This window comes from Agelaius tricolor, unplaced genomic scaffold (assembly GCF_023055355.1).
Source record: "Agelaius tricolor isolate 1412-34295 unplaced genomic scaffold, bAgeTri1.0.p SCAF_52, whole genome shotgun sequence".
Lineage (NCBI taxonomy): Eukaryota > Metazoa > Chordata > Aves > Passeriformes > Icteridae > Agelaius > Agelaius tricolor.
In genome coordinates, this window is record NW_027269312.1 from 2,408,014 (window position 1) to 2,478,939 (window position 70,926).

Genomic DNA, 70,926 nt, shown 5'->3' on the forward strand with positions numbered 1-70,926 from the left:
CTGCTTGGGCTCCCTTTGGGTTTTGTGCTTCTTGCAGGGCTGAGCAAACCACAGGCAGGCCTTCTCCCTCATAGAATTCTCACCTCTGCAGCAACTCTAAAGCTGCCAGAATCAAAGCCAAGGGGGCAGGGGAGATCCTCAGGTGCTGGCTGCCACCTGGGGCTGGGCAGAGCAGGGCTGGGCAATGGCCATCCCTGTGCAGTGGGGCTGGGCCATGGCTGGGCCATGGCTGGGCCCGAGTCTTAAATGGACACCCCAACAACATCAGCGACTCCACAATACACATCACTGTCCCAACACTAACAACATCACAATATTTAATCAACAATATCATCAATAATGTAATATCAATTCATATAATATACAGCAAACGTCAACTTCCATTAACTTGTTTCTCACAGTACATACCAGTAAAGAACTCTTATTCCTGTTCCCACATCTTTGCCTAAAAGCCCCGTAATTTCAATGTTACAATAGTTCAGAGTGATGGGGGTTGTATTTTCCATTCCAAGGGAGGTTCCCACCTTGTTCAGCTTCCTTGACAGAGCAGAACAAAGTAACACCATTTCTGCCTGTTTAACAAAAGAGTTGCATTTTTGTCCCAGGAGCAGGGAACCAGGTCCTGTACCCCTTTGGAACTGGGACGGGTACCAGTAAGCCACCTTAGTGGGAGCACTGGGAGGGGGATTGCAGAGCCACTAAGCACACTGGGGTTAAGAGGAACAAAACCGAATTTTATTTATGTCTTAACATATGCTACACATGACTGAATAATTACTCTGTGGTTGTCCATGTGCTGGGAACCCTGTCCCTGGCAAGGCATCACACAACAGAGAATCAGGGGAGAGAAAGCTTCAGTGATCAGGCTGTGAGTGACTCCCACTGGCTGGTGGGACAGATGCCCGGGAAAAATGTCTGTGAAAAAATGCCCAGGAAATCGGGCTGTGGGAGGAGCCTTTGCAAATCAAAGCAGCAAACTGTGACACAAAAGGAGCGTTTTGCTTTGGGTTTCTTGGAGGGATCAGGGGCTTGCTCGGAGGGTCAGCTTGGCCCTCCTCCCCTGTGGGATTGACATTCTCTGAACCTGGGAGAAGCAGTGAGAAAAACAAAGAATGATCCAAAGAGTTCTTATCTGAGTTACTGCTTCTGTGTTTTTCACAAGTGGAATGCATTGTGGAAGATTGTTTACCTGAAGGGAATTAGTAACTGGATTCTGGTGTGAGTGTTTTGATTCACTGACCAATTGAATCCAGGTGTGTGTGTGTGGGGACTGTTGGCTGACAGTCATGAGATTGTGTGCAGTGGAGTGCAGTTGAGTGCTTGGCAGATTCAGTTTAGATGTAATGTAATATGGCATAGAATAATAGAGTATAATAAAGTAATTAATTAGTCTTCTGAAAAGATGGAGTCAGATGCATCATTCCTCCCAGTCGTCAGGCAAAAATATCACCGATACTCCTCCTCCTCACCTTTTCCTCCCAGTGGTCCTTCTTCCCTGTCCGCACCCATTCTTCCCTGCTTCGCTGCTTCCCCGAGGAAGCTCATTCCTGCTCCTCCTGGACGTTCCTTCATTGCTTCCCCGATGGAGCGGATGCTGCCTGCACCCACCCGCCGCCTCTGCCGCGTTTCCCACGCTGCCCACAGCCCCGAGCCTGCTGCACCTGCCCACGGCAGCCCCAGCCTGCGGCAGCCAGCCCAGAGCCACCAGTGCCCAGCACCAGCCCGCAGCCAGCCCGCAGCAGCCCCTGCAGCCATCGCTCGCAATGCCAGAGACACGCAGGTGCCGTCCTTGGAAATCACGCCCAGCCACTCACAAAAGCCATGTGGGCTCGTCCTGGCTTGCAGCACACACACTCCATCTGCCGAGCTGATGCCCACAGAGCGCCCGGGCTTCTTGCGGTAACGCTGTCCCTGTCTTCTGTTTCTCTCTCTGTCCTTTTCCCTTTCTACTCCCTTCTCTCCCCCTTCAGTAAGAACCCTTACCCTCCTTTATCAATAAACAATTCTCAGATATAATATTGCCGTGTTTGTGCTTCATTTTCATCCGAGAAACCTTTCAGCAAGAATCCTCCCCGACTCCCCCTTTTACAGTGGGATGGGACAGGGGTAGTGGGAGGGGGAATGGGGTAGTCCTGGGTGTACAGCAAGCACTGTGGGGAGAGAATGGGGCAGTCCCTGAGGGTACTTGGAGCACTTGGATGGGGCTGGGGAGCCCCTGCAGGTACGAGCAAAGGGATGGGGGAGCCCCTGGGGGTACTGGGAGAGGAAATGGGGAGCACAGGGTGCCCTGTGTAGCCTCTCCCTGACCCATGACCACCTCCCTTGGAAGGATGGGCAACCACAGGAGCCATGGAGGGAGCACCCCCAGTGTCACCCAGTGCCACCTGCTTCCCAGAGCATCACAACTTTTGGTGTAGATTGTCATAGATGTCGCTGGGCTCCCACGGTTGCCTTTGCAGCTCCATGTACGTCGCCTGAGGATCCTCCAGCGGGGGTGCCAGGGGGTCTTGGGGGGCCCTGTGGGAATAAGGGGGTGTGTGGAAGGGGATGGGAGGTGCTGGGGGTTTGGGTAAAAGGTGTATCATGGCTGGAGGGGGCACCCACCTTTCCTGGTGCTTCCTGGCATCTGCAAAGGAAAACTGGAGGGGTGACTTTGGAGACCCAGGGGCCCCCATCCACCCTTGGGAATGCTGAACCACCAGCAGACACACAATCCTCCCCAGGCCCCCCCCGTATCCCTGATGTGCCCCCACTTGCACCAACAGCCTGAGCCCCCAGAACCCCAAGCCTGGCAGGGAGGGGAACCCCTGATAGAACCCCCAACATCCCTGCAGGACGCTCCAACAGCTCCCAGGGCTCTGAGCCATGGACACTGGGGGCTCAGTCCCTCCCAAGTCAGGGGTTGTTAGTGCCACCCTATGGCCCCCGTTCTGTGGGGCCCTTCCCACCTCACTCCATGACCCATGTCCCCCCATTGTCACCCACCAACATGGTGCCAGCGGTGCCAGGCCACAACGACACCCATGAGCAGGAGCAGGAACAAAAGGGCCCCGCTGATGCCTGCAGCCACTGCAAGAAACAGAGGGGGACACATCTGGGTCACCCATCACCCCAGGGGTCCTGCACTCCCTGGTGACCCTGTGTAAACCCACCTGTGACCCAGGGTGAGCCAGGTGTCACCTCCAGGGCCAGCTCAGGGCTGAGTGCCTGGAACACGCGGTGCCCGTCCTGTCCCAGCTGGTTGGTGGCCACGCACTGGTAGGTGCCCGAATGTCCCACTTCAACATCACTGAGCTCCAGGAGGGGACCCCGGGCCACCTCCTGCCTGTTGTGCAGCCAAGTGAAGGTGACAGGGGCTGAGCCCACCTGCACTGAGCAGCGCAGGGTCACAGGGTCACCTGCATGCACCTGGTGTGACAGGGGACCAGGGGTGATGGTGGCATTGGCCACAGGCACTGTGGGGACAGAGACAGGGCTGGCACAAAGAAAGGAGGGAAGGGGGTGCTGTGGGTGGGGTCATCCCCACCCCGAGGGTCCCGCTCACCCAGGACGGTGACATTCATGGGGTCAACTCTCGGCCACGCTGTCCCCGTCGCTGACCCGGCACCGGTACTGGCCGCTGTCATTGTCCCCAGTGTGGCGCAGCTCCAGGCGGGGTGAAATGCCCAGCGGTGCCCTCGAGCCCTCCCGGTGCCAGGAGAAGGACAGGGGACCTGTCCCCACGGCCACTGTGCAGCTCAGCACCAGGCTGTCCCTGAGTGCCACCTGTCCCCCAGGGGGCTGTGCTGACAGGGACACGCCTGAGAGCGGGACCCCTGCAGGATGACACAGGAGGGATTGGGGACCCAGGAGGGGTGGAGCACATGGAGGGGAAAGAAGGGGTTTGGAGGGGAGCAGAGAGGATCCCAGTGAGCAGAAGGGGACCCTGGGAGGCACGTTGGGACCTGGGGACAATGGTGAGACCCCGTGGAAAGGGGGAGAGACCCAGGCAGGGATGGGGAACCAGACGAGAGACAGAGGAGCCTCAGGGAATGATTTGGGGTTCAGAGACGGGCGGGAGGACCCAGGGAAGGCAGAGAGATTAGAGGGTGGAGCAGGGACCTTGGAAGGGGTGGGGAATCCAGGGAGGGCTGGGGAGGACAAAGAGAGGGATGAGGGATCTGCAGGAGAAACTGGGCAGTCATGGGGGAAACCAAGAGGGACTTGGGAAATTTGGGGTGACCCAGGGAGGAGTAAAGGGAGGGATGAAGAATTCAGGCAGTGCTGGGGAAACCCTCAGAGGATGTTGGGCTTCCCTGTCCCCATCCCTGCACTCACTGTGCACTGTCACTGTCACCTGCTCTGACTCTCTCCACTGTGACACCACCCGGCCCGCGCAGTGGTAGAGGCCACTGTGATGCAGCCGCAGGGGGGACAGGGAGAGCTCAGTCCCATCATGGAGCCCCTCCAGTTTCTTCCCATCATGGTAGAAGTACACATCCGTGAGTGGTTTGTTCTGCCAGCTCCGGCAGCGCAGTGTCACCGTGTCCCCCTCCAGCAGCGCCCGTGCTGGCACCTGCAGCACCAGCCAGTCTGGGGGACAGAGGGGTCCTGTCACACCAGGGCCATCAGGAGGGTCATGATGGCACCAGGAGGCACCAGGAGCCGCCCATTGTGAGAGAGAAGTCTCCTTGCACAGGGATGGTCTGGGATGTCCCCAGAGGAGGGGACGGGCTCTGGTCACACAGGAGGTGACCCATAGAGGGGAGCCCACCCAGAGTCCTTGGGGTCCCTGCGGGTGCCAGGCTGGAGACATGCAAACCCCCCTCACCATGTAAGACTGTCACCGTAGGGCTGTGCCCGGTGCCAGGTCTGTCACACTTGTAGGTGCCACCTTCGGTGACAATGAGGCGGTCACGTCCCTGCTGCCACCAGCGCTGCCCATCCTTGTACCAGGTGGTGGCACCAGCAGTCCCCAAGCCCTGGCAGATCAATGTCACCCGTTCCCACAGCACCGCCGGCCTCCAGGGGGGCTCCACGAGGAGCTGGGTGGTCTGGGCGCCTGTGGGTGACAGGGGACACCAGCCTTCCAGGTCCAGTGAGGGGCTGGGGACAACAGAGTGGGGCCATGGCATTCCCCGAGGACTCACCAGCGAGGCCGAGGGTCTGGGCTGGAAGGGAGAAGGGACAGGGCTGGGTGAGGGTGGCACCATGGGGACAGAGGCAGAGGGGCATGGGGTGTAGGGGATGTGCCCAAAGTGTCCTTGTGTGACATGGACCCCTTGGGGACAGGGACACTGCGGGCACCCCTTGCTCAGGCAGGACATGGGGACACTGTGGGCACCCCTGAACTGGGGATGTCACAGCCACCCCGTGCTGGCACAGGTCACCCCCACCTGCCCCATGTTGCCTCCCCAAATCCCTGACCCCCTGTTATTGTCCCAAAATTCCTGTCCCCCTTCCCCTGTCCCCAAAGCCACCCCATGACCCCAGTCACCTCATGCACTGGTTCTGATGGCCTTGGGGACCTCAGAGGACACCACAGCCCCCCTGTGCCCCCTCCCCTCCCTATCCCTGGAGTGTCAGGCCCCTGCCTGGGGCACTCACCCTACAGGAGCAGCGCCACCTTCCCGGCCATCCCGGTGTCCCCAGCCATGTGCACTGTCACTCACTGCCAGGAGTGGCTGTCCCCTGGGTGGTGTCTCTTCAGATGAAGGGGAAGGAAGCGAGGTCAGGTCTTGTCCTCACGTGTTGGTGGCCCTTGGTGGGGGCAGGGTGGCCACAAGCACAGGATCATGGGGATGTGGCTGTGGGGACAGGCTGTGGGCAGGTTGGAACAGGATGGGGACAAGGCTGGGTCGACATGATGTGACATGGGGTTCCCACGAGTGGGGGATTTGGTGGGTTTACAGACCCAGGTATGGGTGTCCAGGGGACTGGGGGGTCCCAGGGATGGGGGGGGACTCAGGGATGGGAGTCCCAGGGGAAAGTGGGCTCCAGGGATTTGGGGCCATGGGATGGGGACGCTGGGGGAATGGGGGTCCCTGTGGGAATGGGGGTCCTGGGAGAATCAAGGTCCTGGGGGAAGGAGAGTTTCAGGGGATGGAATGAACAGGAGAGGGTTCCTTGGGAATGGGGTCCTGGGCCATGGAGGTCCTGGGGAATGGCATTACTGGGATGGGGGTCCCAGGCAAGGTGGGACATAAGGAATGGTGCTCCCATGTTTGATTTCAAGGGGAATGAGGGTGCCAGGGATGGGCAGTGGCTGGGTGAGCCCATGGGTTGCAGCTCCTTCCCTGGGTGCTTCAGATTTTTGGGTGACCCAGAGCCAGCACAGCCCCCACAAGGTGCCAGCAGCCTGGGGATCACCCCAGAAAGATTTTGAGGGGCTCTGGGTCTGTGCCCCCACAGCTCCCAGTGACTTTTTCCTCTCTTTATTTCCATTTCCATCATTTTACCCCTGAATTTTACAAGACCCCAGTTCGTGCCTTGATGATCCTGGGGGGCACCTGAGCAGGGAATGGGCTGGGAAAGCCCAGGGTGGGGGAAGCAGGGGTGAGGGGTCTGCAGGGAGGGCTGGGGAGGCTGTGGGGGATGGGGAGGTCCAGATTTTACCCCCCCCCCCCCAAACACATTTACTTTCTCTCTGCTGCAGAAGGAAGAGGCCGTTTGACACCTTTCTCACACGGGGTGGGTTCTCTCCTGGGGGGTACATCCAGGGGGCTCCTGTCCTGTCCTGGGGGGAATCCTGTCCCAGGGGGGACATGGGCTGGACAAGGGTGTCCTGTCCTGGGGCATGGCAGCTTTGGGGGACTCCAGATTTCTCCATTCTTGCTCGTCCCCTGCAGGATCTCAGCCAGCAAGAGCAGCTGGGGAATGGAGCCCCTGGGCAGGAAGGAGTTCCCAAACTCCTGCTCCTTGCAGCCAGTGGCCATCCAAGGGTGGTGCCCAGCCATGGCCCAGCCCCACTGCACAGGGATGGCCATTGCCCAGCCCTGCTCTGCCCAGCCCCAGGAGGCAGCCAGCACCTGAGGGTCCCCCCTGCCCCCTTGGCTTTGATTCTGGCAGCTTTAGAGCTGCTGCAGAGGTGAGAATTCTGTGGGTGGAAAAAGGCCTGGCTGTGGTTTGCTCAGACCTGCAAGAAGCACAAAACCCAAAGAGAGCCCAAGCAGTGGCTCTGAGAGTGTGGAAGGATAGAATGTAAGAAAATAAAGATACTGCAGGAAAGTAGCCTCACACCTGAAGAGTTGCAGCTGTACTAATCGCCAAAGATTAAGAACAAGCCTGTCCTTAACAGGCCACAGCTGTTTCCAATGAGAAGATGAGTGCTACAAAAGAGTGAGTTAGCTGGGTAAAGAGAGTTGGTGTTTTTAGCTCTGCTGTGAAGATGAAAGATTCAGTGCTGCTAGGAGCTGCCCATAAGAAATCACCAAGAAGGTATGGGAACCTTTGCAATAAGATGACAACGTGAGAGGGCTTTTGATGGTTTATCAGAGTGGGGCTAGCTGGAAACGCCCCCTGCAGGGGCTGCTCTGAGGCAACCAGTCCATAAGGTGATCATGTGTTCCTCTTGGTAAGGGAATGAGAGACCCAAGAACTACTGCAAAGACAACAACAATCTGCAAGTTTGCAAAAGGAGCGATTTCCCCTCCTGCCTCCCGCCCGAGGCCGCCATGGCCCCTGAGGGGATGGAGCTGGAGCGGGGCGCCCCCTGCTGGCCGGGAGTGCTCCCTGCAGCGCCCCCTGCTGGCCGCGGTTATAACTGCCACAAGAACCAACAGCGCTGAGCGGGAGGGAAAGTTCTGGGTTTGTGTTGTTGCTTCTCTTCTGCTTTATAAATTTCCCAGTAAAGAGCTGTTATTCGTTTTCCTACACTTTTGCCTGGAAGCCCCATCAGTTTTGAAATTTAAAACAGTTTTAGGCAAGGGTCTTCTTTCCATTCCAGGAACGCTCCCATTAACCTTGGCAGATATTTCTCATTTAAATGAGTTGCCAACTCCTGGGTTCCAGCCTGGATGGGAAAGACAACCCAAGAGGACACACGGTCAGGGACTTGGTCACCTCATGCTCTGCCTTTTAAGCCAGTTGGGCCAGCAAGGGCCCTCTCCATAGCTGGCACTCCTGGTCACCCGGCCACTCAGGAGGTGGCTTTGGCAGAGCATCAAACTGTCCCCAATGTGCCACGGCTGACAGACTGATGGACAGACGGGGCCCTGTCTCACCAAAAGCAAGGCCTGACCCACCCCTGCCACACGCAGCTTTTCCAAAATATCTCCCGATATCAAACTTTTCCTGTCTCTGACACCCCACCCTGTGCCATGGCCTGGTCGTGACTGCCCTGGAAACGAGGGAGACTCTGGAACCCCCACAGGGCTTTTCTGACATCCTTGTGGGGGGAACAGGGCAGAGGAGGTGTTTGGGACAGGGGACAAGAGAATCCAGAGCCTCCTGAAGGCTGCTTTGGCCATCAGAGCAAGCAAGGTCCAGGGCCCTGCAAGATTCCTGTGGTGGAGGAAACCTGCTGGGGGAAATGTCTGGGCTTTGTTCCTTTTTGGGGGCTTTCCCTGGAAATTGTTCCTTCTGTGATCCTTTGGACTCTGAACCTTGTTGCTGTTGGTTTTATTCTCTCTCATTGCTGTTTCAGCAAATTGTTCATCTTTTAGCACTTTTGGCATCTTTGTGCCTCCATGGGGTGCAGAAGGGGCAGTTTTTAGTGGCAGCACAGACATGAGTGGGTGCCCATGTGTGGGGACCCCCAGTGCCCCCAGTTCCCCCCAGTGTCACAGCACATTCCCGTAGATGTCACCGGGTTCCCGCGGTCGCCCCTGGGGTCCCCGCAGCTCCGTGTAGGTCACCTGGGGATCCTGGAGGGTGGTGGCACGGGGGGACGCTGCGAGAGACACGGGCTGTGGGATCTGGGTGGGGTGACACTGGTGGGTGACGTGTCCCTCTGCGTGTGTCCCCCCCGTACTCACCCCCTGCCCTCTTGGTGACCACGACGGGGGTGTACAGCACCTCCCGCTCCTCTGGGGGGGCCGGGGGATCCGGGGGGGCCCTGAGGGAATAAAGGGGATGTGGGGGAGGGAATGGAGAGCTGTGGGGTGGGGGTAAAAGGGGACTCATGTTGGGAGCCCTTCACCAACCTTTCCTGGTGCTTCCTGGCAGCTGCCGAGGGAAGAGGGGAAGGGTGACTCCGGGGGTTCCCCAGGGCCCTGAACCCTCCCAGGATTCCTGACCCCCCACGGGACCCTCAATTTACAACAGAACCCTCAAGCATCCCTGAAGCCTCCCAGTATTCAGGAACCTCCCCAGTGTCCCCAGCCAACTCAGCCTCAAGAACCCAAAGCCCAGCAGGGACAGAGACCTCCTAACTGCAAGGGTCTCTGAGAGAACCCCCAGCATCCCTGCAGGACCCTCCAGCACCTCCCCAAACCCTAAAGGACCCCCAGACAGTGCCACAGTTTTGGGGCTGTGGGTGCTGCCCAATCATTGTCCAACACTGGGTGCCTCTACAGCTCCCTGGGACGCCTGTGCCCCCATTGTCACCCACCCACATGGTGCCATCGGTGCCAGACCACAATGACACCCACGAGCAGGAGCAGGAATAAAAGGGCCCCACTGCCCCCTGCGGCCACTGCAAGAAACAGAGGGGGACACATCAGGGTCACCCATCACCCCAGGGGTCCTGCACTCCCTGGTGACCCTGTGTGACCCCACCTTTGTTGCAGTGTCCCCGTGGTGTCACCTCCAGGGCCAGCTCAGGGCTGAGTGCCTGGAACACGCGGTGCCCGTCCTGTCCCAGCTGGTTGGTGGCCACGCACTGGTAGGTGCCTGAATGTCCCACATTGATGTCCCTGAGCTCCAGGAGGGGACCCTGGGCCACCTCCTGCCTGTTGTGCAGCCAGGTGAAGGTGACAGGGGCTGAGCCCACCTGCACTGAGCAGTGCAGGGTGATGGGGTCACCTGCAAGCACCTGGTGTGACAGGGGACCAGGGGTGATGGTGGCATTGGCCACGGGCACTGTGGGGACACAGACAGGGCTGGCACCTCGTGAAGTGGGATGGGAGTGCCATGGGTGGGGTCACTCCCAGCCAGAGGGTCCCGCTCACCCAGGACGGTGACATTCACTGGGTCACTCTCGGCCACGCTGTCCCCGTCACTGACCCGGCACCGGTACTGGCCGCTGTCATTGTCCCCAGTGTGGCTCAGCTCCAGGCAGGGGCCAGTGCCCAGTGGTGCCCCCGAGCTCTTCTGGTGCCAGGAACAGGACAGGGGATCTGTCCCCACGGCCACCATGCAGCTAAGAACCAGGCTGTCCCTGAGTACCACCTGTCCCCTGGGGGGCTGCACTGACAGGGACACCCCGGAGGGCAGGACCCCTGCGGGAGGGGAGGGCAGCAAGGGAAAGTGAGGGACCCAGGGGGGTGGTAGGGGAGGGGCAGGGAGACCCTAGTGAGGGAGAGGGGGCGCGGAGATTGGAGGGGCTTGGAAAGGAACCCCAAGGGACACCTGGAGTGGGGGGGATGACACCAGGCTGGGTATGGGTACTCAGGGAGGGAATGATGTGACCTGGGGAATGTGTGGTGACCTCAGAGAGGGATGGGGGGATGCTGGGAGGGGTGAGGGGACTCAGAGAGGGATGGGGAGACACAAGCCAGGAATGGGGGGACCTGGGGATGGATCCGGGGCAGGGATGGCAGGACATGGAAAATGTGTAGGGGTAGGATGGGGGTAGCCCTCTAGGGGTTGGGGACCCTGAGAGGGACATGAGAAGGGAGCAGGGGAGCAAGGGTAGGATCCGGGAAAGGTTGGGGCCACAGGGCAGGTGTCTGGAAGGACTGGGCATCCCCTGAAGGCCTGGGAGAGCTGAGGAGGCTGTGGGGGCTCCCCATGCCCATTCTCGCACTCACTGCGCACCGTGACGCGGAGACGGGCGCTGCTCTTTTGCACTCCCCCCCCTCAGGGTGCACCAGGCAGCCGTAATTCCCTGAGTGGGAGACCCCCAGGGCGGGCACCAGCAGCTGCAGGGACCCCTGCGGGCCCCCCACCACCTGCCTGTCCCAGTAGAACACGTGCAGGAGGGGGGCTCGGGGCCGCAGGGGGCTGGGGGTGCTGAGGCAGCTGAGAGTCGGGGGGGACCCCTCAGAGTGCTCGGGGGGACCCTCCAGCACTGGCACTGAGAAAAGCTCTGGGAAGGAGAGGGGAGGGGGATTTGTGAGCCTGAATACCTGGCAAGGGGCAGCAGGGGTGTCAGGGTGGCAGCTGTGGGGTGCTCACCGTGCCCTGTCACTGTCACCAGTGCTGAATTTCATGAGCTCCCTGACCACCAGGATTTCACCAGACCCTGCAGCTGTAGCGACCGCTGTGGTGCAGCTGCAGAGGGGACAGGGACAGCTCGGTGCCATCATGGAGCCCCCCCAGACCATTCTCCTCACAGTAGAGGGACACCGAGGTGACGGTGCTGTTCCACCAGCCCTGGCAGCGCAGTGTCACCGTGTCCCCCTCCAGCAGCGCCTGTGCCGGCACCTGCAGCACCAGCGGGCCTGGGGGACAGAGGGGTCCTGTCACACCCGATGGCACCGGGACCCCATCTGGGTTACACCCAGTGCACCAGGGGTCCCCAATTCCCACATGGTTTCCCTGACACCAGGATACTCTGGGATGTCCCCATAGCAGGGGACAGGCTCTGGTTACACCAGGAGGTGACCCATGGAGTGGAGCCCACTGAGAGCCCTTGAGGTCCCTGCAGGTGCAAGGCTGGGGACACCCAAACCCCTCTCAATGTCTCAGACACTCACAGGGGGACTGAGACTGATGCCAGGTCTGTCACATGTGTAGGTGCCACTCTCGGTGACAGTGAGGTGTTCAGGTCCCTCCTGCCCCCTGTGCTGCCCATCCTTGTACCACGTGGTGGCACCGGGGGTCCCCAAGCCCTGGCAGGTCAGTGTCACCCGGTCCCACAGCACCGCCGGCCTCCAGGGGGGCTCCACCAGGAGCTGTGTGGTCTGGGCACCTGTGGGTGACAGGGGACACCAGCCTGCCAGGGCCAGCATGGGGCTGGGGACAGTGGGGTGGGGCCATGGCATCCCCTGAGGACTCACCATTGAGGCCGAGGGTCTGGGCTGGAAGGGAGAAGGGACAGGGCTGGGTGAGGGTCATGGGGACACTGTGGACACCCCATGTTTGCACACATCACCTCCACCAGCCCTACAGCACCTTTCCCCACAGCCATAAATCCATGGCCCTGTGCCCATCATCCCATTCCAATGGCACCTGTTCTCCCAGCCCATCCCCATGCAACATGGCCCTTGTCCCTGTCCCTGCATCCCTGTTCCCCTGTCCCTGTCCCCCCCTGTCCCCAGCTACCCAAGCCCCAAGCCTCTTTCTGCCACATCCTTGTTCCCACATCTGTACCCCCCTGTTCCTGTCCCCACATCCCAGTTCCCCTGCTCCTGTCCCTAAAGCCACCCCACAACTCTGGTCACACTGGGCTCCATGCCCTGCTCTGGCTCTGCTGGCATTGGGGACCTCAGGGCCCCGCAGCCCCCCTGTGCCCCCTTCCCTCCCCATCCCCGGGGTGTCAGGCCCATGCCCAGGGCACTCACCCCACAGGAGCAGCGCCACCTTCCCGGCCATCCCGGTGTCCCCAGCCATGTGCACTGGCTGTCACTCGCTGCTGTGGCCACCGCTCCCCTGGCTGGCAGCCCTTTGGATGAAGGGGAAGGAAGCGAGGTCACGTCTGTCCCCATGTGTAGGTGGCCCTTGGTGGGGGCAGGGTGGGGACGCTGTGGGACATGGGAGGCAGGGTGGGACATGGTGGGGACATGGTGTTGCCAGAATCTGGAGTCTAAGGCTGTGTAGGGAGCCAGGGATGGGTGTCCAGGGGAATTGGGTGTCCAGGGATGGGGTCCCAGGGAAATGGGGGTCCCAAGAGTTGGGTGGACTCAGACTTGGGAATGAGGGTCCCAGAACAATGTGGCCTGCAGGGATTTGTGATCATGGGATGGGGGCCATGGCATGGGGGTGCTAGGGGAAAGGGGGTCCCTGTGAGAATGGGGGCCCTGGGGAAATCAAGGTCCCCAAGGGAAGGGGTGTCCCAGGGACTGGAATTACTGGGATGCGGTTCCTTGGGGTTGGAGATCCTGGGGAATTGCAGTCCACGGATGGGGGTCTCAGGGAAGGGGGGACAGAAGGAAATTGGGTCCCAAGGTTGGGGTCCCAGGGAAATGGGGGTGCCAGGGATGGGCAGTGGCTGGGGGGGCCTGGGGGTCACAGCTCCTTCCCTGGATGCCTCAGATTTTGGGGTGATGTGGGGCCCCGCAAAATCACCCCTGGGGTGTTCATTTCCTGGCCAGGTATTGCATGAGGGTCCTGGGTAGCTCAGCCTCTGTGTCCTCCCCTGCCCCTGACTTTTTCCTCTCTTTATTTCTTTTTTTTCCTTATTCTCCTTACTTTTTGCCATGTCCCCTCACCTCTGATTCCTGGCTCAGCAATCCTGGGAAGCACCTGAGCAGTGAACGGGTTGGGGGGATCCAGGGGAGGGGGAAATGGGGAGCAGAGGATGCAGGGAATGGTGGGGAGGCTGTGGGAGATGCAGGTGCTTGGCTGTGCCCCCTCAACACTTTCAATTTCCTTTTCCTGGACAAAAAGGAAGAGGCCGTTTGTGCTGAGAGTCAGATGGGAAAGGGGTGGTTCTGTCCTGGGGTGGCACATCCAGAGGCTCCTGTCCTGGGGGGATCCTGTCCCAGGGGGTGACACATCCTGGCATGGGGGGTCCTGTCCCAGGGGGTGGCAGTTCCGGAAAGGTCCCTGCACATTCCTGGCCGGGTGCCTGTCCCAGGGGTGGCACATCCTGGGGACCCCTGTCAATGCAAGGCTGGGGCCCAGCCATGGCCCAGCCCCACTGCACAGGGATGGCCATTGCCCAGCCCTGCTCTGCCCAGCCCCAGGTGGCAGCCAGCACCTGAGGGTCCCCTCTGCCCCCTTGGCTTTGATTCTGGCAGCTTTAGAGCTGCTGCAGAGGGGAGAATTCTGTGGGTGGAAAAAGGCCCTACCTGTGGTTTGCTCAGCTCTGCAAGAAGCACAGAACCCAAAGGGAGCCCAAGCAGTGGCTCTGGGGGGGCCTTTGATGGTTTTCAGAGCAGGCCTGGCTGGAAACTGCCCCTGCAGGGGCAGCTGTGGGGGAACCAGTCCGGAAATGCAGGAATTGATCATTTTGTCACTCTCAACAAGGGACTGAGAGAGCCCCAGAACTGCTGCAAATCCCACACCGATTTTCTCAACAACCTGACCTGCACAGTTCTTCTTGAACAAAACCGGCAGCCCTTTGGAACCTCGTGGAAATGTTTGTGTTCTGGATTTGCACACCAGAAGAGAAGGAAAAGTGTGGAAATATTGAGCAGGGGTTGCACACAAGGGGCTGAGGAACGGGGGTGTCACAGCAGGAGCAGGGAGTGCCCAGGCAGGGGAATTCAGGGCAGGCTGGAGTGCATTTACCAGGGAATCAGACCCTGAGGCACACAGGGGCATTTCCACAGATTCCTGTGCACTGTCCCAAGCATGGACAGAGCTTGACCCCTTCCTCCAAGAGAAGTCAAACAAGTTTCAGGGTGGGAACGAGCAAAATGGGAAGAGTTCCTAAATATGGTCCAAGAAAAGGCTTCCTTAGGGGCTGGGTTGCTGCCCAGCAGGCAGGGAACAATCCCATGGAGCTGTTGGACACTCAGGGAGATTCCACCCTCTGTGTTATCCACAAGCAAACGCTGCTGTGGGATGCAGCAGGGGGCTGCTAAAGGGAACCAAAAAGTCTCATTTCACTGTGATTTGTTTGTGGTTTTATTGTGGTTTTTATATCCACTTATTTGTGTTTTTATTGTGTTTTGATTTCCTCTTGTTGGGAAAGCAATGATTAAAAGGATTCTATAAACCAGAGCATTTTATACCTTGTCACTTTGATTTTTCAGGAGTTTGTTTTTTGTTCGGAAAATAATGGTATAGGGAAAGATTTATGCCTTTTTTCTATGGATGTATAATTTTGTCACAGTCAATTGGGCATCAAATGTTTCCTGAGATTGGTAAGACAGGAAATTTGGGTGACAGGAAAAGGCCCAGGGATTTGTGGGGCAGAGACCCAGAGCCTCCCAGGACAAGCCTGGGGTGCCCCAGGGTGGGATCTGCGCTGGGCTCTGAGTCATCTCAAAATCTGAGACCAAAATATGACCCCAAAATTGTCCAAAGCAATTGGGCATCGGGGAATTCAACCAGCTTGATCCTGGGATTTACCATCATCAGGGCAAGGTCATAAAAGATGCCTCCTTAAGTTTGGGCACCCCAGAGGTCACAGGGCCCCACTGGGGACAGCGGGAATGCTTAAGGCCCACCCAGGACAGAGGACCCCAGGATGTGCCACCTCTGGGAAAGGAATCCCCAAGGATGTGGCACCCCCAGAACGAGGAGGAGCTCCCAGGGACAAGAGGCTGGGACAAGACCCGGGTGTCAGCACAGCAGAGCTGCCCTTTTCCCTAAAGGCTGGACCCCTCTGGATGTGCCCCCTGGACAGAATTCATGTCCTTGCCTCAGCACAAACCGCTGCAGGAAAGAGAAAGAGTTGGGGGGTCACAGACAGGGAGCCCCATCCCCCACAGCCCTGAAACCACTGCCTGCACCCCCAAAACCCTTTTTTCCCTTCCTGGGATTCTCCTAGCTGTTCCCTGGGATGGTTCAACCAGGAAATACAGGAAGACAGGAAAAAGTCCAGGGGTGAGTGGGGCAGAGACACAGAACCTCCCAGGAGAGCCATGGGGTGCCCCTGGGTGGGAGCTGTGCTGGGCTCTGAGTCACCCCAAAATCTGAGGAACTCCATGAGGGAGCTGTGACCCCTGTGGCCACCCAGCCACTGCCCATCCCTGGCACCCCCATTCCCCTGGGAACCCAACCATGGGACCCCCATTGCCTTGGTCTCTCCTCCCTGGGACCCCCATGCCAGGACTGACATTGTCCAGCCCCACCATTGTCTTAATCCCATCCCATGGGCTGCTTCTTCCCCCGGAACCCCTATTCGCGAGGGTCCCTTTTTCCCCCTGCAACCCCAGCCCTGGCACCCACATGCTATGACCCCAAATCCCTGGGGACCATGTTCCCAGAGCACCCCCATCCCTTAATGCCCCCAGGCATGGAAACTCCAATTCCAGTGGACCCTCATTCTCCTGGACATCCATCCTTGGTTCCCCACATCCCCTGAGCCCCCAACTCTTGGCAACAGCATCCCCCACCATGTCCCCAGGCTGTCCCCACCCTGCCCACAGCCTGTGCCCAGCTTGTGGCCACCCTGCCCCCACCAAGGGCCACCTACACATGGGGACGGACGTGACCTCGCTTCCTTCCCCTTCATCCGAAGAGCCGCCAGCCAGGGGAGCGGTGGCCACAGCAGCGAGTGACAGCCAGTGCACATGGCTGGGGACACCGGGATGGCCGGGAAGGTGGCGCTGCTTCTGTGGGGTGAGTGCCCCAGGCACGGGCCAGACACCCCGGGGATGGGGAGGGGAAGGGGCACAGGGGGGCTGTGGGGTCCCCTGGGGTCCTCAAGGCCAACAGGACATAGAGCCCAGTGTGACCAGAGTTGTGGGGTGGCCATGGGGACAGGAACATGGGATACACACAGCGGAACTGGGATGTGGGGACAGGGACAGGAGGATGGAGTTGTGGGGACAAGGATGCTACAGAAGGAAACTTGGGCCTTGGGGAGCTGTGGGGACAGAGACAGGGGAAGAGGGACACAGGGATGCAGGGACAGGAACAAGGGGACAAGCACCATGTGCTTCAGCCATGGGGACAGGTGCCACCGGAATGGGACCATGGGCACAGGGCCATGGGGATGTGTCTGTGGGGCTGGCAGGGGTGACCAGTGCCAGCACAAGGTCCCCATGCCTGAGCATGGGTTGGCTGCTGTGTCCCTGTCCTTGAGACCTCTGTGCCACACCAATGCCCCCACTGAGAGCTTTTTATGGGACAGCCACCACACCCCCTGCCCCTGTGCCTCCTTCCCTGCAGTGCCACCCCCACCCAGCCCTGTCCCTTCTCCCTTCCAGCCCAGGCCCTCGGCCTCGCTAGTGAGTCCTCGGGGGATGCCATGGCCCCACCCCAGTGTCCCCAGCCCCACACTGGCCCTGGCAGGCTGGTGTCCCCTGTCACCCACAGGTGCCCAGACCACCCAGCTACTGGTGGAGCCCCCCTGGAGGCCGGCGGTGCTGTGGGACCGGGTGACACTGACCTGCCAGGGCTCGGGGACCGCCGGTGCCACCACCTGGTACAGAAACGGGCAGCATTGGGGACAGGAGGGATGCACCAATGTCAGTGTCACCCTGAAACGCACCTACCGGTGTGACAGACCCGGCACTGGGCTCAGCCCCCCTGTGACTGTCTCAGAAGGTGAGGGGGGTTTGGCTGTCCCCAGCCTGGCACCCACGGGGACCCCAAGGGCTCTGGGTGGGCTCTGCTCCATGGGTCACCTCCTGTGTGACCAGACCCCATCCCCTGCTCTGGGGAGCCAGAGCATCCCAGAGCAAGAGGACCCTGTTTGTGGAATTGATGACCTCTGGTGCATTGGGTGTGACTTAATGAGGTTCCTGATGTCAGTGGGACCCTTCCGATCCCTGTGATGTGATGAATCCCCTCTGTCCCCCAGATGATCTGGTGCTGCAGGTGCCGGTGCGGGAGCTGCTGGAGGGGGACACGGTGACACTGCGCTGCCGGGGCTATTGGAAGAGCACGGTCACCTCGGTGTCCTTCTACCACGAGGGGAAGGAACTGGGGGTGTTCCCCGATGTCACTGAGATGTCCCTGTCCCCTCTGCAGCTGAGCCACAGTGGCCACTACAGCTGCAGGGGCAAGGTGGGATCCTCGGGGTGGAGGGAGTCACCACCAGTGACAGTGACAGTGCACGGTGAGCACCACAAAGTCCCCACCCTGACACCCCCACAGCCCCTCCTCAGGGACTCGGGGCCAAAATTCCCTCTCCCCTCTCCTTCCCTGAGCTCTTCTTGGTGCCGGTGCTGGAGGGTCCCCCCGAGCCCATCCTGGGGGCCCCCCTGACTCTCAGCTGCCTCAGCACCCCCAGCCCCCTGCAGCCCCGATCCCCCTCCTGCACGTGTTCTACCAAGACGGGAAGATGGTGGGAGACCCGCAGGGGTCCCCACAGCTGCTGGTGCCCGCCCTAGGGGTCTCCCACTCGGGGAATTACAGCTGCCAGCTGTGCCCTGAGGTGGGGGGCGTGGGGAAAAGCAGCTCCAGGCTCCATGTCATGGTGCACAGGGAGTGTGGGATGGGCACAGGGAGCCCCCACAGACACCTCGGGTCCCCTGATTGGGCATCTCCAAGTCCCCAACAAAAATTTCCTTGGTCCTTCCATTACTCCCCTTGTGCCCACACCCTTCTGTGTTATGACCCCATTCCTGACATCCCCCATCACACCCATCCCCCATCCCTGTCCCCCCACACCGGCTGCCAGCCCCTCCCTGTGCCCTCAGCCTGACTGTGTCCCTGCAGTGCCCGTGGCCGATGCCACCATCACCCCCGGTGCCCTGGACATGACACTGCAGGACAGAGGGACACACAGGGACACAGGTGGGGTCCCACGAGGTCACCAGGGAGTGCAGGACCTCTGGGGTCATGGGTGACCCTGATGTGTCCCCCTCTGTTTCTTCCAGTGGCCGCAGGGGTCAGTGGGGCCCTTTTGTTCCTGCTCCTGCTCCTGCTCGTGGGTGTCATTGTGGCCTGGAACTGGTGGCACCGTGTGGGTGGGTGACAATGGGGGGACGGGGGTCCCAGGGGACTGTAGAGGCCCCCGTAATTGGGGAACGATAGTGTGGCATTCACAATCCCAGAGTTGTGACATTGACTGGGGGTGCTATAGAGCTTGGGGAGGTGCTGGAGGGTTGTTCAGGGATGCTGGGAGTTCTTTCAGGGGCCCTGGGGGTGTTTGGGGGGTCTCTGTCCCTCCTGGGACTTGGGTACTTAAGGCTGAGTTGATTTGGGGTACGGAGGATGTTCATGAATTTAGGGGGGCTCCAGGGATGCATGAGGGTCCTGTTGAAGATTGAGGGTCCCATGGGAGTTCAGGAATCCTGAGAGCAGTCAGGGCCCTGGGGACCCCACAGTCACCCCTCCCCTCTTTCCTCTGCAGCTGCCAGGAAGAACCAGGAAAGGTGAGTGGGGGTCTCAAACCACACACTCCCTATTTTCCCCAACCCCCAAGACCTCCCATTCCCTGCCCCCTCCCCACATCCCCTTTATTCCCTCAGGGCCCTCCCGGATCCCCCAGGACCCCCAGAGGAGGGGGAGGTGCTGTACACCCATGTCGTGGTCACCAAGAGGGCAGGGGGTGAGTACGGGCGGGACACACGCAGAGGGACACGTCACCCACGAATGTCACCCCACCCAGATCCCACAGCCCGTGTCTCTCGCAGCATCCCCCCGTGCCACCACCCTCCAGGATCCCCAGGTGACCTACACGGAGCTGCAGGGACCCCAGGGGTGACCGCGGGAACCCGGTGACATCTACGGGAATGTGCTGTGACACTGGGGGGAACTGGGGGCACTGGGGGTCCCCACCCATGGGCACCCACTCGTGTCTGTGCTGCCACTAAAAACTGCCCCTCTCCCTCCCTGCAGGGGCACAAACATCCCAAAAGTGCTAAAAGATGAACAATTTGCTGAAACAGCAATGAGAGAGAATGAAACCAACAGCAACAGCAACAAGGTTCAGTGTCCAAATTTTCAAACAAGGAACAATTTCCTTGGAAAGCTCCCAAAAGGGAACAAACCTCAAGCCTTTTCCGCCAGCACATTTCTCTCAACAGAGGAACCTGGCAGGGCCCTGGAACTTCCTTCCTGCAATGGCCAACACAGCCTTCAGGAGGCTCTGGATTCTCTTGTTCCCTGTCCCAAACCCCTCCTCTGCCCTGTTCCCTACACGAGGATGTCACAAAGGCCCCGTGGGGGTTCTGGAGCCTCCCCCTTTACCAGGGCAGTCAGGATCAGGCCATGGCACAGGGCGGGTGTCAGAGAATGGAAAAGTTTGATGTCTGGTGACATTCTGGAACACCTGTCTGTGGTAGGGGTGAGTCAGGCCTTGCTTTTGGTGAGACAGGGCCCTGTCTGTGCATCAGTCTGTCAGCCATGGTACACTGGGGACAGTGTGACGCTCTGCCAATGCCAGCTCCTGAGTGGGCCGGGTGACCAGAAGTGCCAGCTGGGGAGAGGGCGCTTGGTGGCCCAACTAGCTCAAAAGGCAGAGCCTGTGCTGGCCAAGTCGCTGACCCTGTCTCCTCTTGAGGTGTCAGTCCTATTCACACTGGAACTCAGGAGTTGGCATCTCATTTAAATGAGAAATGTCTGCCAAAGAAAGTGGGAACCTTCCTAGAATGGAAAGAAAACCCATCTCTAAAACTTTTTTTAATTTCAAAAATTTTTTGTCTTCCAGACCAAAATATATGGAAAGAAATAACAGCTCTTTTCTAGGAAATTTATAAACCGGAACAGAACAAACAACAGAAACCCAGAACTTTCCCTCCCGCTCAGCGCTGTTGGTTTTTGTGGCAGTTATAACCGCGGCCAGCAGGGGGCGCTGCAGGGAGCACTCCCGGCCAGCAGGGGCCGCCCCGCTCCAGCTCCATCCCCTCAGGGGCCATGGCGGCCTCGGGCGGGAGGCAGGAGGGCAAATCGCTCCTTTTGCAAACTCACGACCACCAATCGGTCCCGGCACCACCACCGGCAGCGGGCAGAAGCCGCCAAGGCAGCAGGTTGGATCCCAGTGCCCACTGGCAGCGTAGCAGTGTCCTGGGGCCAGGCACACGCCCTGCACAACACCCGCAACCGCTCTCCATGATCCCGAATGGAAGGAAAGCAGCACCTGACCCTTGACTGGTTTTGGGTCCACAGCAGCACCTCTGGTGGTTTTACACCACAATTCCTGCAAATCCTCAGCCTTTCTCTCCCTTTTCCTCTTTCAGCCCTGTCACAGCCAATCTGCAAATGTTGAATTGCTCTGGAATGTTGAGGAAAGCTGATGTTCAGTCCTGGCTCTGCCCGGGCTCCTCAGGGGGAGGCTCCAGAGCACATTTGGAGTTCCTGCTCTTCCTGGGCCACTGCTGGTCCCATCTGCAGGGAAAGGAAGAGCAGATGGAGCGCAGAGCCACAATTCCAAGGGCTCTGCAGCTGCCGCTGGAGCACAGGGACAGCCCTGGCCGGGAGCAGTGCCTTGGGAGGGAAAAATGGGGAGTAATTGGATCTGGTTGGTCCAATGTCCCTGTTCTGCTCAGGGACCAGCAGACCCTTAAGGAGGTGTTGCAATTAGTTCTGGAGTTCCTAAAGTTCAGCCATGCTCCTAAAACATCCCTGTGCACAAACACAGGGTTCTGGTGCCTCTCCTGAGGATTTTGGGATCCTGCAGCTGAGGCAGCAGCAGCTAGGGCAAGTGGGCCACTGGAACAGCACCTGGCCACGGAGAGGAGCAGGAGTGCCGGGAATTCTGCAGGGTGCTCAAACGAGGGCCACAGGGCACCGCTTGCCATTCCTGCTCCCCCCAGATTTTGGGACAGAGCAGTGACACTCATCGGGCTCCCAAACCCCTCAGGGCTCAGGCACAGCCTCACAGGAGGTCCCAGCCCAGGGCTTGGGGATGATTTGGGCACTCTCGGGCTCGTTCCCGACAAAGGGCAGCGCTCCGGGAGCGGTCGGCACATCCCGAAGGAGCAGCCCGGGGCTGCTGGAGCCCGAGTGCTGCAGGCAAGGACGGCGTAAGGGAGCCGGGCCCCGCTCAGCCGGCGCTGCCCCAGGAACGTCTCATCCTGCAGGAGCTCGGCAGCCTCTGCCGGTGCCGGCCCTGGGGCTGTCGGGGGGCGCGGCCGGAGGGGCCGGGGGGCAGCGGGTGGGAGGGGCCGGGATGGAGGGACCGGGACCCCCCTGGAGAGCCCCGAGCGTGGAGGGAGCGAAACGGCGGAGGGGAGACCTCAGGACAGGGGGGAGCAGAGACCCTGCGGTGGGGTCTGCGGAAAGGAGGGACCGCAATGGTGGTCCCGGAGCACCGGGAAGGGGCCCAGCTGCCATCGCGCTGCGAGTGCCGGGACGGTCGCATGGTGTCCGAACCGACTGTGGCAGCGTGTCCGAAGCCACTGTCGCGATGTGTCGGGACCGAGCGTTGCCAGGGTAAGGCCCCCACAGCTCCGGGAAGTGGAGGGGGACCCTGGAAGGGGCGGGGCAGGGGCGGGGCAGAGCCCTGTCTATTCCCTGTGCCCTGTGCATGTGAGGAGGGCAGGGATGGAGCAGCTTTGGGAACACCTGGAATCCAGACAGGGTCACTCCCTACAGCCCCACCACGGCCGCAGGCAGAGCCACTGCTCTCTATTCCCTCACTTTTCCCTCTTGTCAGGCAGCCGAGCAAGAACCCAAATATTCTTCCCAGGACATTCCAAAGGGCTTCAGGTTTGAGACAGGAAGGAGGAGGGACCCAGTCAGGTTGTTGTGCAAAACATTATTGTGTTTGCAGAAGTTAGGGAGCTATCTCAGACACTTGCTGCTAGGGAAAAGTGATCAATTGCTGCATTTCCGGACTGCTTCCTCCAGAGCTGCCCTTGCAAGGGTGGTTTCCAGCCAGCCCTGCTCTGAAAACCATCAAAGACCCTGGCAGAGCCACTGCTTGGGCTCCCTTTGGGGTTTGTGCTTCTTGCAGGGCTGAGCAAACCACAGGCAGGCCTTTTTCCCCCACAGAATTCTCACCTCTGCGGCACCTCCATAGACTCAGAGCCCCTCAGAATCTCTCTGCGGCGACGCCCAGGCTGCCGGCACCTTGTGGGGCCTGTGCTGGGCTTGGGTCCCCCCAAAATCTGAGGCACCCAGGGAAGGCACTGAGACGCACAGGCCCACCCAGCAATTGCCCATCCCTGGGAACTCCATTCCCATGGGAACCGACCATGGGACCCTCTTTCCTTGTGTCCCACCCTCCCTGGTACCCCCATCCTAATAACGACATTCCCCAGGATCTCCATGGCCCAGGACCCCATTCCCAAGGAACTCTCTCCTGTTCATTTCATCTCCTGCAATCCTCCTTCCCCCTGGACCTTCATTCTACCAGGACCCCCGTTCCCATGGGACCCCCCTTTCCCCCAGCATCCCCATCCCCTGACCCCAAATCCCTGGAGCCCACATTCCCCTGGGACTCCCATCCCTAAGTCCTCCCAGCCCTGGGCACCTCCATTCCCATGGCACCCCCATTCCCAGTGACTCTCCCTCCTCAGCACCCCCATTCCCAGGGACCCCATCCCTGGGAACCCCATTCCTCTGGACACCCATTCCCCATTCCCAAACATCTGAGCCCCCCACTCCTGAGAACCCCATGTCCCACTGTGTCCCACCCAGCCTTGTCCCCATCCTGTCCCCACCCTGCCCACAGCCTGTGCCCAGCTTGTGGCCACCCAGCCCCCACCAGGTGCCACCTATGCATGAGGACGAGACCTGACCTCTCTTCCTTCCCCTTTGGCCAAAGAGCCACCAGCCAGGGGACAGCCACCCCCGGCAGCGAGTGACAGCCAGTGCACATGGCTGGGGACAGCGGGATGGCCGGGAAGGTGGCGCTGCTCCTGTGGGGTGAGTGCCCTGGGCAGGCGTCTGACGCCCTGGGGATGGGCTCTGGTGAGGGAGAGATGAGTGGGTAGGGGGCACAGGGGGGCTGCGCAGTTCCTTGAGATCCCCAGGGCCACCAGGGCATGGAGCCCAGTGTGACCAGAGCTGTGGGATGGCCGTGGGGACAGGAAAAGGGGGACAGGAACAGGGGAACTTGGATGAGTGCACAGGAGCATGGGATGGAGATGTTGGGACAATGATGTGGCAGAAGGAACCTTGGGGCTGGGGCAGCTGTGGGGACAGGGACACAGGGCTGCAGGGACAGGGACAAGGGGACAAGCACCATGTGTTTGGGCCATAGGGACAGGTGCCACCAAAATGGGATCATGCGCACAGGGCCATGGGGATGTGTCTGTGGGGCTGGCAGGGGTAACCTGCGCCAGCACAGGGTCCCCATGCCTGAGCAGGAGTTGGCTGCTGCTGTGTCCCTGCCCTCAAGACCTCTGTGCCACACCAGTGCCCCCAATCCCTTTTTCAGGGACAGCCCCCACCCACAGTGCCATCGTGCCTCTGTCCCCATGGTGCCACCCTCACCCAGCCCTGTCCCTTCTCCCTTCCAGCCCAGACCCTCGGCCTCACTGGTGAGTCCTCGGGGGATGCCATGGCCCCACCCCGCTGTCCCCAGCCCCACGCTGGCCCTGGCAGGCTGGTGTCCCCTGTCACCCACAGGTGCCCAGACCACCCAGATCCTGGTGGAGCCCCCCTGGAGGCTGGCAGTGCTGTGGGACCGGGTGACACTGACCTGCCAGGGCTCGGGGACCGCCGGTGCCACCACGTGGTACAAGGATGGGAGGCACTAGAGGCAGGAGGGATGTGACTCCTTCAAGGTCACTGAGAGTGACACCGACATGTGTGACAGACCCAGAACTGGGCTCAGCCCCCCTGGGACAGTCTTAAATGGTGAGGAGTTTTGGGAGTCCTGTGAGAGTCAGTCTGAATTTTCCCTCATCTGCCTCCCGATCCTCATTGGGGAACCACTGAAGAGAAGACCCCCCCTGTCTAAAATCTCTGGCTCTGAAGGAGAAAGTCACATGCCAACAAGGCCCTGAGACCTGAGAGCATTGCTAAGTTTTTGTTTTCACATGTGTTGTTTGCTGTATGCTACACTGAGCCCAATGAGAAGAAGAAGGGGGCACCGTGCCCTTTTTGCAACAATAGCCTTGGAAGCTGTCCCACCTCTCGGCCTGGCTGGACTTTTCCTGAGTTCTGGGTGGTCCCCTGCAGAAGACCCTTCTCACTCATTTGCAACCACCGTGACAGACAGACTGAGATGTAAGAAGCCTTTCCATCAAAGACTGAGACATGACCCCTTTGTGAGAAGGCTCCCTCTCCTCCTTCCAAGGACTGGGACTGAAACCCCCAACCCGGCGGAGATGCGCGGGGGGAGGCAAGCTGACCAAAGCAAGATGGATGTTGCAGGTGTGAGCATTGGACCATGAACACAATGGCTCTCGCCCACTGCTGAGAACATGGACTGTGTGTACCCTTTGCAAATACCATTCCCCTTCCCCCATCGAAAGAGAGTAGAATTGGAGCCCAGATGAATTGCACCTCTGAGATCTCCACGATGTAACAGGCAGATCCTCAGCTGGACTGTACCAAAGGACTTCGTCTTTACGTTTGGTAGCTATATTCCCCCTCTTTCTCTCTCTTTTTTCTCTCTCTTTCTCTTTTTCTCTCCCTTAATCTCTCTATCGCATTTTGCTATGGTCATTCAATAAAGGTGCATTTGTTTTGATTATTACTGCAAATCCCCTGTGCCCTGTCAGTTTTTTTTTCCACTCTGAGATTAATCCACGAACCATCTCGAAACTCATTCGTAAGGACGGATCGTGACACCCCAGCCATGTGCACTGGCTGTCACTCGCTGCTGTGGCCATCACTCCCCTGGCTGGTGGCTCTTCGGATGAAGGGAAAGGAGCGAGGTCACATCTGTCCCCACGTGTAGTTGGGCCTTGGTGGGAGGAGGGTGGGGATAGGATGGGGGCAGGGTGGGGACCTGATGGGACATGGGGGTGATGGTGGCACATGTTTGTGATGGTGGGACATGGAGGGCACATGGTGTTGTCAGAATTTTGAGGCTGAGGCAGTATAGGGGGCCAGGGATGGGTGTTCAGGGTAATGGGAGGCCCAGGGATGGCATCTCAGGGGAATGGGGGACCCAAGGATTTGGTGGACTCAGGCTTGGGGTGAGGGTCCAAGAACAACGTGGCCTCCAGGGATTTGTGATCATGGGATGGGGCCGAGGGATTGGCATGCCATGGGAATGAGATTCCTGGTAGAACCAAGGCCCCCAGGGGAAGGGGGATCCCAGAGGCCAGAATTACCAAGCTGGGGTTCCTTGGGAATTAAGATCCTGGGGACTGCCAGCCCTGGGATGGTGGCCCAGGGAAGTTGGGATGGAAGGAGTGGGGATCATATGGCTGGGGTGCCAGGGGAAGGGGGTGCCAGAGATGAACAGTTGCTTGGGTGGGCTGGTGGGTCACAGCTCCTTCCCTGGGTGCCTCAGATTTTGGGGTGAATCAGGGCCTAGCGCTGCACCCCTGGGGTGCTCGTTTCCTGGGCATAGGGGTCCTGGGTAGCTCTGCTACTGTGCCCTTGACTTTTTTGAGTCTTTATTTATCTTTTTTCTTATTTTCCTCACTTTTCTGCCAGGTCTCATCATGCCCCGTTCCCAGCTGAGCAATCCTGGAGAGCACCTGAGCAGGGAATGAGTTGGGATGACTCAGAGGAGGGGGGAAACGGGGAAGTGGGGGGTGCAGGGAAGGGTGGGGAGGCTGTGGGGGATGGGAGTGTCGAGCTGTGCCCCCCAACACTATCTCTCTCCTGCAGAAGAAGGAAGAGGCCGTTTGTGCTGAGTATCATGGGGGTGGAGGGTTCTGTCCTGAGCAGCAAATCCAGGGGGGGTCCTCTCATGAGAGGATCCTGTCCCAGGGGGTGACACAGCCTTGCATGGGGGGTCCTGTCCTGGGTATGGCAGTTCCAGAAATGTCCCTGCACATTCCTGGCCGGGTGCCTGTCCCAGGGGTGGCACATCCTGGGGACCCCTGTCAATGCAAGGGTGGGGCCCAGCCATGGCCCAGCCCCACTGCACAGGGATGGCCATTGCCCAGCCCTGCTCTGCCCAGCCCCAGGTGGCAGCCAGCACCTGAGGGTCCCCTCTGCCCCCTTGGCTTTGATTCTGGCAGCTTTAGAGCTGCTGCAGAGGTGAGAATTCTGTGGGTGGAAAAAGGCCCTGCCTGTGGTTTGCTCAGCCCTGCAAGAAGCACAAACCCAAAGGGAGCTCAAGCAGTGGCTCTGTGAGGGCCTTTGATGGTTTTCAGAGCAGGGCGGGCTGGAAACTGCCCCTGCAGGGGCAGCTTTGGGGGACCCAGTCTGGAAATGCAGGAATTGATCATTTTGTCACTCTCAACAAGGGACTGAGAGAGCCCCAGGACTGCTGCAAATCCCACACCGATTTTCTCAACAACCTGACCTGGACCCTCCTTCTTGAACAAAACCTCCTGCCCTTTGGAACTTCCCAGAAAGAATGTTTGTGTTCTGGATGTGCACACCAGAAGAGAGGGAAAAGTGTGGAAATATTGAGCAGGGGCTGCACACGAGGGGCTGGGGAACAGGGGTGTCACAGCAGGAGCAGGGAGTGCCCAGGCAGGGGAATTCAGGGCAGGCTGGAGTGGATTTACCAGGGAATCAGACCCTGAGGCACACAGGGGCATTTCTACAGATTCCTGTGCACTGTCCCAAGCATGGACAGAGCTTCTCCCCTTCCTCCAAGGGAAGTCAATCAAGTTTCAGGGTGGGAACGAGCAAAATGGGAAGAGTTCCTAAATATGGTCAAAGAAAAGGCTTCCTTAGGGGCTGGGTTGCTGCCCAGAAGGCAGGGAACAATCCCATGGAGCTGTTGGACACTCAGGGAGAGTCCACCCTCTGTGTTATCCACAATCAAACGCTGCTATGGGATGCAGCAGGGGGCTGCTAAAGGGAACCAAAAAGTCTCATTTCACTGTGATTTGTTTGTGGTTTTATTGTGGTTTTTATATCGACTTATTTCTGGTTTTATTGTGTTTTGATTTCCTCTTGTTGGGAAAGCAATGATTAAAAGGATTCTATAAACCAGAGCATTTTATACCTTGTCACTTTGATTTTTCAGGAGTTTGTTTTTTATTGGGAAAATAATGGTATAGGAAAAGATTTATGCCTTTTTTCTATGGATGTATAATTTTGTCACAGTCAAAAGGGCATCAAGTGTTGCCTGAGATTGCTAAGACAAGAAATTTGGGTGACAGGAAAAGGCCCAGGGATTTGTGGGGCAGAGACCCAGAGCCTCCCAGGACAAGCCTGGGGTGCCCCAGGGTGGGGTTTGTGCTGGGCTCTGAGTCATCTCAAAATCTGAGACCAAAATATGACCCCAAAATTGTCCAAAGCAATTGGGCATCGGGGAATTCAACCAGCTTGATCCTGGGATTTACCATCATCAGGGCAAGGTCATAAAAGATGCCTCCTTAAGTTTGGGCACCCCAGAGGTCACAGGGCCCCACTGGGGACAGCGGGAATGCTCAAGGCCCACCCAGGACAGAGGACCCCAGGATGTGCCACCTCTGGGAAAGGAATCCCCAAGGATGTGGCACCCCCAGAACGAGGAGGAGCTCCCAGGGACAAGAGGCTGGGACAAGACCCGGGTGTCAGCACAGCAGAGCTGCCCTTTTCCCTAAAGGCTGGACCCCTCTGGATGTGCCCCCTGGACAGAATTCATGTCCTTGCCTCAGCACAAACCGCTGCAGGAAAGAGAAAGAGTTGGGGGGCTCACAGACAGGGAGCCCCATCCCCCACAGCCCTGAAACCACTGCCTGCACCCCCCAACCCCTTTTTTCCCTTCCTGGGATTCTCCCAGCTGTTCCCTGGGATGGTTCAACCAGGAAATGCGGGGAGACAGGAAAAAGTCCAGGGGTGTGTGGGGCAGAGACACAGAACCTCCCAGGAGAGCCATGGGGTGCCCCAGGGTGGGGACTGTGCTGGGCTCTGAGTCACCCCAAAATCTGAGGCACCCCATGAAGGAGCTGTGACCCCCGTGCCCACCCAGCCACTGCCCATCCCTGGCACCCCCATTCCCCTGGGAACCCAACCATGGGACCCCCATTGCCTTGGTCTCTCCTCCCTGGGACCCCCATGCCAGGACTGACATTGCCCAGTACCACCATTGCCTTGATCCCATCCCATGGGCTGCTTCTTCCCCCAGAACACCTATTCCCGAGGGTCCCCTTTTTCCCCCTGAACCCCCAGCCCTGGCACCCACATGCCATGACCCCAAATCCCTGGGGACCATGTTCCCACAGCACCCCCATCCCTGAATCCCCCCAGGCATGGAAACCCCAATTGCAGTGGACCCCAATTCTGCTGGACACCCATCCTTGGTTCCCCACATCCTCTGAGCCCCCCACTCCTGGCAACAGCATCCCCCACCATGTCCCCAGCATGTCCCCACCCTGCCCACAGCCTGTGCCCTGCTTGTGGCCACCCTGCCCCCACCAAGGGCCACCTACACATGGGGACGGACGTGACCTCTCTTCCTTCCCCTTCATCCGAAGAGCCACCAGCCAAGGGAGCGGTGGCCACAGAAGCGAGTGACAGCCAGTGCACATGGCTGGGGACACCGGGATGGCCGGGAAGGTGGCGCTGCTCCTGTGGGGTGAGTGCCCTGGGCACAGGCCTGACACCCCGGGGATGGGGAGGGGAGGGGGCACAGGGGAGCTGTGGGGACCCCTGAGGTCCCCAATTCCAGCAGTGCTAGTCCATGTTAACCACAATGGACCTTGGTGTGACTGGGGATGTAGGGTGGCTTTGGAGACAGGAATAGGGGGGCAGGAATTTGGGGATGGGGATGTGGGCACAGGAATGTGGGGACTGGCACCTTTGGGATCAGGTAGCTCTGTGGATAAGGACAAGGGAACTGGGATGCCGGGACAGAAGGGGACAATAACCATGAGGATGTGGCCATGGAGATGGGATCATGGGGATGGGATCATGAGCTGGTGGGGGTGACCTGGGCCAGCATGGCTTGTGTCTGTGGTGTCCTCATGCCCGGGGTATTCACAGTGTCCCCATGTTCTGCCTCAGCCCAGGGTGGCCTCAGTGTCCCTGTTCCCAAGGTGTTTGTGTCACAGGGATGTGGTGCATGGGTGGCTGTGACACAGACATGTCCCCCTGCAGCGAAAAATCTTTTGGGGACCACCCAGACACACTTTCCCACAAGAAATGCTGTCCCCATTGGGACAGTTTTTGGGGACAGCCACCACACCCTGTACCCTGGTGCCTCCTTCCCTGTAGTGCCACCCCCACCCAGCCCTGTCCCTTCTTCCTTCCAGCCCAGACCCTCGGCCTCAATGGTGAGTCCTCAGGGGATGTCATGGCCCCACCCCACTGCCCCCAGGTCCACACTGGCTCTGGCAGGCTGGTGTCCCCTGTCACCCACAGGTGCCCAGACCACCCAGCTCCTGGTGGAGCCCCCCTGGAGGCCGGGTGTGCTGTGGGACCGGGTGACACTGACCTGCCAGGGCTCGGGGACCACTGGTGCCACCGCCTGGTACAAGGACAGTAAGCCCTGGGGGCAGAAGGGACCTGACCACTTCACTGTCATCGTGAGTGGCACCAACATGTGTGACAGACCCGACACTGGGCTCAGCCCCCCCATGAGAATCTCAGATGGTGAGGGGGCTTTGGGTGTCCCCAGGCTGGCACCTGTGGGGACCCCAAGGGGTCTGGGTGGGCTCTCCTCCATGGGTCACCTCCTGTGTGATCACAGCCTGTCCCCTGCTCTGGGGACATCCCAGAGCATCCTAGGCTGGGAGGATCCCCATGCTGGATATGGGGACCCCTGGTGCACTGGGTGTGACCCTACGGGGGGGTTCCGGTGCCATCAGGTGTGACAGGACTCCTCTGTCCCCCAGTGTGGCTGGTGCTGCAGGTGTCAGTAGAGGCACTGCTGGAGTGGGACATGGTGACACTGTGCTGCTGGGGCTGGCGGAACCTCAATGTGAAATCCATGTCCTTCTCCCACAAGGGGAAGAAACTGGAGGGGCTCCGCAATGGGACTGAGCTGTCCCTGTCTCCTCTGCAGCTGCACCACAGAGGTTGCTACAGCTGCAGGGGCTGGGTGAGGTCCTGATTGTTGGAGGAGTCAGCACCTGTGACAGTGACAGTGCATGGTGAGCATCCCAGAGCATCCCAGTGTGGGGGGAGCCCCGTGTTGGAAGTGGGGATCTCTGGTGTGCTGGGGATGACCCAATGGGGGATGCTCATGCAAACAGAACCGCCGGTGTGACAGGACCCCCGTGTCGCACAGCCCAGTTAGAGTGGCAGGTGTCAGCGTGGGAGCTGCTGGAGGGGGACACGGTGACACTGCGCTGCCGGCGTTGGCAGAACAACCCAGTCACCAAGGTGTGATTCTACCATGGAGAGAAGGAGGTGGGGAGGTCCCTCAGTGGGGCCGAGCTGTCCCTGTCCTGCCTGCAGCTGCACCACAGTGGCCACTACAGCTGCAGGGGCTGGGTGGAGTCCAAAGTGTCACCATGGGCGCTCTCAGCACCAGTGACAGTGACAGTGCAGGGTGAGCACCCCCACAGCTGGAACTCCAATCTCCTGACACCCCCAAAAGCACAGCCCAGTGGACTCAGAGTCACAGTCCTCACCTCCCCTCTCCTTCCCAGAGCTCTTCTTGGTGCCGGTGCTGGAGGGTCCCCCCGAGCCCACCCTGGGGTCCCCTCTGACTCTCAGCTGCCTCAGCACCCCCAGCCCACTGTGGCCCCAAGCCCCCCTCCTGCACGTGTTCTACCGGGACAGGCAGGTGGTGGGGGGCCCACAGGGGTCCCCGCAGCTGCTGGTGCCCGCCGTGGGGGTCTCCCACTCGGGGAATTATGGCTGTGAGGTGCACTCCCAGGGTGGGGCTGTGCGGAAGAGCAGAGCCCGGCTCCGTGTCACAGTGCACAGTGAGTGTGGGGATGGGCACGGGGAGCCCTCCCAGCCTCCTGAGGTCCCCTGCCTGGGCACCTCCATGTTCCCCAGACACTTTTGTTTCGTCCCCCCACATCTGCACTGTGTCACCTCACCCCTCTGTGGTGTGACCCCATCCCTGACATCCCCCACCACAACCATACCCCCGTCCCTTTTATCCCATTCCCGGCTGTCAGCCCCTCTCTGTGTCCTCAGCCCCGTCTCTGTCCTCGCGGTGCCCGTCGCCAATGACACCATTACACCCGGTGTCCTGGAGGTGACACTGCAGGACACAGGGACACACAGGGATGTAGAGAGCTTTTGGATAATGGGTTAGCTGAGAAAGGACATTTCGATGTGATACCGATGGATAAGGATAGGGGAAACAAGCTGGGGATTGTGTGAGCAGTGTCCAATCACTGACAAAGGTCATAGTGACCTTCTCTGAAACGGGAAGACGGGGGAGAAAATCGCTTGCCAGAAAATGTAGATATCCTAGGTAGAGAAGCTAGAAGAATGCAAACATAGAAACAAAATAATCATTAGAGCATAGAAGTAGGTGTGGTTGATCTAAGTGTGCTTTAACCAATAATGAGCTCAGCTTTTGCAATATGTATAAGCTTCATTAACACCAATATAAATATGTGTGAGTTTTCAATAAACTTTGGGATTTGTCATCCACGCATATTGTGTGCTGCAATTCCTCCGCCGATCACGACACAGGGATACAGGTGGGGTCACACGGGGTCACCAGGGAGTGCAGGACCCCTGGGGTCATGGGTGACCCTCATGGGTCCCCCTCTGTTTCTTGCAGTGGCTGCAGGGGTCGGTGGGGCCCTTTTGTTCCTGCTCCTGCTAGTGGGTGTCATTGGGGCCTGGCACTGGTGGCACCGTGTGGGTGGGTGACAATGGAGGGACGGGGGTCATGGAGAGAGGTGGGAAGGGCCCCACAGAAGGGGGCCATAGGGCGGCACCCACAGCCCCTGACTTGGGAGGGGCTGAGCCCCCAGTGTCCATGGCTCAGAGCCCTGGGGAGCTGTTGGAGGGTCCTGCAGGGATGTTGGGGGTTCTATCAGGGGTTCCCCTCTCTGCCAGGCTCGGGGTTCTGGGGGCTCAGGCTGTTGGTGCAAGTGGGGGGGCATCAGGGATACTGGGGGGCCTGGGGAGGATTGTGTGTCTGGTGGTGGTTCAGCATTCCCAAGGGTGGATGGGGGCCCCTGGGTCTCCAAAGTCACTCCTCCAGTTTTCCTTTCCAGATGCCAGGAAGCACCAGGAAAGGTGGGTGCAGGCTCCAGCCATGATACACCTTTTACCCAAACCCCCAGCACCTCCCATCCCCTTCCACACACCCCCTTATTCCCACAGGGCCCCCCAAGACCCCCTGGCACCCCCGCTGGAGGATCCTCAGGCGACGTACATGGAGCTGCAAAGGCAACCGTGGGAGCCCAGCGACATCTATGACAATCTACACCAAAAGTTGTGATGCTCTGGGAAGCAGGAGGCACTGGGTGACACTGGGGGTGCTCCCTCCATGGCTCCTGTGGTTGCCCATCCTTCCAAGGGAGGTGGTCATGGGTCAGGGGGAGGCTACACAGGGCACCCTGTGCTCCCCATTTCCTCTCCCACTACCCCCAAGGGCTCCCCCATCCCTTTGCTCGTACCTGCAGGGGCTCCCCAGCCCCATCCAAGTGCTCCAAGTACCCTCAGGGACTGCCCCATTCTCTCCCCACAGTGCTTGCAGTACACCCAGGGCTTCCCCATTCCCCCTCCCACTACCCCTGTCCCATCCCACTGTAAAAGGGGGAGTCGGGGAGGATTCTTGCTGAAAGGTTTCTCAGATGAAAATGAAGCACAAACATGGCAATATTATATCTGAGAACTGTTTATTGATAAAGGAGGGTAAGGGTTCTTACCAAAGGGGGAGAGAAGGGAGTAGAAAGGGAAGAGGACAGAGAGAGAAACAGAAGACAGGGACAGCGTTACCGCAAGAAGCCCGGGCGCTCTGTGGGCATCAGCTCGGCAGATGGAGTGTGTGTGCTGCAAGCCAGGGCGAGCCCACATGGCTTTTGTGAGTGGCTGGGCGTGATTTCCAAGGACGGCACCTGCGCGTCTCTGGCATTGCGAGCGATGGCTGCAGGGGCTGCTGCGGGCTGGCTGCGGGCTGGTGCTGGGCACTGGTGGCTCTGGGCTGGCTGCCGCAGGCTGGGGCTGCCGTGGGCAGGTGCAGCAGGCTCGGGGCTGTGGGCAGCGTGGGAAACGCGGCAGAGGCGGCGGGTGGGTGCAGGCAGCATCCGTTCCATCGGGGAAGCAATGAAGGAACGTCCAGGAGGAGCAGGAATGAGCTGCCTCGGGGAAGCAGCGAAGCAGGGAAGAACGGGTGCGGAGAGGGAAGAAGGACCACCGGGAGGAAAAGGTGAGAGCGGGGGGGAGTATGTGTGATATTTTTGCCTGACAACTGGGTGGAGTGATGCACCTGACTCCATCTTTTCAGAAGGCTAATTATTTACTTTATTATACTATATTATTCTATATCATATTACATTGCATCTAAACTGAATCTGCCAAGCACTCAACTGCACTCCACTGCACACAATCTCATGACTGTCAGCCAACAGTCCCCACACACACACACCTGGATTCAATTGGTCAGTGAATCAAAATACTCACACCAGAATCCAGTTACTAATTCCCTTCAGGTACACAATCTTCCACAATGCATTCCACTTGTGAAAAACACAGGAGCAGTAAATGAGGTAAGAATTGTTTGGATCATTTTTTGCTTCTCTCAGTGCTTCTCCGAGGTTATGAGAATGTGAATCCCACAGGGGAGGAGGGCCAAGCTGACCCTCCGAGCAAGCCCCTGATCCCTCCAAGAAACCCAAAGCAAAACGCTCCTGTTGTGTCACAGTTTGCTGCTTTGATTTGCAAAGGCTCCTCCCACAGCCCGATTTCCCGGGCTTTTTTCCCCAGACATTTTTCCCAGGCATCTGTCCCACCAGCCAGTGGGGGTCACTCACAGCCCTATCACTGAAGCTTTCTCTCCCCTGATTCTCTGTTGTGTGAAGCCTCGCCAGGGACAGGGTTCCCAGCACATGGACAACCACAGAGTAATTATTCAGACATGTGTAGCATATGTTAAGACATAAATCAAATTCAGATTTGTTCCTCTTAACCCCAGTGTGCTTAGTGGCTCTGCAATCCCCCTCCCAGTGCTCCCACTAAGGTGGCCTGCTGGTGCCCATCCCAGTTCCAAAGGGGTACAGGACCTGGTTCCCTGCTCCTGGGACAAAAATGCAGCTCTTTTGTTAAACTGGCAGAAATGATGTTTCTTTGTTCTGCTCTGTCAAGGCAGCTGAACAAGGTGGGAACCTCCCTTGGAATGGAAAATACAACCCCCATCACTCTGAACTATTGTAACATTGAAATTACGAGGCTTTTAGGCAAAGATGTGAGAACAGGAATAAGAGCTCCTTACTGGTATGTATTGTGAGAAACAAGTAAATGGAAGTTGACTTTTGCTGGATATTATATGAATTGATATTACATTATTGATGATATTGTTGATTAAATTATGTGATGTTTTTAGTGTTGGGACAGTGATGTGTATTGTGGAGTGGCTGATGTTGTTGGGGTGTCCATTTAAGACTCGGGCCCAGCCGGGGCACAGCCATGGCCCAGCCCCACTACACAGGGATGGCCATTGCCCAGCCCTGCTCTGCCCAGCCCCAGGTGGCAGCCAGCACCTGAGGATCTCCCCTGCCCCCTTGGCTTTGATTCTGGCAGCTTTAGAGCTGCTGCAGAGGTGAGAATTCTATGAGGGAGAAGGCCTGGCTGTGGTTTGCTCAGCCCTGCAAGAAGCACAAAGCCCAAAGGGAGCCCAAGCAGTGGCTCTGTGAGGGCTTTTGATGGTTTTCAGAGCAGGGCTGGCTGGAAACTGCCCCTGCAGGGGCAGCTGAGAGGGAACCAGTCCAGAAATGCAGCAATTGATTATTTTGTCCCTCTTGGCAAGGGACTGAGGGAGCCCCAAAACTACTGCAAAGACAACAACACTCTGCTCAACAAGCTGAAGTGGGCCTTGATTCTTGAACAAAACCTGCGGCCTTCTGAAACCTCATGGAAAGAATGTTTGGCCTCAGGCTGTGGTCATCAGAAGAGAGAGAAAAGTGTGGAAATATCGAGCAGGAGCTCTGGCCATTGTGGGGAGTGACCCTGTCTGGATTCCAGGTGGCCCCAAAGCTGCTCCATCCCTGCCCTCCTCATCTGAGTGGTGTAAAGCCACCAGAGATGCTGTTGTGGACCCGAGACCTGCCTGGGGTCAGGTGCTGCCTTCCTTCCATTCAGGATCATGGAGAGCAGTCACGGGTGTTGTGCAGGGAGTGTGCCTGGCACCAGGACACTGCTACGCTGCCAGTGGGCACTGGGATCCAACCTGCTGCCTTGGCGGCTTCTGCCCGCTGCCGGTGGTGGTGCCGGGACCGATTGGTGGCCGTGAGTTTGCAAAAGGAGCGATTTCCCCTCCTCCCTCCCGCCCGAGGCCGCCATGGCCCCTGAGGGAATGGAGCTGGAGCGGGGCGCCCCCTGCTGGCCGGGCGTGCTCCCTGCAGCGCCCCCTGCTGGCCGCGGTTATAACTGCCACAAAAACCAACAGCGCTGAGCGGGAGGGAAAGATCTGGGTTTGTGTTGTTGGTTCTGTTCTGCTTTATAAATTTCCCGGTAAAGAGCTGTTATTCCTTTTCCCACATTTTGGCCTGCAAGCCTCATCATTTTTCAAATTTAAAAAATTTTAGACATTGGTCTCTTTCCATTCCGAGAAAATTCCCACTTTCCTTGACAGAGATTTCTCATTTAAATGAACGTCTTGACCCACCCCTGCCTCACACAGCTGTTCTAAAATGTCTCCAGTCATCAAATTTTCCTGTCTTTGACAACCCGCCCTGTACCATGGCTTGATCCCGACTACCCTGGCAAAAGGGGAGGCTCCAGAACGCCCACAGGGCCTTTGTGAGATCATCGTGAGGGGAACATGGCAGAGGAGAGGTTTTGGACAGGGAACAAGAGAATCCAGAGCCTCCTGAAGGCTGCTTTGGCCACCAGAGCAAGGAAGGTCCAGAGCCCTGCCATTTCCTCTGGTGGAGAAACGTGCTGAGGGAAACATCTGGGGTTTGTTCCTTGTTGTGGCTTTCCCTGGAAATCGGTCCTTGCGTGACCATTTGGACTGTCAACCTTGTTGCGGTTGCTGTTGGTTTCATTCTCTCTCGTTGCGGTTTCAGGAAATTGATCTTCTCTCAGCCCTTTGGGATCTTTGTGCCTCGATGGGGTGCAGGAGGGGCAGTTTTTAGTGGCAGCACAGACACAAGTGGGTGCCCATGGGTGGGGACCCCCAGTGCCCCCAGTTCCCCCCAGTGTCACAGCACATTCCCGTGGATGTCACCGGGTTCCCACGGTCGCCCCTGGGGTCCCCGCAGCTCCGCATAGGTCACCTGGGGATCCTGGAGGGTGGTGGCACCGGGGGACGCTGCGAGAGACACGGGCTGTGGGATCTGGGTGGGGTGACACTGGTGGGTGACGTGTCCCTCTGCGTGTGTCCCCCCCGTACTCACCCCCTGCCCTCTTGGTGACCACGACGGGGGTGTACAGCACCTCCCCCTCCTCTGGGGGGGCCAGGGGATCCGGGGGGCCCTGAGAGAATAAAGGGGATGTTGGGGGGGGGCAATGGGAGGCCTTGGGGGTTGTGGTAAAAGGGGAGGGTGTGGTTTGAGACCCCCACTCACCGTTCTTGCTGCTTCCTGGCAGCTTCAAAGCAAAGAGGGGAGGGGTGACTGTGGGGGTTCCCCGGGGCCCTGACCCCTCTCAGGATTGTTGAAACCCTACAGGACCCTCAATTTTCCTCAGGACCCCAAAACATCTCTGGAGCTCCCAGAATCCATGAACCTCCCCAGTGCCCCCTACCAACTCAGCCTCAATATCCAAAGCCCAGCAGGGATAGAGACCCCCCCAGATACCCCCAGGGCCCCTGAAAGAACCCCCAACATCCCTGCAGGACCCTCCAGCACCTCCCCAAACCCCATCAGCACCCCCAGCCAAGGTCACAGTTCTGGGGCTATGGGTGCTGCCCTATTGCTCCCCAACTCTGGGGGCCTCTACAGCTCCCTGGGACCCCTGTCCCCCCATTGTCACCCAGCCAGGTGGTGCCACGGGCGCCAGGCTACAATGACACCCACCAGCAGGAGCAGGAACAAAAGGGCCCCACCGACCCTTGTGGCCACTGCAAGTAACAGAAGGGGACACATCAGGGTTACCCTGAACCCTGGGTGTCCTGCACTCCCTGATGACCCCGTGTGGCCCCACCTTTGTTGCAGTGTCACAGCCACGAGCAGCTCAGTGCTGGGTGCCTGGAACACGCAGTGCAGGTCCAGCTGGTTGGTGGCCACACACCGGTAGGTGCCTGAATGTCCCACATCGATGTCTCCAAGATCCAGGAGGGGACCCCGGGCCACCTCCTGCCCGTTGTGCAACCAGGTGAATGTGAGAAGGGCTGATCCCACCTGCACCGAGCAGCGCAGCGTCACCGTGTCCCCCTCCAGCAGCGCCTGTGCAGGCACCTACAGCACCAGCCCGTCTGGGGCACAGAGGGATCCTGTCACATCCCATGGCACCAAGACCTCCCCACTGGGTCACACCCAGTGCATCCGGGGTTCCCAATGCCAACACTGGGATCCCCCCGGTCTGGGATGCTCTGGAATGTCCCCAGAGCAGGGGACGCGCTCTGTTTACACAGGAGGTGACCCATGGAGCGGAGCCCACCCAGAGCCCTTGGGGTCCCCGTGGGTGCCAGGCTGGGGACACCCAAACTTCCATCACCATTTAAGACAGTCACAGGGGGGCTGAACCTGGTGCCAGGTTTTTCACACTCACAGGTGCCACTCTCAGTGAAAGTGAAATGGTCAGGTCCCTGCTGCCCCCATGGCTGCCCGTCCTTGTACCAGGTGGTGGCACCAGCGGTCCCCAAGCACTGGCAGGTCAGTGTAATCCGGTCCCACAGCAGCACAGGTCTCCAAGGGGGCTCCACCAGGAGCTGGGTGGTCTGGGCACCTGTGGGTGACAGGGGACACCAGCCTGCCAGGGCCAGTGTGGGGCTGGGGACAGTGGGGTGGGGCCATGGCATCCCCTGAGGACACACTAGCGAGGCCGAGGGTCTGGGCTGGAAGGGAGAAGGGACAGGGCTGGGTGGGGGTGGCATTGCAGGGACAGACGCACATGTGTCACGGGGTGTGGTGGCTGTCCCCAAAGTGTCCCCATGGGGACAGCCGTTCTTGTGAGAATGTGCGTGGGGGTGGCCCCCAAAAGATTTGGCAAAGCAGGGGGACATTTCTGTGTCACAGCCACCTGTGCACCACATCTGTGTGGCACAGATACCCTCGGAACAGGAACTTGTCCCTTTCTGTCCCTGCATCCCAGTTCCCTTGTCCCCCACCCTATCCCCGCAGCTACCGGAGCCCAAAGGTGCCAGTCCCCACATTCCTGTCCCCACATCCCCATCCCCAAATTCCTGCCCCTGTTCCTGTCCCCAAAGTCACCCTACATCCCCAGTCCAACCAATGTCCACTGTCGCTAACACGGACTGGAATTGCTGGCACTTGGGACCTCAGGGGACCCTGCAGCCCCCCTGTGCCCCCTCCCCTCCTCATCCCCAGGCTTTCAGGCCCATGCCCAGGGCACTCACCCCAAAGGAACAGCATCACCATCCCAGCCATCCCAGTGTTGCCAGCCATGTGGACTGGTGTGAGAGTCTGTCTGAAATATCCCTGATCTGCCTCACAATCATCATTGGGGGACCAGTGAAGAAAAGACCCCCCTGTCTAGCCCTGTAGGAGAAAGTCATATGCCAGCCAGGCCCCGAGACCTGAGACCATTGCTAAAGTTTTGTTTTCACAGGGGTATTTACTATGTGCTACACTGAGCTCAACAAGAAGAAAGAAGGACATTCTGACCTTTTGCAACAATAGCTGTGGGATTTTTCTCTTGGCCTGGCTGAACTTCCCCTGAGTTCTGGGTGGTCCTCCTAAGAAGACCCCTCTGGCTCGTTTGCAATCACCGTGACAGACAAACTGAAATGTAAGAAGCCTCTTCACCAGAGAAAAACCGAGACATGAAACCCCTATGTGAGAAGGCCCCCCTCTCATACTTTCCAAGGCCTGGGATTGAAACCCCCAACCCCAGGGAGGTGTGTGGGGGGAGGCAAGCTGACCAAAGCAAGATGGATGTTGCAGGTGGGAGCATTGGACCATGAAGACAATGGCTCTCACCCACTGCAGAGAATATGGACTGTGTGTACCCTTTCCAAATACCATTCTTTTCCCCCAGGATACAATAGACTACCTTTGATTCGGTTTCAAGATCTATTCCCCTCCCCCCATCAAAAAAGGGTATTATTAGAGTGCAGATGGACTGCACCCCTGAGATCTCCCTGGACGTGACCTGGTGAACTCCATCGGCTGGACACTGAAGGACTCCGCAGTACTACGTTTGGTAGCTACATACCTTTTTCTTTTTCCTCCCTCTTTTCCCTTATTTTTCCCTTTCCTCCAATTCCTCCCCAAGGCATTTTCACTGTGGTTATTTCAATAAAGGTGATTTGTTTTGATTATCACTGCAAACCCCCTTCTACCGTGTTGGTTCTTCTTGCACTCTGAGATCACAAACCATCACGAAACCAATCCATGAGGACGGCTTGTGACAACTGGCTGTCACTCGCTGCTGTGGCCACCGCTCCCCTGGCTGGCGGCTCTTCGGATGAAGGGCAAGGAAGCGAGGTCACATCTTGTCCCAACATGGAGGTGGCCCTTGGTGGGGACAGGGTGGCCACAAGCAGGGCACAGGTTGGGGACATGGTGGGAGAGTCTGGGGACCTGGTGGGGGATGGTCTTGGCAGGACTGGGGAGCTCAGGGGATGTGGGGAACCAAGGATGGGTGTCCAGCAGAATGGGGGTCCAGGGGAATTGGGGTTTCCATGCCTGGGGGCATTCAGGGATGGGGGTGCTGTGGGAACATGGTCGCCAGGGATTTGGGGTCATGGTGTGTGAGTGCCAGGGCTGGGGGTGCAGGGGGAAAAGGGGACCCTCGGGAATAGGGGCTCTGGGGGAAGAAGCAGCCCATGGGATGGGATCAAGGCAATGGTGGTGCTGGGCAATGTCAGTCCTGAATTGGGGGTCCCCAGGGAGGAGAGACCAAGGCAATGGGGGTCCCATGGTTGGGTTCCCAGGGGAATGGGGGTGCCAGGGATGGGCAGTGGCTGGGTGGACACGGGGGTCACAGCTCCTTCATGGGGTGCCTCAGATTTTGGGGTGACTCAGAGCCCAGCACAGTCCCCAAACTGGGGCACACCAGGGCTGTCCTGGGAGTCTCTGTGTCCCTGCCCCACTCACCCCTGGGTCAGGTCCCCCCATTTCCTGTCTCAGCCATCCCAGACAACACTTGATGCCCAATTGGTTCAGACAAAATTACACATCCATAGAATAAAAGCAAAAATATTTCCCACACCATTATTTTCCCAATAAAGAACAAACTCAGCAAAAATCAAACTGGCAAGGTATAAAATGCTCTGGTTTGTAGAATCCTTATAACGCTTTCTGTCCCAAAAAGTCCCTCACAATAAAAACACAAACAAATCACAAAGAAGTGAGACTTTTTGGCTCCCTTTAGGAGCCCCTTGGTGCATCCCACAGTAGCATTTTCTTGTGGATAACACAGAGTGTGGAATCTCCCTGAGTGTCCAACAGTTCCATGGGATTGTTCCCTCCCTGCTGGGCAGCAACTCAGCCCCTAAGGAAGCCTTTTCTTGGACCATATTTAAGAGCTCTCCCCATTTTTCTCATTCCTACCCTGAAACTTGATTGACTTCCCTTGGAGGAAGGGGAGAAGCTCTGTCCATGCTTGGGACAGTGCACAGGAATCTGTGGAAATGCCCCTGTGTGCCTCAGGGTCTGATTCCCTGGTAAATCCACTCCAGCCTGCCCTGAATTCCCCTGCCTGGGCACTCCCTGCTCCTGCTGTGACACCCCTGTTCCCCAGCCCCTCGGGTGCAGCCCCTGCTCAATATTTCCACACTTTTCCCTCTCTTCTGGTGTGCACATCCAGAACCCAAACATTCTTTCCATGAGGTTCCAAAGGGCAGGAGGTTTTGTTCAAGAAGGAGGGTCCAGGTCAGCTTGTTGAGTAGATTGGTGTGGGATTTGCAGTTGTTTTGTGGTATTCTCAGTCCCTTGGGGACAGGAACAAATAATCAGTTGCTGCATTTCCGGACTGGTTCCCCCAAAGCTGCCCCTGCAGGGGCAGTTTCCAGCCAGCCCTGCTCTGAAAACCATCAAAGGCCCTCACAGAGCCACTGCTTGAGCTCCCTTTGGGTTTTGTGCTTCTTGCAGGGCTGAGCAAACCACAGGCAGGGCCTTTTTCCACCCACAGAATTCTCACCTCTGCAGCAGCTCTAAAGCTGCCAGAATCAAAGCCAAGGGGGCAGAGGGGACCCTCAGGGCCTGGCTGCCACCTGGGGCTGGGCAGAGCAGGGCTGGGCAATGGCCATCCCTGTGCAGTGGGGCTGGGCCATGGCCGGGCCCCAGTCTTGCATTGACAGGGGTCCCCAGGATGTGCCACCCCTGGGACAGGCACCCGGCCAGGAATGTGCAGGGACATTTCTGGAACTGCCACACCTGGGACAGGACCCCCCCATGCCAGGATGTGTCACTCCCTGGGACAGGATCCCCCCAGGACAGGAGCCTCTGGATGTGCCACCCCAGGACAGAACCCCCCCCTGTTCCCATCTGACTCTCAGCACAAACAGCGTCTTCCTTCTTGTCCAGGAAAAAGAAAGTGAAAGTGTTGAGGGGGCACAGCCCAACACCTCCATCCCCCCCAGCCTCCCCACCATTCCCTGCACCCCCTGCTCCCCATTTTCCTCCTCCCCTGGCTCCCCCCAACCCATTCCCTGCTCAGGTGCTCCCCGGGATTGCTGAGCCAGGAACAGAGGGCAGAGGGCACCTGGCACAAAAGTGAGGAAAATAAGGAAAAAAGAGAAATAAAGAGAGGAAAAAGGCAAGGACATTGGAGGGCACAGAGGCCGAGCTACCCAGGACCCCCATGTGATGCCTGCACAGGAAATGAGCACCCCAGGGGGGGCAGTGCTGGGCCCTGGGTCACTCCAAAATCTGAGGCACCCAGGGAAGGACCTGAGATCCCTGTGTCCATCAAGCCACTGCCCATCCCTGGCACCTCCGTTCCCCTGGTCCCCAACCATGGCACCCCCATTCCGTATGTCCCACCTTGCCTGGGAGCCCCATCCCTGTACTGACATTCCCCAGGATCTCCATGGCCCAGGAACCCATTCCCAAGGAACCCTCTCCTGTTCATTCCAAGCCCTGAAATCTCCCATCCCCCAGGGCCTTCATTCTCTAAGCTCCCCCATTCCCCCATCATCCACATCCAAAGAACCCCCATCCCACAACTCCAAATCCCTGGAGCCCACGTTCCATTAGGATTCCTATCCCTGAGTCTCCCCAGCCCTGGGATCCATATTTCCATGCCCCCCACCCCAATCCTAGGTGACTCCCCCTCTTCAGGACCCCCATTGCTCAGGAACCCCATCCCTGGGACCCCCATTCTCCTGGACACCCATCCCTGGCTCCCCAAACCCACTGAGCCCCCCACTCCTGGGAATTCCATGTCCCACCTTGTCCCACCCAGCCTTGTCCCCAGCCTGTCCCCAGTTTGTGGCCACCCTGCCCCCACCAAGGGCCACCTACACATGGGGACGGACGTGACCTCGCTTCCTTCCCCTTCATCCGAAGAGCCGCCAGCCAGGGGAGCGGTGGCCACAGCAGCGAGTGACAGCCAGTGCACATGGCTGGGGACACCGGGATGGCCGGGAAGGTGGCGCTGCTCCTGTGGGGTGAGTGCCCCGGGCACGGGCCTGACACCCTGGGGATGGGGAGGGGAGGGGGCACAGGGGGGCTGTGGGGTCCTCTGAGGTCTCCAATGCCAGCAGAGCCAGAGCATGAGGTCACCAGAGCCATGGGGTGGATGTGGGGATAGAGGAAGGGGGACAGGAATGTACTGCTGTCCCCTATGGGGACAGTTTGGGGACATCTCCCACACCCTGTGCCCCCAGTGCCTCTGTCCCCATGGTGCCACCCCCACCCAGCCCTGTCCCTTCTCCCTTCCAGCCCAGACCCTCGGCCTCACTGGTGAGTCCTCGGGGGATGCCATGGCCCCACCCCACTGTCCCCAGGTCCACACTGGCCCTGGCAGGCTGGTGTCCCCTGTCACCCACAGGTGCCCAGACCACCCAGCTCCTGGTGGAGCCCCCCTGGAGGCCGGGTGTGCTGTGGGACCAGGTGACCCTGACCTGCCAGGGCTCGGGGACCCCCGGTGCCACAACTTGGTATAAGGACGGGCAGCGCTGGGGGCAGCAGGGACTCGACCACCTGAGTGTCACTGAGAGTGGCACCTACACGTGTGACAGACCTGGCAGTGGGCACAGCCCCCCCGTTAGAGTCTTAGATGGTGAGTGGGGATCTTAAATCATCTGGGTGGCGCTGATAGATCTGGGTGGGCTCCACTCTGTGGGTGGCCTCACATCCCTTGTGTGGTGCCCTGCACACAGGAAAATCCCAGTTCATCCCAGTGCACCCACATGTCCCCAGTGCCATGGGGACCCTCCTTGGACCTGTCTCAAGCCTCTCAGTGAGATGGGACCCTCCTGTCCCACAGATGAGCTGGTGCTGCAGGTGCCAGCACGGGCACTGCTGGAGGGGGACACAGTGACACTGCGCTGCCGGGGCCGGAACGACAACCCGGTCACCAGGGTGCGATTTTACTGGGAGGAGAAGGATCTGTGGGGGTCCCTCAGGAGAACCGAGCTGTCCCTGTCCCCTCTGCAGCTGCACCACAGTGGTCACTACAGCTGCAGTGGCTTTGTGAGGCCCTTACTTTCACGGTCAGCAACAGTGACAGTGACAGTGCACGGTGAGCACCCCCACAGTTGGAATTCTGATCTCCTGACACCTCCAAAGCCCCTTCCCAGCAGACTCAGAGCCACAGTCCTCACCTCCCCTCTCCTTCCCTGAGCTCTTCTCGGTGCTGGTGCTGGAGGCTCCCCCCGTGCCCACCGAGGGGTCCCCCCTGACTCTCAGCTGCCTCAGCACCCCCAGCCCCCTGCAGCCCAGAGCCCCCCTCCTGCATGTGTTCTACCGGGACAGGCAGGTGGTGGGGGGCCCGCAGGGGTCCCTGCAGTTGCTGGTGCCCACCCTGGGGGTCTCCCACTTGGGGAACTACAGCTGCCAGGTGCACTCCAAGGGGGGGTCGTGCAGAAGAGCAGAGCCCGGCTCCGTGTCACGGTGTGCAGTGAGTGCGGGGATGGGCATGGGGAGCCCTCACAGTCTGTTTGGGTCCCCCATCACTTTCTGGGGACCTACATCAGTGCCAGGAGACCCCATCCCTCACTGGGTCCCTTCACCCCTCCCTAGGTCCCCTCACCCCTCTCTGAATTCCAATCCATTCCCCAGGTCTCACCATCCCCTCCCTTGGGTCCCTGTACCCTCCCTGGTGTCAGCCCCCTCCCTCACCAGGTGTCCCTTCCCTGACCCCCCATCCTTCCTTGGAGTCCCTTTCAAGACCCCCCAGTCTCTTTGCAGCCTCTCCCTCACTGGGATCCCTCTTCCCCTCCCTTACCCCCCAGGTCCCTCACTGTCCCCTTCTGTAACCCCCTCCCACAGGGGTCCCGCTCTCGGGGGTGTCCCTGTCAGCACAGCCCCCCAGGGGACAGGTGGCACTCGGGGACTGCCTGGTGCTGAGCTGCACGGTGGCTGTAGGGACAGGTCCCCTGTCCTTCTCCTGGCACCGGAAGGGCTCAGGGGCACTGCTGGGCACCGGCCCCCACCTGGAGCTGCACCACATTGGGGACAATGACAGCGGCCAGTACCGGTGCTGGGTCAGCAATGGGGACAGTGTGGCCGAGAATGACCCCCTGAATGTCACCGTCCTGGGTGAGCAGGACCCTCGGGCTGGGGGTGACCCAACCGCAGCACCCCCATCCCACCTCACCCAGTGCCAGCCTTCTTTATGTCCCCACAGTGCCCGTAGCCAATGCCACCATCACCCCCGGTCCCCCGTCACACCAGGTGCATGTAGGTGACAACGTGACCCTGCGCTGCTCAGTGCAGGTGGGCTCAGCCCCTGTCACCTTCACCTGGCTGCACAATGGGCAGGAGGTGGCCCAGGGTCCCCTCCTGGAGCTCAGGGACATCGATGTGGGACATTCGGGCACCTACCAGTGCGTGGCCACCAACCAGCTGGGACAGGACGGGCACCGCGTGTTCCGGGCACTCAGCCCAGAGGTGGCCCTGGAGGTGACACCTGGCTCACCCTGGGTCACAGGTGGGGTCACACGGGGTCACTGGGGTGTTCAGGACCCCGGGGTGATGGGTGATCCTGATGTGTCCCCTCTGTCCCCAGCAGTGGCTGTGAATGTCGGCAGGACCCTCCTGTTCCTTCTCCTGCTCCTGGCTGTCATCGGGGGCTGTCACTGGTGGCACCACCGGGGTGGGTGACAATGGGGGGGATGGGGGTCCTGGAGTGAGGGGAAGCCCCAGAGTGGGGGCAGAGATTGGCAGCACCCAGGGCCCCTAAACTGGGGGACACTGAGCCTGCAGTGACCTCAGCTGGGGGTCCTGAGTGATTTGGGGGCAATTTGGAGGGTCTTGGTTGGGCTCCAGGGTTATCCCTTGGCAGGCTTTGAGGAACATTGGGGTGGCACTGGAGCTACTGGAGGGTTTGGGAAGCACCTGGAAGGCTGTACAGGAATGTTGGGGGATCTTTTGGAGGTCCTGAGGGAGTTTGGGGGTTCCCCTCCCTGCCAGGCTTGGGGTTCTGGGGACTCAGAGGGTTAGGGGCACCGCGGGGGGGGAGGGTTGGGGCCCTGCATTGATGCAGAAGTTCTGGGGGGTTCAGGGATGTTCAGCGTGTCCGGGGGGAAATCAGGGGTCCATTGGGAATCAGGGCTGCAGTGGGGATTTGGGGGTCCCGTGGGTGGTTGTAGTTGCTGAGGTCCCGGGAAGGTTCAGGGGTTCCGGTGTCCCCACAGTCACCCCCTCCCCTTTCCTTTGCAGCTGCCAGGAAGCTCCAGGACAGGTGAATGGGGGGCTCGGGCCTGGACTCCCATTTCCGCCTCCCCAGACACCACCCAGACCACCTTTATCCCCACAAGACGCCCCGGAGGAGGGGGATGTGATGGACCCCAACGTCATGGGCACTGAATGGGCAGTGGGAGAATTCCAGGGTAGGACAGGGACATGTCACCCACAGGTGTCACCCCCCAACCAGGTCCCCACAGCCGGTGTCACTCTCAGGGCCCCCACGGGTGTCCCCCAGCCCTGCCCCACCTCGGGATGCACAAGTGACCAACACGGAGCTGTTGCGACCCCACAAGGGACAGCGGGACCCCTGTGACTACGATGATGTGCTGTGACACTGGGGACACTGGGGGCATCGATTCCCCTCAGGGCTCTTTTCTTCCTCTTCACAGCACCCCATGGGACTCCTCCTTCCCCCTCCCAAAGCCAGGGGGGCACATGATGTTTTTCACTCTTATTGTACCCAAAATGCAGTTTTTTGGTTAAACTGTGTGAGAAACAAGGCTCACCAGCTAAAATTTTTAAATGTTTAATAATGGATAAAAGAGACAGTAAACAGCCTGCTGGCTGCTTGGCAACTGCCAGAGGCCTACAGTTAACTACAACAATTCTTCTTACATACCTTTTCATTGTATTGGTTTAATACATACTCAGGAGGGTTATACATATTCAAACATTCTTTCCAGTTCACATGTTCTGGGAATTCTTTTGCTTGGTTTAACCCTTGATTCATTTTCATAAAGTATATGCCATACTGCAGATTAAATTTATATATTTTATGTCCTTACAAGGCCCCCCTGTTCTGTGGTTTGACAGTACTTGATAACTGAAGGGTGAGTGGTAAATTCCTCTTTGCATTCTCTTTTTTGATGTTTATTTACTCACTACTTTTCAATGTGTTCTTCTCATACAGATAAGATACTCCACTAGTACATTAAATCAACATTAGCTATTTCACAAAATTATCTGAGTTTTTCTCACCATTATCACTTAGTTACACAAATAAAGGCATTAGCTACTTCTGCAACAGTTAATGTTGTAATACACAGCACATTGTCTCTATCTTGATCTTTTGGGAGAGCCTAAACTATATTTTTCACACTAAATATATTCACACTAAATATATATTCTACACAGGGATTAGGGTAAAAGGCTGACATATAGTAGTGTATGAAAAGCAGTTAAAAAATGATTACAAACTGTATTGTATCAAAATAATTTGCAAAAACCAATACAATAGAGAAAGCCAATGACTACACAGTTATTCATAACAGGGAGAAGGGGTATTGAAGGGTTTATTTGACTTCTCCTGATCCTACTCTGATTTTGTCAGCAATATATTCAATTCATATCTCTAAATCCCAGGCAGCTTGGCCCGTTGTCACGATCTGGAGATCTCAGAGGCACAGTTCATCTGGACCCCAATTATACTCTTTTTCGTTGGGGCAGGGGGGAATAAATTTTGCAACCGAAACAAAGGTCTTCGGGGGGGGAAAATAGAAAGGGGGGTACACAGAGTCCAAGCTAGGCAGCAGGTGAGAACCATTGTTTTGTTGGTCCAGTGGTCACAACCTGCAGGCAAGCATCTCACTTTGGTCAGCTTGCCTCCCCCCACACACCTCCCCGGGGTTGGGGGTTTCAGTCCCAGTCCTTGGAAGGAGGAGAGGGGGACTTTTCACAAAGGGGTTTCATGTCTCAGTCCTTGATGGAAAGGCTTCTTACATCTCAGTCTGTCTGTCACGGTGGTTGTAAAACTGGTGAGGGTCTTCTGCAGGGGACCACCCAGAACTCAGGAAAAGTCCAGCCAGGCCGAGAGGTGGGACAGCTCCCAAGGCTATTGTTGCAAAAAGGGCATGGTGCCCCCTTCTTAGCATACAGCAAACAACACCTGTGAAAATAATAACTTAGCAATGCTCTCAGATCTCAGGGCCTTGTTGGCATGTGACTTTCTCCTTCAGAGCCAGAGATTCTAGACAGGGGGGGTTTTCTCTTCAGTGGTCCCCAAATGATGATCGTGCGGCAGATGAGGGAAAATTTGGACTGACTCTCACACCCGTGACAGGATATGATGAGTGATCTCTCCCAGTCCTTGTCTCAACCCAGGAACCATTCATTAAATTCTCTCCCCCCATCCAAGTGCGGAGGGCAGTGAGAGAGTGGCTGTGGTGGGTGAGGGGCATCCGGGCACTGTCCATCCACGGCAAGGCAGGAAGGAGGAGGAGGGTCCAGGTTAGGTTATTGAGCAGATTGGTGTGGGATTTGCAGCAGTTCTGGGGCTCTCTCAGTCCCTTGGGGACAGGGACAATGTGTTCAATTGCTGCATGCTGGACTGGTTGCCCCACAGCTGCCCCGGCAGGGGCAGTTTCCAGCCAGCCCTGCTCTGAAAACCATCAAAGGCCCTCACAGAGCCACTGCTTGAGCTCTCTTTGGGTTTTGTGCTTCTTGCAGGGCTGAGCAAACCACAGCCAGGCCTTCTTCCACCCACAGAATTCTCACCTCTGCAGCAGCTCTAAAGCTGCCAGAATCAAAGCCAAGGGGGCAGGGGGGACCCTCAGGTGCTGGCTGCCACCTGGGGCTGGGCAGAGCAGGGCTGGGCAATGGCCATCCCTGTGCAGTGGGGCTGGGCCATGGCCGGGCCCCAGCCTTGCATTGACAGGGGTGCCCAGGATGTGCCACCCCTGGGACAGGCACCCGGCCAGGAATGTGCAGGGACATTTCTGGAACTGCCACACCTGGGACAGGAGCCCCCATGCCAGGATGTGTCACCCACTGGGACAGGATCCCCCCAGGACAGGAGCCTCTGGATGAGCCCCCCCAGGACAGAACCCCCCCCTTTCCCATCTGACTCAGCACAAACGGCCTCTTCCTTCTTGTCCAGGAAAGTGAAAGTGTTGAGGGGGCACAGCCCAACACCTCCATCCCCCACAGCCGCTCCACCATTCCCTGCACACCCCACACCCCAATTTTCCCCTCCCCTGGCTCCCCCCAACCAGTTCTCTGCTCAGGTGCTCCCCGGGATTTCTGAGTCAGGAACAGGGACTGAGGGGACCTGGCAGAAAAGTGAGGAAAATAAGGAAAAATAGAAATAAATAGAGGAAAAACTCAAGGGCAGGGGAGGTCACAGGAGCAGAGCTACCGAAGACAGCCATGTGATGCCTGCAGAGCAAACAAGCACCCTAGGCTGGCTTTTCTGGGCCCTGGGTCACTCCAAAATCTGAGGAACCCCAGGAAGGAGCTGAGAGCCCCGTGCCCGCCCAGCCACTGTCCATCTCTGGAAGACACATTCCCCTGGCACTCCCATTCCCCTGGGACCCCCACGGATCTCTCCTCCCTGGGGACCTGCATCCCAGGACTGCTGTGGCCCAGCACGACCATTGCCTTGATCCCATCCCATGGGCAGCCTCTTCCCCCAGAACCCCTATTCCCGAGGGTCCCCTTTTCCTCCTGCATCCCCAACCCTGGCACCCACATGCCATGAACCCAAATCCCTGGGGACCATGTTCCCACAGCACCCCCATCCCTGAATCCCCCCAGGCATAGAGGTCACAATTCCCCTGGACCCCCATTCTCCTGGACACCCATCCTTGGTTCCCCACATCCCATGAGCCCCCCACTCCTGGCAACACCATCCCAAACCATGTCCCCAGACTGTCCCATAACATCCCCAGCCTGTGCCCTGCTTGTGGCCACCCCGCCCCTCCCTATGGCCACCTACACGTGGGGATGGACGTGACCTCGCTTCCTTCCCCTTCATCCCAAGAGCCGCCAGCCAGGGGAGCGGTGGCCACAGCAGCGAGTGACAGCCAGTGCACATGGCTGGGGACACCGGGATGGCCGGGAAGGTGGCGCTGCTCCTGTGGGGTGAGTGCCCCGGGAACGGGCCTGACACCCCGGGGATGGGGAGCGGAGGGGGCACAGGGGGGCTGTGGTGTCCCCTGAGGTCCCCAATTCCAGCAGTGCCAGTCCATGTTACCGACAGTGGACCTTGGTGGTGATAGTAGAGCCCTGGAAAATGTTAAAAATAGTCTTTGAAAATATTAGGCCTTGTATTTTCTCAGATCACTGCACCTGTGTAAGCAGTATGATAAATGATATAATTGTTAGATGTGATGATTGTTTAGTAGTTAAATGTAATTATTTTATAACCATAAGAAGAATCGTGAGAAACTATGTTGGAAATTTAAAGGGGGCTATGTTTAGCTGAAATCTGTGTATACAATAGAACAATATAAGTTTGATAATTATCATGAAAGTTATATAACGATAGAGTATAAAACACATTCACCTTGAATGTATGGTCGGAATCAGATTTGGGTGGAAATCACCCCAATTGCCAGAGCTCTTCAATAAAAAGCACCACATATAATCGCTTCTGTGATTATGTGTTTTTGAACGCTAACATTTTGGCGACCCAGATGGGACCCTGTGGGTGCTGCTGAAGTGAGTTTCGCGACTCGACCACGCTCCAGCCGGCACCGAGGGATTCTCGGGGAGCTCGATTGGCCGCGACCGCTTCTGCCGCTCGCAACGTCCCCGGAAGAAAGGTAAGGTGCTTTTTACTTTGGGTGCCTGCCAATAAGACGCAGTGAAAGCTATGCTTGGTTGGGCTAAAGGAATTCCTGTTGGTACAAGCCTAGGCGCCGTTCCATAGGACAATCGCGAAAGAGTTGCGGGTTCGGCAATTTGTGGTATATTTGGAATGGAGAAACTGAAAGGGATTTTGGGCGGCAACACCTCTATCCCGCAAAGTTCTCCTTTGGGGTGCTTATTAGCACATTGGAAACAGGGTAATTTTGGGGAAGAACTACGTAAAGCTAAGTTGATTGATTATTGTAATACATGATGGCCAGAATATGCCTTGGAGAATGGTGAAAAATGGCCAAAATACGGTACTCTGCAATATAACACTATTTCACAGTTAATGTCATTTTATAAACAAGAAGGAAAATGGGATGAGGTTCCGTATGTTGATTTGTTTTTCTCTTTATGGGGGAAAGCCAGAATGGCAGGATGAATGTGGATTAATGATGGTTAAAACATCTGCAAGCAATAAGTGTGGGGTTTGTGAGGAACATTGTTTAGAACACTTGGCGTTGAAAGAAAGCCTGAGTAGGGAAAATTATAAAGATATTGATTTACAGGTAGCTCCAATAGGAACAAGAGAACCTAATCCTATCCCACCTGTTCCATCTGTCCCTATCCCACTTCCTGCTCCTACCCCACCTAGTCCTGAACCTGTCTCGTCTAGTACACCTTTCCCTCTTTATCCCCCTCTCCCATCGTCACCTGATCCCTCTTCCTCGGAAGATGAGCAAAACCTAACTGTGGTAGAAAGGAGAGAGAGAGAAACAATGACCCCAGTAGCCCACAGAACCAGGAGTTGGTCTAACCTTGCCCCAGTTATGGATAGAAAAGACATAGGCAGACAAAACCGACTGTAATTGCCCCCCCCGCGACAAGGTGTAGGAGTGGAAGGGCCAGTATTTGTAAAAGTGCCTTTCTCTCCTGCAGATTTAGTTATTTGGAAACAATCAGCAGAACTTATAGAGAAAATCCTGATAAAATGGCATGAGTATTAAAAATGGTTATAAAAACTCAAAATCCTGAGTTTTGATGACATACAATAATATGTATATATATTATATATTATATATTATATATTATATATTATATATTATATATTATATATTATATATATATATATTAATATATCTAATATATATCTAAATATAGTATATTGCTATATCTAATATATTAATATTAGATACTTTGATGGATTCTACTGAGAAAGAGATGGTACTTAAGGCAGCCAAAGAAAGGGTAAGAGAGGACATCAGAAACGGACTCGTAACAGGGAATTTAGATGAGAATTTCCCAATTGGGGATCCAAATTGGGACCCTAATTTATTTTGCGATATGGGGAGACTATGGAAATATCAAGAGTGGATCCAAATAGGAGTTCAGAATGCTGTGCCCAAAACTATAAATTGGTCTAAACTATATGAAGTTCAGCAGGAAAAGACAATGTCCAGACTTGAACAACCAGTTTCACCAGGGCAATCAGTTCCAGCAGGTTACCAAGGGGATGGTTTTGGGGAGTATACCAGCTGACTAGACATAGAGCCAGTAGAACAAGTTAAGGAACCTGTTATAAATATACAATTAAGACATAAAGATGTCAAATTTTTAATAGATACAAGAGCTACTTACTCGGTATTGAATGATTTGCAAGGACAAATTGGGGACAAGGAAACAACAATAGTCGGCGCTACAGGGAAAGAGGAAAAACGGCCATTCTTGCAACCCCTAGATTTGTGTTTTGGGAACAAAGTTATAACACACTAATTCCTATATGCACCTGAGTGTCCAATTCCAGTTTTAAATAACAAAGGACATTTATCCAGTGGTAACAAAGCCTTACACGTTGCTAACATCCGTAAAGGAGATATATAAATGGTTTTCTGTAATTGATTTAAAAGATGCCTTTTTCTGCATCCCCCTTGACAACGAAAGTACGAAACTGTTTGCCTGTGAGTGGAAAACCCAGGGAATGGGAGAAAGGCCCAGCTCACCTAGACACGATATAAGAACTCACCGACCCTATTTGGAAACCAACTGGCAAAGGAGCCTGAACAAGTGGCAATCATACACTGTAAAGCACAGCAATCAGGAAACTCAAAAATCTGTGAGGGAAATTGAACGGCAGACTGGGCAGCCCGACAAGTTGCTCGAGAGGTGCAAACAACAATGGCATTGATACCTGTAAAGCTTAATGTATCCCAATTCAATTTGCCTCCAAAACCAAAATATTCAGTAGAAGATGAGAGACTGGCACGTTTGCTAAATGCACAAAAGAATTCAGAGGGATGGTATGTGACTGCACAAGGACAAATAGTGGTACCCCCCTTGATAATGAGAGAAGTTCTACAAATTAAACATAATGAATGTCACTGGGGAGCAGAGGCATTGGTAAAATTGCTAAAGCAGAGTTTAATTTCAGTACAGATGTTAACAATGGCAAAATCAGTGTTGTCAAAATGTGATATCTGCTTGAAAAACAACCCAGTGGCTAGGCGACAAGCACAGCTAGGAAGAATTCGGATAGGAATAGAGCCAGGAGACTATTGGCAGGTAGATTTTGTAGAACTGCCAAGAACTCGAGGATACAAATACCTGTTAGTGGGGGTTGACACATTCTCTGGGTGGCCAGAAGCCCTTCCCTGTCGCACAAACCAAGCAAAGGAAACAGTTAAGTGGTTACTACAGGAGATTATTCCCAGGTTCGGGGTACCCCTAGGGGTATCATCAGATAGGGGGCCCCATTTCATAGCTACAGTAGTAAGAGAGGTAAGTAGATTGCTGGGGATAACCTGGGACCTCCACACACCGTGGAGACCCCAGTTGAGTGGACAGGTAGAGAGGATGAATCAGACACTAAAAAGGCAAATCAGTAAAATATGCCAAGAAGCCAAATTGCAGTGGCCCCAGGCTTTGCCAATAGCACTGTTGAGGATTCGGATAAAGCCTAGGAGTGGGATGTCAGTCAGTCCTTATGAGATATTGTATGGAAAACCATATGAATCTCCTGAGCCTAAGTACACATCACAGGAAAACAGGAAGTGTATAATTATGTCCTGTCTCTCGGAACAGCTTTAGCTCGGCTCTGGAGCATCCTCGTGTGGAATAGACCGCTGACTCTCGAGAACCCAGTTCATAACATACATCCAGGAGACGAGGTGTACATCAAGAACTGGAACAAAGAACCGCTGAAAGAAAAGTGGAGTGGACCCCATCAGGTACTACTGACCACCTTTACAGCAGTCAAAGTAGCCGGCGTGGACCCCTGGATTCATTACACCCGAGTGAAGAAAATCCATCCTGGATCACGGACTGTGTAAACTGTGGAACCAACAAGGCTGCAGATAAGATGTGTTTAATTACTTTGAGAATGCTATCAGTAATTGTGCTAACGTTATGGTCATTAATGTCTTTGGGATGTGGAATGCAAAATGATCAACTAACTACTCTTCATTCTAGAATGAAGAGAGAGGTACAAACAGAAACACAGGTGATAAAGGTTTCTAATGCAGTTCGGGCTGAGAATGTAATGATTGAATTAGTCAAAGATTTTGCCAAAATGCAAAACACCAGTAGAATAACTGCCTGTCTGCCAATACCAAAGGCAGCAGGAGATCCGGTAAATTGGGGAATCATAACATCAAAATTACCTGAAATACAAAAGAACAAAACAATTACATGTAAACAGGTACCCGAATCGAGGCAAGTAATCAAGGAAACTTGTGAGAAAATAGGAATATGGATGAGACCCATGGACCAGAAAGACTGTATTCTAAGTGATGGCATACTAGGGACCCCTGTGGGAGAATCAGGAGGCATCACACAATGGCAATGCTATTTACCACACTATAAAAAGATTATAGAAAATGTTACAGAAACCACTCTGGTATGGAAGTGTGAGGCCAAGGATCAGAAAAATCAGATAGAGCCTTGGGACACTGCATGGTCTGTGAGTATTCTTCAAAGATTCCAATATATAGCAAACACCCCTTGGTGTATTAAGTGGGAAGGCCCCAAGAATGAAACAGATCCAGCAATAATAAACACTGCCACCAGCAGCAGAACGAGGGCAGACAAAGTAAGTTGGTGGGCATGTAATAAAACATATGACTGCACTTCGGATGATGTAGAGATAAAACAGATACCACCCCTGGCAATAGCCCTACAAATTGGTTGTGCTTGCAGAGGGATCAAACATAAACAAGGCAGAGTGAATTATAAAGCAGTCATAGGATGTACCAGAATTACAATCCGAGGTCCAGGACAATTTGTATGGGCAGCAAACTATGGTACCTGGACAACACATCTGCCTGTAGACAGGAAAGTAAAGGAAATTACTTTGGGCCTTCCAACCTTATGTCCAATTTGGAAAAAGTCCCCATTTAACGGAAAACATGAACTTCTGCAGATAAGAGCAAGACGGGAAGTTCAAGACAATGAAAATCCAGATGACACTTGGCAAGAACCCTCTAGTGGAGTGAAATTTGGGTGGGCCCTAGAGTCATTACTTGGTCCTATAGCAAACTATCAGAGTAGGGAGATGCTGTACAAACTTACAGGTCAGGTAGATAGACTGGCAAGAGTCACCCAGGAAGGATTTAAAGAATTAAACATACAATTACAAGCCACCATAAAAATGATTTTACAAAATCGATTAGCCTTAGATTTGTTACTCCTGAAAGAGCGTGGAGTATGTGGATTTTTAAAGGGACAAGTTGATCATTGCTGCGTTCATATCCCAAATGTAACTGCAGATGTAGAATATGACATCAATCAGTTGAAACAAATAGAGCATGAAGCACAAGAAGAGCAAAAGGACTTGACTACAAGCTGGCTAGGAAAAATCTTTAAAGGGTTAGGATGGAATGTGAGTTCATGGGTTAAATCTATCATTGAGAGTGCGATAATCCTACTAATTGTATTCTTAGCAATTTGGTTAGTATACAGCATCTTAAAGGGAGAGATACAGAAGAAGACGTCCTGGAACCAGAAAATAATAAAGGCACTGACTCGAGATCCACGCCCACCATCTACTGGTTCTCCAGTTCGTGAGAGCATCCACATCAACCCTGGGTTTGAAGAACATCAAGCAAAAATTGAAGAATAAAGGACTGTATCAAGTGAAAACAATTACACCTATAGTGAAGTGAAAATGCTTTCAAAAGGGGGAATGATAGTGGAGCCCTGGAAAATGTTAAACATAGTCTTTGAAAATATTAGGCCTTGTATTTTCTCAGATCACTGCACCTGTGTAAGCAGTATGATAAATGATATAATTGTTAGATGTGATGATTGTTTAGTAGTTAAATGTAATTATTTTATAACCATAAGAAGAATCGTGAGAAACTATGTTGGAAATTTAAAGGGGGCTATGTTTAGCTGAAATCTGTGTATACAATAGAACAATATAAGTTTGATAATTATCATGAAAGTTATATAACGATAGAGTATAAAACACATTCACCTTGAATGTATGGTCGGAATCAGATTTGGGTGGAAATCACCCCAATTCCCAGAGCTCTTCAATAAAAAGCACCGCATATAATCGCTTCTGTGATTATGTGTTTTTGAACGCTAACAGTGGGACTGGGGATGTAGGGTGGCTTTGGGGACAGGAACAGGGGCAGGAATTTGGGGATGGGGATGTGGGGACAGGAATGTGGGGACTGGCACCTTTGGACTCAGGTAGCTCTGGGCAAAGGGATAAGGGAACTGGGATGCAGGGACAGAAGGGGACAAGAACGGTGAGGATGTGGCCATGGGGATGGGATCATGAGCTGGTGGGTGTGACCTGGGCCAGCATGGGCTGTGTCTGTGGTGTCCTTGTGCCTGGGGCATCCACAATGTTCTGGGTCCCCATGTTCTGCCTCAGCCCAGGGTGGCCTTGGTTGGAGCGGTGTGGCCGGTGGAAAGATACGCCCAGGCTAGGAATGACCAGCCCGTCTCCAGCCAAGGGGGCACTTCCCCAACACGAAGTCGAGTAATGTGCCTAAGGCTTTAATCTGCCTTACGGACGTTGGTCGCTATGATACTCTGAGCCGCAGGATTGAAGAGGCGTCTCTCAGTTTCTTCGGGGTATAAGGGTTTATTGGGTCAGGGGGGTAACTGGGAGTGAAGGAGAAGAGAGCTGAGAGCCCCGAGGTGGGCAAAAACCCCGGGTTTTAAAGAGGATGGGAGGGGTGAAGGATGACAAATCAGAAGAGGGAAGGAAAAGATACATTGGGGATTGACACGACAACAGAACCAATCTCGTACAACCGAGGGAGGGGCCCCGGCCCCTGAGCCAATCACCCGACACCCTGGCCAGAAGCTTCTGGAAAAGGAGGAAGGGGTGCCGAGTGACAGGCAGGCAGCCAGGGGTGGGGAACAAAAATGATACATTCAACAACCATAGTAACTGGGGAGGGGTTTAGGGATTGACAGATAACTGGGAATAGGGCAGGACCTTTTAACATGAACAATGGGGGAACAGAACAGACACAACACAAACCACAACACTCGGTGTCCCTGTTCCCAAGGTATCCGTGCTGCAGGGATGTGGTGCACGGGTGGTTGTGACACAGACATGTCCTCCTGCCTCTCCAAATCTTTTGGGGACCACCCAGACACACTTTCCCACAAGAACTGCTTCCGGGCATAGGGCCCAGAGCTGGCCCTGGAGGTGACACCTGGCTCACCCTGGGTCAAGGTAGGGTCACATAGGTAGGGTCACATAGGTGGGGTCACCAGGGAGTGCAGGACCCCTGGGGTTCAAGGTAACCCTCATGGGTCCCCCTTTGTTTCTTGCAGTGGCCGCAGGGGTCAGTGGGGCCCTTTAGTTCCTGCTCCTGCTCGTGGGTGTCATTGTGGCCTGGCACCGGTGGCACCGTGTGGGTGGGTGACAATAGGGGGACAGGGAACCCAGGGAGCTGTAGAGGCCCCAAGAGTTGGGGAGCGATAGGACAGGACCCACAGCCCCAGAATTGTGACCTAGTCTGGGGATCCTGCAGGGTTTGGGGAGGTGCTGGAAAGTCCTGCAGGGATGTTGAGGGTTCTTTCAGGGGCCCTTGGGCGTTTACGGGGGTCTCTGTCCCTGCCGGGCTTTGGGTTTTTGAGGCTGAGGTCGTAAGGGGCACTGGGGAGTTTCATGAATTCTGCGGGGCTCTGGAGAGTCTTTGGGGTCCTGTGGGGAACTGAGGGTCCCGTGGGAGCTCAGGATTCCTGAGAGGTTTCAGGGTCCTGGGACCCCACAGTCACCCCTCTCTTCTTTCTTTTGCAGCTGCCAGGAAGCAGCGGGAAAGGTGAGTGGGGGGCTCAAACCACACTCTCCCCTTTTTACCCCAACCCCCAAAGATCTCCCATTCCCTCCCCCACATCCCCTTTATTCCCTCAGGGCCCCCCCGGATCCCCCGGCCCCCCCAGAGGAGGGGGAGGTGCTGTACACCCACGTCGTGGTCACCAAGAGGGCAGGGGGTGAGTACGGGGGGGACACACGCAGAGGGACACATCACCCACCAGTGTCACCCCACCCAGATCCCACAGCCCGTGTCTCTCGCAGCGTCCCCCCGTGCCACCACCCTCCAGGATCCGCAGGTGACCTACACGGAGCTGCGGGGACCCCAGGGGCGACCACGGGAACCCGGTGACATCTACGGGAATGTGCTGTGACACTGGGGGGAACTGGGGGCACTGGGGGTCCCCACCCATGGGCACCCACTCGTGTCTGTGCTGCCACTAAAAACTGCCCCAATCCCTCCCCGTGGGGGCACAAAGATCCCAAAAGAGGTAAAATATGAACAATTTCCTGAAACAGCAATGAGAGAGAATTAAACCAACAGAAACAGCAACAAGGTTCAGTGTCCAAAGGATCACAGAAGGAACAATTTCCAGAGAAAGCCCCCAATAAGGAACAAACCCCAGACATTTCCCCCAGCAGGTTTCTTCCACCACAGGAATCTTGCAGGGCCCTGGACCTTCCTTGCTCTGATGGCCAAAGCAGCCTTCAGGAGGCTCTGGATTCTCTTCTCCCCTGTCCCAAACCCTCCTCTTCCCTGTTCCCCCCACGAGGATGTCACAAAGGTCCTGTGGGGATTCTGGAGCCGCCTCCTTTCTCAGGGCAGTCGGGATCAGGCCATGGCACAGGGTGGGGTGTCAGAGACAGGAAAAGTTTGATGTCTGGAGATATTTTGGAACATCTGTGTGTGGCCCGGTGTCTCGGTCTCTCTGCAAGCCTCTCAAAGCCCCTGGGCCAGTCCTGAGTCGGCAGACACTGGGGGGAGCAGCCCCAACACGGCCGACAGCAGGGAGACACTCTCTGTGCCCCGAGGGTGCTGAGGGCACTTAGGCTGGTTGCCTTCGCTGCAGCAGAGACAGCAGAGACATCGGTAGAAGAGAAAGGGCCGACTCCCAGCAGTGGTGAATCCAAGGTTTTATTAGGAGTCCCTAAGGAGCCCCTGCACCTCAGGGGGCCTCCTGCCGAGAGCCCCGGGGGATGTCCCAAGGTTACATTTAAAGGGAGGTGGAAACCAAAAGTAGGTAACATTTTACCAACCAATAGGTATCTCTGGGGGATGGGTGCTGGGGGATAGACATATAAAACAGCGTATGGGGCAGGACTTGGGGGGCTGACCCCTGGCCTCTGGCTAATCACTCGACGACTTGGACCGAAACTTCTGGATAGGGGGGATGGGATGCTGAGTGATTGACAGAGAGCCAGGGTGGGGGTTTTGGGGATGATCTCATCCTGGGAGAGGGATAACACAGGTAGAGGGAGGGGGGTACAGTCTGGGATAAACCATTTGGGAAAAATATGGGAATACAAAACAAACTACTTCAAAGTATTACAAAATATAAAAACACACTACAACATCTCCCTCTTTTCGTTTAAATAAAAAAGGAAAAGGCACCTAAACATTAAATTTCAGCTCGGAGTGATATCAAGCATCAGCAAACCAAGGCTGTTTTGTAAATTCTGCAGAGGTTTCTGTCTCTTCCTCAGAGGAGGTGGGAACAGTCACCTGATTGATCTCTAAAGGGGAAATAGCTTTCGATATCAGTTTGGTCACAATGCTCTTGATGATCCCAAAACTGATCAAAATAACAAGAAGAACAAACAAAACTAAAAATACAAATTTCAATATGGATTTGACCCAGCCCGAGAGTCCTCATCCTTGAAAAAGTCCGTCCATCCAGTCTGCTGTTTCTTGCTTGATGTCTTGGACCATTTGTTGCATCTTTCTGATGATTTTGTGGACATCTTCAGCCTTGGATGACAGATTCAGGCAACAGAGACCTTCAAACTCCTCACAACGATGATTATGTAGCAAGAGAAGAAAATCAATTGCAGCACGATTTTGTAGGGTGGCTTGCCTTGTTGTTTCATCATCTGCCAGGAGGTCTGAAAGTGCAGCTGATGTAATATTGGCCTGTTTAGCAACCCAACACTCTAGCTGTGATAATTCACCTAGAGCTTTAGCTGCAGACACCCATGGCAAAAACACGGTGATCGCAACCCCTTTTGGTTTGGACCAACGTACAATTTCAGAATCGCAATTTGGGTCCAGATTCCTTAAATCTCTCTTTTTGCGGGCCGAATCGCGGGCCCTGGTTTTGGTTCGCCAATCCATGATTTGGGTTTTATTGGGTGTAAACAGGCTCAGCTTTCCAATGGTGCATGGACCTCCGATTAGACGAGAGGGGATGCCTGCCCATGCCCTGTCACCACAAATGAGGAAAAACCCTTTAGGGAGGGCACGGGGCTTATTATCAGGGGTAGAAGGCATTCCTACTTGGGAAATTTTCTTACACCAAATTTTTGCTGTATAATTCACTTTAAACTGTTTAACTTCATGGTACAAATCTACTTGATCTTTTGGTGTAAACGTAAACTGAACACAATAAAATGCTTTTGCAGAACCAAGGAGTTCAAATTCTTGGGGTTCTTTTTCTGATACTGCTTGTCTATCAATTAATTTTGCCCAAGGGGATAACGGATTATATACTGGAAGAAGGGGAGCAGCTAACGTTGGCAGAAATTCATCATATTTAGATGGGATCCCCACAAGGCAAGTGGACATCGGGTCAGACACAGAAGAGGCTGACAAACAAATGTGGTCTTGGTTGAGGACTCTGGCGAGGGTGGTCCATACATTTGCCTGAGGCTGCGGAACGATCCACATCTGACTTGGATGGATGGCTGTCAACAGAAGCAATGGAAGGATGGGGCTCATTCTGATGACACCAGGGCTGAGTTCAGATCAAAGGAAAACACTAAAACTGAAAATAAAAAATGTTAGGAATAAGGTCCAGGTAACAACAATTTAAAGAGTCTGACGGCGCTTCCTCCTCCAGCAGGCACTGGCTACCTGTGTTGTAGCTTTGTCCTTTGACACCTTAGGAATGTACGGTCTCACCCACCTGGAGGGGATCCATCTCAAGCCTGAGGGAGTGGATACGCACGCATATCCCCTACCCCAGACTACGAGCTCATGGGGCCCCTCTATTTTCCAAGTTTCAGGGTCCTTTATGAGGACTGGTGGACGGACTTTTAGTTTGTGCTGACTGTTCTCGTTAAAATGTCTTATAATAGGTGGGTTAAGGTTTTCATAGGTACAGTTCAAAAAATTCAGTGTGAACAGCGCTTTGGACAGCTGGATTTGAGGGGTCTCCATCTTCATAACTTCCCGTTGTCGGTGAAGAACCTTTTTTAGGTTCTGATGGGCTCTCTCCACCACAGCTTGGCCTGTCGGGGAATAGGGGATGCCTGTTTTGTGTTCTATTCCCCATTGCTGCAGGAAGCTCCGAAGGTCTTTGGACTTGTACGCTGGGCCATTGTCTGTTTTGATGACCTTAGGGATTCCTAATGTGGAGAAGGCTTGCATGAAATGCTTCTTTACTTCACTGGCTTTCTCCCTTGTGTGGGCAGAAGCATAGATGGCACCAGAAAAGGTATCCACGGAGACATGGACATATTTAAATTTGCCAAGTGAGGGGATGTGGGTTACATCTGTCTGCCACACTTCGCAGCTCTGCAAGCCCCTAGGGTTTGCTCCTGTACTTAAGGTAGGTAGTGACTGATTTTGACAAGAAGGGCACGTGGCTACGATGGCTTGGGCTTGTTTGTGCTTCAGGTGGAATTGCCGAACTAAGGCAGGTGCATTCTGATGAAAAAATTGATGACTGATCTTTGCCTGTTGGAATACATCTGGGAGCGGGGCCATCTTGGCTGCTGCCGCAAGGGCATCAGCCCTACGGTTACCTTCTGCAATGAACCCCGGCAGGTTTGTGTGTGACCTAACATGCATCACATAAAAGGGGTGTTCTCGGCAAGAGATAATTCTTACTAACTTGGAAAGTAATTCATATAAAGGAATGTTGGAAACTTCTTGCAACACAGCATTCTCTGCCCTAGACACTACACCTGCAACATAAGCTGAATCAGTAACTACATTTAAAGGCTTGGGAAACTTCTCAAAAGCTCTGACTACAGCGGCCAACTCAGCAATTTGGGGTGATCCTTCCACCTTGGCAATATCTGCTTCCCACTGTTGAGTTTGGGGATCTTTCCAAGTTACCACTGACTTGTGAGATGCACCAGACGCGTCAGTAAAAACTGTCAGTGCTTTTAGAGGTGTCCTGCTCTGAATACTTGTCAGTGATAATGAAAACTGAACATCTGAATTGAAAATTTTGTGGGCCGGTCGGTGAATCGAAATCTGGCCTGTGTAGCTATCTAGCGCTAACTGCAAGGCTTCATTCTCTTGATAAAATTGCTCTAGCATTGCTTGAGACAGATGGCCTGATTTCAGGTTTAAGGAAATGTAAATGCAGTCAAAGTCACACCCTGCCAATTCTCTGATCCGAATCCTTGCTTTCCAGATCAATTCTGCCATCAGCTCTTGTGGCATTGTCATCCTTTTTGACCTGTTGTGACTGAGAAAGACCCACTCTATAATTAAGAGGGGATCTTTCTTGACCTGGTCACCTTTCCTTGCCTGGACAGTTTCCCACTGAAAAATCATCCCATGGAGGTGTGGCAACTTGCCTAAGATGATAAATTTGAAGGGGAGACCCTGCTGGCACCTGTGGGCCTGTCTAGTAGACATGATTTCCTGAACTTTCTCCAGTGCGGTTCTCGCTTCCTGGGTGAGTGTCCTAGGAGCACTAAGGTCATCTCCCCCTTTTAACAAATTGAAAAGGGGGGCTAGGTCTTCGGTGGAAATGCCTAGCCAAGGTCTCACCCAATTTAAGGATCCACAAAGTTGATGGAGATCCGCTAAGGTTTTGATATCATGTTTGATAGTCAATTTTTGCGGCACAATGGTCCGCTTTCCAATTTCAAGGCCCAGGTACTTCCAAGGTGGCATCTTTTGAATCTTTTCTTCTTGGAGCTCGAACCCTGCAGCAACCAATGCATTGATTGTCAGGTCAAGTGTGTGAGTAAGCATGTCATCACTTGGGGCACACACCAGGATGTCATCCATGTAGTGCAGGATGATGGAATCTCCTGCAGCTTCACGGACTGGAGACAACAAGGAAGAAACGTACCGCTGGCAAATCACAGGACTGACTTTTAGACCCTGTGGGAGGACCGTCCAGTGGTATCTCTTCATTGGGGCCTCCAGGTTAATGGTGGGAACCGAAAAGGCAAAACGCGGAGCATCATCAGGATGTAGGGGAATGTGAAAAAAACAATCTTTGATGTCAATTACAGCTAAAGATCAATTTTGTGGAAGCATGCTTGGTGAGGGCATCCCTGGTTGTAGGGAGCCCATGTCCTCAATAACGTTGTTGATTTGACGGAGATCATGGAGAAGCCGCCACTTGTCTTTGTTAGGTTTTTTAATGACAAAGACAGGCGAATTCCACGGCGACGTGGTCTCCACAATGTGACCTTTTTCTAACTGCTCTTGTACAAGCTCTTCAAGCGCCTTTAATTTGGTTTTATTGAGCGGCCACTGAACTACCCGTATTGGAGTATCAGTTTTCCAAATCAATTTTTGGGCATGGCGCACTTCAGCGACCGCTCCCCGAAAAACCTGCGGGTTTTCTGGGATGTCAATTGTGGTTCCCCATTGAACCATTAAATCTCTGCCCCAGAGGGGCTCTGTGTAATCTAAAACAAACGGGCGAATGGAAGCTATTTTGCCATTGGGTCCTTCAATTTGAACAACGTTTTTTGACTGTCTTGCCAATTGAATTCCCCCTACACCTTGCACGTGTCCTGCTACGTTTTGCAATTCCCAGTGTGATGGCCACTCTTTAGATGGAATGATCGTGACATCTGCTCCGGTATCTAAAAGTCCTTGTATAGATTTGTACTCACCACCATGGTGCAACCCACATGATAGCTTAGGTTTTTCTTTTCCCAATACCTGAGTCCAGCAGACATTGGGATGGAGTTTATCTCTGAGGGTGTCTGCTTGCTCCTGGTCCCATGGAGGCTCAGGCACTGGGATGGCTTGGGCTATGATTTGGCCTTTGGGCAAGTACACGGGTGGGTGAGTACAATGGAGCCAAATGACAAATTGTTTCGGGTCTGATGATATGAGACCCGGAGGGATATTAATTTCTTGGGGTGTGTGTTTTGTGTCCCCAAGGACGACATACTTATTGTGACGTTTCTGGCAAAGCTGTGTCCAAGTACCTGGCTGTTCAGGGTTAACAGATATGAAATGCCAGTTAGTGTCCTTGAGATGGAGAGGCTCTGTCAACGCCAACCTGTAAGGGTTGTGGGGAGAATCGGTAGTTAGAATTGGTCTGGGATTGTCCCAATCAAATGAATGTTCTGTTTTGTTCAAAGCCAGTGCCTCGCTTGGCACAAATACATCTTTTACACTAGATTTCTTTTTCTCCCCTGTACTTGAATTGAGCCCACCCTATTTTTGTCATAGCGCTGGGGAAAGGAGCGCTCTTTACTCAGTTTTTTGAGAGGTGGTCCTTTGGGGAATTCTGGTTTTTAAGCTTATTGTATTTAAAATCTAAAAACTGCTTTTTCAGAGGGCAGTCAGGCATCCAATGCCCTAACTTCCCACAAAGATGACACGGTCGATTAGAGTTGGAGATTCTCTCTTGTGGCATCATGACGTGCTGGAGCTGGCTGGTAAATGGTGGCTCAGGGGCTTCCACTGCAGCAATCCTTCTCTGTGGTTTTGGTCTCTCGTCGTGTTCAGCAAGGGTCATAGTAACTTTCTTCTCACACACTTCAAGCATTGCCTGCAGCGTAGGCGTTGGGTCAAGAGGCAGGCTGAGGATAGCAGCTTTGCACTTCTCATTGGCATTTTCTTTAGCAATCTCGGTGAGGATTTCCATCCTGGCTCCTTCATTCTGAACTTGCAATTCAACAGCTTTTCTCAACCTTTCCACAAAACTCAAAAAGGACTCAGATGGAGATTGTGTTATTTTCAAATAATTCTCAATTGGAATACCAGGACGGAGCCCAAAGAAAGCTTTCTCAGCTGCTCTAGCACATTCTCTGAAAGCCCTTGGGGGGATGCCCTCTACCTGACTTGCCCCATCCTCCCAACTTCCCTGTCCACAGAGATGGTCGAGAGATAGCACGTTACCATAAACATCACGAGCAGTAGCTTCATCAGCCCACAGAGCTGGCAAAATTGCTCTCAATCCTTTTTTCCATGCTGCATCCCACAAGAGATATTCAGAAGAGGATAACAGGCAGGAAAAAAGGTGTTTAATATCAGCAGGGGTTAAAATATTAGCGAATAATGTAGCTTTAAGGAGTCCTCTAAAATATTCACTTGATCTCCCAAAATCTTTTTGGGCTTTGGCCAGTTCTTTAACAGAATCAACAGAAAGGGGGCTATAATTTGGCTGGAACGCCCCGTTTACATCTGGGATATATGACACAGGTGCTACAGAAAGGAGCTGTGCTGTTTCCGGCTTCTGGCTCCCGAGCGCAGCATCTCTGGTTACACTGCTGTGGGAGCCGGAGGGCGGGCCATGGGAGGGGCGGAGGGAGGCCGCGGCGGGCGGGCAGAGCTCTGAGGGGGTGGGGGGGGGGCGGGGCCGGAGCAGGAGGGGGGGCCGGGGCCGGGGTGGGAGGGGCCGGAGGAGGGGCCGGGGGAAGGGCGCAGGGAGGGCGGGTTTCAGGGGCGGGGTGTTCCGAGCAGAATGGTGTCCCAGTCTCTCTGCAAGCCTCTCGAGTCCCTGGGCCTTACCCGGGTCGGCAGAGAGTGGGGGGGGTGACCCCACCACGGCCGACTGCAGGGAGACACTCTCTGTGCCCCGAGGGTGCTGAGGGCACTCAGGCTGGTTGCCTTCGTTGCAGCAGAGACGACCGAGACGTCGGTGGAAGAGGAAAGGGGCCGACTCCCAGCAGGGGGTATTCCAAGGTTTTATTAAGGAGTCCCGAGCGAGCTCCTATACCTCAGGGGGTTCCTCCTGCCGAGAGCACTGGGGGACGTCTGGAGCTCACATTTAAAGGGGGGAGGAAACTAACATAGATAAAATCCTACTGACCAATAGGTATCTCTGGGGGATGGGTGCTGGGGGGACAGACATACAAAACAGCGTATGGGGCAGGACTTGGGGGGTTGACCCTTGGCCCCTGGCTAATCACTCGACAACTTGGACCGAAACTTCTAGGTAGGGGGCTGGGATGTCGAGGTGACTGGCAGAGAGCCAGGGTGGGGGTTTTGGAGATCTTATCCCAGGAAAGGGATAACACAAAAGGAGGGGGGGGGGTGCAGTCTGGGATAAACCATTTGGGAAAAACATGGGAATACAAAACCAACTACTTCAAGGTATTACAAAATATAAGAACGCACTACAACATCTCCCTCTTTTCGTTTAAATAAAAAAGGAAGAGGCACCTAAACATTAAATTTCAGCTCGGAGTGCTATCAATCATCAGCAAACCAAGGCTGTTTTGTAAATTCTGCAGAGGTTTCTGTCTCTTCCTCAGAAGAGGTGGGAACAGTCACCTGATTGACCTCTAAAGGGGAAATAGCTTTCGAGATCAGTTTGGTCACAATGCTCTTGATGATCCCAAAACTGATCAAAATAACAAGAAGAACAAGCAAAACTAAAAATACAGATTTCAAAATGGATTTAACCCAGCCCGAGAGTCCCCATCCCTGAAAGAGTCCATCCATCCAGTCCGCTGTCTCTTGCTTGATGTCTTGGACCATTTGTTGCATCTTCCCGATGATTTTGTGGACATTTTCAGCTTTGGATGACAGATTCAGGCAACAGAGACCTTCAAACTCCTCACAACGATGATTATGTAGCAAGAGGAGAAAATCAATCGCAGCCCGATTTTGTAGGGTGGCTTGCCTTGTTGTTTCATCGTCTGCCAGGAGGTCTGAAAGTGCAGCTGATGTAATATTGGCCTGTTTAGCAACCCAACACTCTAGATGTGATAATTCGCCTAGAGCTTTAGCTGCAGACACCCATGGCAAAAAAACGGTGATCGCAACTCCTTTTGGTTTGGACCAATGTACAATTTCAGAATCGCAATTTGGGTCCAGATTCCTTAAATCTCTCTTTTTGCGGGCCGAATTGCGGGTGTTGGTTTTGGTTTGCCAATCCATGATTTGGGTTTTGTTAGGTGTAAACAGGCTCAGCTTTCCAATGGTGCATGGACCTCCGATTAGACGAGAGGGGATGCCTGCCCATGCCCTGTCCCCGCAAATGAGGAAAAACCCCTTAGGAAGGGCACGGGGCTTATTATCAGGGGTAGAAGGTATTCCTACTTGGGAAATTTTCTTACACCAAATTTTTGCTGTATAGTTCACTTTAAACTGTTTGACTTCATGGTACAAATCTACTTGATCTTTTGGTGTAAACGTAAACTGAACACAATAGAATGCCTTGGCAGAACCAAGGAGTTCAAATTCTTGGGGTTCTTTTTCTGCTACTGCTTGTCTATCAATTAATTTTGACCAAGGGGATAACGGATTATATACTGGGGGAAGGGGAGCAGCTAATGTTGGCGGAAATTCATCATATTTAGATGGGATCCCCACAAGGCAAGTGGACATCGGGTCAGACACAGAAGAGGTTGACAGGCAAATGTGGTCTTGGTTGAGGACTCTGGCGAGGGTGGTCCACACATTTGCTTGGGGTTGTGGAACGATCCACATCTGACCTGGATGGACGGCTGTCAACAGAAGCAACGGAAGGATGGGGCTCATTCTGATGACACCAGGGCTGAGTTCAGATCAAAGGAAAACACTAAAACTGAAAATAAAAAATGTTAGGGATGAGGTCCAGGTAACAACGATTTAACTTTAAAGAGTCTGACGGCGCTTCCTCCTCCAGCAGGCACTGGCTACCTGTGTTGCAGCTTTGTCCTTTGACACCTTAGGAATGTACGGTCTCACCCACCTGGAGGGGGTCCATCTCAAGCCTGAGGGAGTGGATACGCACGCATATCCCCTACCCCAGACTACGAGCTCATGGGGCCCCTCTATTTTCCAAGTTTCAGGGTCCTTTATGAGGACTGGCGGACGCACTTTTAATTTGTTCTGACTGTTCTCGTTAAAATGTCTTACAATAGGTGGGTTAAGGTTTTCAAAGGTACAGTTCAAAAAGTTCAGTGTGAACAGTGCTTTGGACAGCTGGATTTGAGGGGTCTCTGTTTTCATCACTTCACGTTGCCGGTGAAGAACCCTTTTTAGATTCTGATGGGCTCTCTCCACCACAGCTTGGCCTGTCGGGGAATAGGGGATGCCTGTTTTGTGTTCTATTCCCCATTGCTGCAGGAAGCTCTGAAGGTCTTTGGACTTGTACGCTGGGCCATTGTCTGTTTTGATGACCTTAGGGATTCCTAATGTGGAAAAGGCTTGCATGAAATGCTTCTTTACCTCACTGGCCTTCTCCCCTGTGTGGGCAGAAGCATAGATGGCACCAGAAAAGGTATCCACGGAGACGTGGACATATTTAAATCTGCCAAATGATGGGATGTGGGTTACATCTGTCTGCCACACTTCGCAGCTCTGCAAGCCCCTAGGGTTTGCACCTGCACTTAAGGCAGGTAGTGACTGATTTTGACAAGAAGGGCAGGTGGCTACGATGGCCTGGGCTTGTTTGTGCTTCAGATGGAATTGTCGGACCAAGGCAGGTGCATTCTGATGAAAAAATTGATGACTGATCTTTGCTTGTTGGAATACCTCTGGGAGCGGGGCCATCTTGGCTGTAGCCGCAAGGGCATCAGCTTTCCGGTTACCTTCTGCAATGAACCCCGGCAGGTCTGTGTGTGACCTAACATGCATTACATAAAATGGGTGTTCTCGGCCAGAAATAATTCTTACTAACTTAGAAAGTAATTCATATAAAGGAATGTTGGAAACTTCTTGCAACACAGCATTCTCTGCCCTAGACACTACACCTGCAACATAAGCTGAATCAGTGACTACATTTAAAGGCTCAGGAAACTTCTCAAAAGCTCTGACTACAGCGGCCAACTCAGCAATTTGGGGTGATCCTTCCACCTTGGCAATATCTGCTTCCCACTGTTGAGTTTGGGGATCTTTCCAAGTTACCACTGACTTGTGAGACGCACCAGACGCGTCAGTAAAAACTGTCAGTGCTTTTAGAGGTGTCCTGCTCTGAATACTTGTCAGTGATAATGAAAACTGAACATCTGAATTGAAAATTTTGTGGGCCGGTCTGTGAATTGAAATTTGGCCTGTGTAGCTATCTAGGGCTAATTGCAAGGCTTCATTCTCTTGATAAAATTGCTCTAGCATTGCTTGAGACAAATGGCCTGATTTCAGGTTTAAGGAAATGTAAATGCAGTCAAAGTCACACCCTGCCAATTCTCTGATCCGTATCCTTGCTTTCCGGATCAATTCTGCCATCAGCTCTTGTGGCATTGTCATCCTTTTTGACCTGTTGTGACTGAGAAAGACCCACTCTATAATTAAGAGGGGATCTTTCTTGACCTGGTCCTTTTTCTTTGCCTGGACAGTTTCCCACTGAAAAATCATACCATGGAGGTGTGGCAGCTTGCCTAAGATGATAAATTTGAAGGGGAGACCCTGCTGGCACCTGTGGGCCTGTCTAGTCGACATGATTTCCTGAACTTTCTCCAGTGCGGTTTTCGCTTCCTGGGTGAGGGTCCTAGGAGCACTAAGGTCATCTCCCCCTTTTAACAAATTGAAAAGGGGGGCTAGGTCTTCGGTGGAAATGCCTAGCCAAGGTCTCACCCAATTTAAGGATCCACAGAGTTGATGGAGATCCGCTAAGGTTTTGATATCATGTTTGATAGTCAATTTTTGCGGCACAATGGTCCGCTTTCCAATTTCAAGGCCCAGGTACTTCCAAGGTGGCATCTTTTGAATCTTTTCTTCTTGGAGCTCGAACCCTGCAGCAACCAATGCATTGATTGTCAGGTCAAGTGTGTGAGTAAGCATGTCATCACTTGGGGCACACACCAGGATGTCATCCATGTAGTGCAGGATGATGGAATCTCCTGCAGCTTCACGGACTGGAGACAACAAGGAAGAGACATACCTCTGGCAAATCACAGGACTGACTTTCAGTCCCTGAGGGAGGGTCGTCCAATGGTATCTCTTCATTGGGG

General features: G+C 55.2%; 1 protein-coding gene across 1 annotated transcript; it reads left to right on the forward strand.

Moving 5' to 3' along the window:
* The first annotated feature begins 15,776 nt into the window (after positions 1 to 15,776).
* LOC139604570 (Fc receptor-like protein 2) lies at positions 15,777 to 59,048 on the forward strand. The gene is made up of 11 exons (XM_071455696.1): positions 15,777 to 15,791; positions 16,376 to 16,457; positions 17,067 to 17,087; positions 17,176 to 17,406; positions 17,663 to 17,920; positions 31,359 to 31,637; positions 45,408 to 45,677; positions 45,766 to 46,068; positions 58,660 to 58,681; positions 58,774 to 58,853; positions 58,939 to 59,048. Exons 1-11 carry the CDS (start codon positions 15,777 to 15,779, stop codon positions 59,046 to 59,048), a joined length of 1,671 nt encoding a protein of 556 aa, XP_071311797.1.
* The last annotated feature ends 11,878 nt before the right edge of the window (positions 59,049 to 70,926 follow it).

Excerpts from the sequence above, each read along its gene's own strand:
- LOC139604570 (XM_071455696.1), top strand. Across the intron at positions 31,638-45,407 it reads GCTCCGTGTCACAGTGCACA|GGGTCCCGCTCTCGGGGGTG; the intron begins GTGAGTGTGGGG and ends CCCCTCCCACAG. Across the intron at positions 58,854-58,938 it reads GGTCACCAAGAGGGCAGGGG|CGTCCCCCCGTGCCACCACC; the intron begins GTGAGTACGGGG and ends TGTCTCTCGCAG.